The sequence below is a fragment of the Lolium perenne genome, chromosome 7 (assembly GCF_019359855.2).
Source record: "Lolium perenne isolate Kyuss_39 chromosome 7, Kyuss_2.0, whole genome shotgun sequence".
Classification (NCBI taxonomy): Eukaryota; Viridiplantae; Streptophyta; class Magnoliopsida; order Poales; family Poaceae; genus Lolium; species Lolium perenne.
In genome coordinates, this window is record NC_067250.2 from 52,039,677 (window position 1) to 52,111,765 (window position 72,089).

General features: G+C 43.7%; 1 protein-coding gene across 1 annotated transcript; it reads right to left on the minus strand.

Annotated features, from left to right (window-relative positions):
- Nucleotides 1–29,323: 29,323 nt before the first annotated feature.
- Nucleotides 29,324–32,209, minus strand: LOC127317528 (protein RICE SALT SENSITIVE 3). Its single transcript, XM_051348081.2, has 7 exons — nt 31,815–32,209; nt 31,611–31,664; nt 31,327–31,518; nt 31,084–31,189; nt 30,538–30,579; nt 30,294–30,350; nt 29,324–30,137 (listed from the first exon to the last, which is right to left on the minus strand). Exons 1-7 carry the CDS (start codon nt 31,949–31,951, stop codon nt 29,613–29,615), a joined length of 1,113 nt encoding a protein of 370 aa, XP_051204041.1. The 5' UTR covers nt 31,952–32,209; the 3' UTR covers nt 29,324–29,612.
- Nucleotides 32,210–72,089: the final 39,880 nt, after the last annotated feature.

A 72,089-nucleotide genomic window follows, 5' to 3' on the forward strand; every position in this document is an offset into this window, starting at 1 on the left:
GAGATCATGATCATAACATAAACCAAGTACTAACACGGTGCACACACTGTCACCTTTACACACGTGCAGGAGGAATAGAACTACTTTAATAACTTTGCTAGAGTAGCACATAGATAAATTGTGATACAAACTCATATGAATCTCAATCATGTAAAGCAGCTCATGAGATTATTGTATTGAGGTACATGGGAGAGAGATGAACCACATAGCTACCGGTACAGCCCCGAGCCTCGATGGAGAACTACTCCCTCCTCATGGGAGCAGCAGCGGTGATGAAGATGGCGGTGGAGATGGCAGCGGTGTCGATGGAGAAGCCTTCCGGGGGCACTTCCCCGCTCCGGCGGCGTGCCGGAACAGAGACTCTGTCCCCGGATCTTGGCCTCGCGATGGCGGCGGCTCTGGAAGGTTTCTGTGGTTTTCGTCGAACGCATCAGGGTTTTCGATCCAGGGGCTTTATATAGGCGAAGAGGCGGCGCAGGAGGGCTTCTGGGGGGCCCACACCATAGGGCGGCGCGGCCCCCCCTCTGGCCGTGCCAGGGTGTGGTGTGGGGCCCCCAGGGCTCCCCTCTGGCGGCTCTCGGGTGTTCTGGATGGTTCCGGGAAAAATAGGAACCTGGGCGTTGATTTCGTCCGATTCCGAGAATATTTCGTTACTAGGATTTCTGAAACCAAAAACAGCGAGAAAACAGGCGGCACTTCGGCATCTTGTTAATAGGTTAGTTCCAGAAAATGCACGAATATGACATAAAATGTGCATAAAACATGTAGATAACATCAATAATGTGGCATGGAACATAAGAAATTATCGATACGTCGGAGACGTATCAATACCCCTGAAAATACTAAGTTGTGTGACTTCACAAACACAAATAATAATGATTTCCTATGCACACCTATTGCTCCACCTGCTACTACAGCAGAATTCTTTGAAATTAAACCCGCTTTACTTAATCTTGTTATGAGAGAGCAATTTTCTGGTGTTAGTTCTGATGATGCTGCTGCCCATCTTAATAATTTTGTTGAACTTTGTGAAATGCAAAAGTATAAGGATGTAGATGGTGATATTATAAAATTGAAATTGTTTCCTTTCTCATTAAGAGGAAGAGCTAAAGATTGGTTGCTATCTTTGCCTAAGAATAGTATTGATTCATGGACTAAATGTAAGGATGCTTTTATTGGTAGATATTATCCTCCCGCTAAAATTATATCTTTGAGAAGTAGCATAATGAATTTTAAGCAATTAGATAATGAACATGTTGCTCAAGCATGGGAGAGAATGAAATCTTTGGTAAAGAATTGCCCAACCCATGGACTGACTACTTGGATGATCATCCAAACCTTTTATGCAGGACTGAATTTTTCTTCGCGGAACCTATTGGATTCAGCTGCTGGAGGTACCTTTATGTCCATCACTTTGGGGGCGGCTACAAAGCTTCTTGATAATATGATGATCAATTACTCTGAATGGCACACGGAAAGAGCTCCACAAGGTAAGAAGGTAAATTCTGTCGAAGAATCCTCTTCCTTGAGTGATAAGATTGATGTGATTATGTCTATGCTTGTGAATGGTAGATCTAATGTTGATCCTAATAATGTTCCTTTAGCTTCATTGGTTGCTCAAGAAGAACATTTTGATGTAAACTTCATTAAAAATAATAATTTCAACAACAATGCTTATCGGAACAATTCTAGTAATAACTATAGGCCATATCCTTATAATAATAGTAATGGTTATGGTAATTCTTATGGGAATTCTTAGAACAATAATAGGAGTGTACCCCCTGGTCTTGAAGCCATGCTTAAAGAATTTATTAGTACACAAACTGCTTTTAACAAATCTGTTGAGGAAAAGCTTGATAAAATTGATATTCTTGCTTCTAAGGTTGATAGACTTGCCTCTGATGTTGATCTTTTAAAATTGAAAGATATGCCTAATGAGGATATTGATAATAAGATTACTACTACAGCAAATGCCATCCAAGTTAGAATTAATGAGAATATAAGATTGATGGCTGAATTGCGTGCTAGGTGGGATAGAGAAGAAAATGAAAAACTTGCTAAAGAGAATAATGTAGCTAAAGTTTGGACTATTACCATCACTAGTAATGTTAATGCTCAACATGTTGCTGCACCTCCTACTAATAATGGTGAAAGAATTGGTGTTGGCAATGTTCCTACTCCTAGTGCAAAGCGTACAAAACTGCCTGAAATTGCTAAAACTGCTGAAACTGCCTGTGATAAAACTGCTGAAATTTTTTCCAACATTGGGGATGATGATCCCATTGCTGTAGCTCATAATGATTTAGATTTTGATGATTGTCACATCTCTGAAGTTATAAAGTTCTTACAAAAACTTGCTAAAAGTCCTAATGCTAGTGCTATAAATTTGGCCTTTACAAAACATATTACAAATGCTCTCATAAAAGCTAGAGAAGAGAAACTAAAACTTGAAACCTCTATTCCTAGAAAGTTAGAAGATGGTTGGGAGTCCATAATTAAGATGAGGGTAAATGATTTTGATTGTAATGCTTTATGTGATCTTGGTGCAAGTATTTCTGTTATGCCTAAGAAAGTCTATGATATGCTTGACTTGCCACCATTGAAAAATTGTTATTTGGATGTTAATCTTGTTGATAATGCTATAAAGAAACCTTTGGGGAGAGTTGATAATGTTCGTATTATGGTTAACAATAACCTTGTCCCCGTTGATTTTGTTGTCTTGGATATTGAATGCAATGCATCTTGCCCCATTATATTGGGAAGACCTTTTCTTCGAACTGTTGGTGCCACCATTGATATGAAGGAAGGTAATATTAAATATCAATTTCCTCTCAAGAAAGGTATGGAGCACTTCCCTAGAAAAAGAATGAAGTTACCTTATGATTCTATTATTAGAACAAATTATGATGTCGATGCTTCGTCTCTTGATGTTACTTGATATACACTTTCTGCGCCTAGCTGAAAGGCGTTAAAGAAAAGCGCTTATGGGAGACAACCCATGTTTTTACTACAGTATTTTTGTTTTATATTTGAGTCTTGGAAGTTGTTTACTACTGTAGCAACCTCTCCTTATCTTAGTTTTGTGTTTTGTTGTGCCAAGTAAAGTCTTTGATAGTAAGGTTCATACTAGATTTGGATTACTGCGCAGTTACAGATTTCTTTGCTGTCACGAATTTCGACCTGCCTCTCTGTAGGTAGCTCAGAAAAATATGCCAATTTACGTGCGTGATCCTCAGATATGTACGCAACTTTCATTCAATTTGGTTATTTTCATTTGAGCAAGTCTGGTGCCATTTTAAAATTCGTCTTTACGAACTGTTCTGTTTTGACAGATTCTGCCTTTTATTTCGCATTGCCTCTTTTGCTATGTTGGATGAATTTCTTTGATCCATTAATGTCCAGTAGCTTTGTGCAATGTACAGAAGTATTAATAATGATTGTGTCACCTCTGAACATGTGAATTTTTGATTGTGCACTAACCCTCTAATGAGTTTGCTTGAAGTTTGGTGTGAAGGAAGTTTTCAAGGGTCAAGAGAGGAGTATGATATACTAAGATCAAGAGGAGTGAAAGCTCTAAGCTTGGGGATGCCCCGGTGGTTCACCCCTGCATATTCTAAGAAGACTCAAGCGTCTAAGCTTGGGGATGCCCAAGGCATCCCCTTCTTCATCGACAACATCATCAGGTTCCTCCCCTGAAACTATATTTTTATTCAGTCACATCTTATGTACTTTGCTTGGAGCGTCTGTTTGTTTTTGTTTTTGTTTTTGTTTGAATAAAATGGATCCTAGCATTCATTGTGTGGGAGAGAGACACGCTCCGCTGTTGCATATGGACAAATATGTCCTTAGGCTTTACTCATAGTATTCATGGCGAAGGTTGAATCTTCTTCGTTAAATTGTTATATGGTTGGAATCGGGAAATGCTACATGTAGTAATTCTAAAATGTCTTGAATAACTTGATACTTGGCAATTGTTGTGCTCATGTTTAAGCTCTTGCATCATATACTTTGCACCCATTAATGAAGAAATACATAGAGCTTGCTAAAATTTGGTTTGCATAATTGGTCTCTCTAAGGTCTAGATAATTTCTAGTATTGAGTTTTGAACAACAAGGAAGACGGTGTAGAGTCTTATAATGTTTACAATATGTCTTTTATGTGAGTTTTGCTGCACCGGTTCATCCTTGTGTTTGTTTCAAATAACTTTGCTAGCCTAAACCTTGTATCGAGAGGGAATACTTCTCATGCATCCAAAATCCTTGAGCCAACCACTAAGCCATTTGTGTCCACCATACCTACCTACTACATGGTATTTCTCCGCCATTCCAAAGTAAATTGCTTGAGTGCTACCTTTAAATTTCCATCATTTGCCTTTGCAATATATAGCTCATGGGACAAAATAGCCTTAAAAAACTATTGTGGTATTGAATATGTACTTATGCACTTTATCTCTTATTAAGTTGCTTGTTGTGCGATAACCATGTTCCTGGGGACGCCATCAACTCTTTGTTGAATATCATGTGAGTTGCTATGCATGTCCGTCTTGTCTGAAGTAAGGGAGATCTACCACTTAATGGTTAGAGCATGCATATTGTTAGAGAAGAACATTGGGCCGCTAACTAAAGCCATGAATCATGGTGGAAGTTTCAGTTTTGGACATATATCCTCAATCTCATATGAGAACACTAATTGTTGCTACATGCTTATGCATTAAAGAGGAGTCCATTATCTGTTGTCCATGTTGTCCCGGTATGGATGTCTAAGTTGAGAATAATCAAAAGCGAGAAATCCAAAATGCGAGCTTTCTCCTTAGACCTTTGTACAGGCGGCATGGAGGTACCCCTTTGTGACACTTGGTTAAAACATGTGTATTGCGATGATCCGGTAGTCCAAGCTAATTAGGACAAGGTGCGGGCACTATTAGTATACTATGCATGAGGCTTGCAACTTGTAAGATATAACTTACATAATACATATGCTTTATTACTACCGTTGACAAAATTGTTTCATGTTTTCAAAATAAAAGCTCTAGCACAAATATAGCAATCGATGCTTTCCTCTTTGAAGGACCTTTCTTTTACTTTTATGTTGAGTCAGTTCACCTATCTCTCTCCACCTCAAGAAGCAAACACTTGTGTGAACTGTGCATTGATTCCTACATACTTGCATATTGCACTTGTTATATTACTCTATGTTGACAATTATCCATGAGATATACAAGTTATAAGTTGAAAGCAACCGCTGAAACTTAATCTTCCTTTGTGTTGCTTCAATACCTTTACTTTGATTTATTGCTTTATGAGTTAACTCTTATGCAAGACTTATTGATGCTTGTCTTGAAGTACTATTCATGAAAAGTCTTTGCTTTATGATTCATTTGTTTACTCATGTCATTACCATTGTTTTGATCGCTGCATTCATTACATATGCTTACAATAGTATGATCAAGGTTATGATGGCATGTCACTCCAGAAATTATCTTTGTTATCGTTTACCTGCTCGGGACGAGCAGGAACTAAGCTTGGGGATGCTGATACGTCTCCGACGTATCGATAATTTCTTATGTTCCATGCCACATTATTGATGATATCTACATGTTTTATACACATTATATGTCATATTTATGCATTTTCCGGCACTAACCTATTAACGAGATGCCGAAGAGCCAGTTGCTGTTTTCTGCTGTTTTTGGTTTTAGAAATCCTAGTAAAGAAATATTCTCGGAATTGGACGAAATCAACGCCCAGGGTCCTATTTTTGCACGAAGCTTCCAGAAGACCGAGGGGGAAAGGAAGTGGGGCCACGAGGCGCCGCCACAACAGGGCGGCGTGGCCTAGGTCTTGGCCGCGCGGCCCTGGCGTGTGGGGCCCTCGTGTGGCCCCCTGACTTGCCCTTCCGCCTACTTAAAGCCTTCGTCACGAAACCCCCAGTACCGAGAGCCACGATACGGAAAACCTTACTGAGACGCCGCCGCCGCCAATCCCATCTCGGGGGATTCTGGAGATCACCTCCGGCACCCTGCCGGAGAGGGGAATCATCTCCCGGAGGACTCTTCACCGCCATGGTCGCCTCCGGAGTGATGAGTGAGTAGTTCACCCCTGGACTATGGGTCCATAGCAGTAGCTAGATGGTTGTCTTCTCCTTATGTGCTTCATTGTTGGATCTTGTGAGCTGCCTAACATGATCAAGATCATCTATCTGTAATGCTATATGTTGTGTTTGTCGGGATCCGATGGATAGAGAATACTATGTTATGTTAATTATCAATCTATTACCTATGTGTTGTTTATGATCTTGCATGCTCTCCGTTATTAGTAGAGGCTCTGGCCAAGTTTTTACTCTTAACTCCAAGAGGGAGTATTTATGCTCGATAGTGGGTTCATGCCTCCATTAAATCTGGGACAGTGACAGAAAGTTCTAAGGTTGTGGATGTGCTGTTGCCACTAGGGATAAAACATTGATGCTATGTCCGAGGATGTAGTTATTGATTACATTACGCACCATACTTAATGCAATTGTCTGTTGTTTTGCAACTTAATACTGGAAGGGGTTCGGATGATAACCTGAAGGTGGACTTTTTAGGCATAGATGCATGCTGGATAGCGGTCTATGTACTTTGTCGTAATGCCCAATTAAATCTCACAATACTTATCATATCATGTATGTGCATTGTTATGCCCTCTCTATTCGTCAATTGCCCGACTGTAATTTGTTCACCCAACATGCTATTTATCTTATGGGAGAGACACCTCTAGTGAACTGTGGACCCCGGTCCTATTCTTTACATCGCATACAATCTACTGCAATACTTGTTCAACTGTTTTCTGCAAACAATCATCTTCCACACAATACGGTTAATCCTTTGTTACAGCAAGCCGGTGAGATTGACAACCTCACTGTTTCGTTGGGGCAAAGTACTTTGGTTGTGTTGTGCAGGTTCCACGTTGGCGCCGGAATCCCTGGTGTTGCGCCGCACTACATCCCACCGCCATCAACCTTCAACGTGCTTCTTGGCTCCTCCTGGTTCGATAAATCTTGGTTTCTTTCTGAGGGAAAACTTGCTGCTGTGCGCATCATACCTTCCTCTTGGGGTTCCCAACGAACGTGTGAGTTACACGCCATCAGAGGACGCGACTGAGAATGTTTTTTTATCCGGCGCGCTCAAATCCCTTCGAAGGATGATTTGGGGACGCAACTGAACATGCTCTTACGGACTTGCCGTACAGACATACGTGTTGACGCGGTGGGTGGTTCACTGTCCTGAAATCAAGGAGTGAAAAAAATATGTACCAACACCGTGCCTCCACATCATCCCGTAAACCAGCTTCCGTAAGAGCATCTCCAGTCGCGTCCCCCAAAGCGTTCCCCAAAGAGATTTGGGACGCGCCGGACAAAAAATGCGTTCCAGCCGCGTCCCCCAAAGCCCATTTTTGTCCGGCACGGCCCGATACGGTGTCCGGTGCCCCGAGCCTGTCCCCGTCCCACAGGGGACGCACCGGGGACGCCGGACACACCGAAAAGCGAGGCGAACCAACGCGGGCCCGACCCGTCAGCGGCACGGAAGGCTAAAATCCCGTCGCCTACCTTTGGTCAAGCGACGTTAATGGCGTCCCTGTTTTCCCAGGCGACGCAGGGACGCGTCTCGTCATGCATGGCCGCGTGGCCGTCCGCGCCGGAGTTATTGCGTGCAACCACCCGCTGCCACCGCTGTTTTAAGACGCCCTGCAGTTCTCGCCGCGAACAATCCTTCTCGTCGCCGCCGCCTCCCCCCTCCCAGATCTTCTCCTCGCCGCTCCAAAAATGTCGAGCTCGTCCTCCCGCAAGATCGCCGCGGCCCGGCAGCCGGCCGCGGCAGCCTCACCGTGCCGGAGGCGTGGGCGCTGTACCACGCCCGGTATCCAGTCCCGCCGGACATGCGGCTGCCAAGCAGCAGCGGCTGGAAGATGGCCGTGAATGGCATTGGCGTTCCGCCGCCGCCGAAGCCGCGCACGGACCAATGGAGGGACGCCATCAAGGCCCGTCAGGCTCAACTCACCGCCGATGAGCGGTTGGATCCGACGTGGGTGGTCGACAACAACGACGCCTGGTGGACGACGTACTTCCAGGCGAAGTACGACGTCGAGATGCACAGCACCGACAACCTCGTCGGCGGCCCCAACAGATGGAACAGGGACGGCCGCACCCTGTTCTGGGGCGTTCCGGGGCGCACCCTCGAGAACGTCATCCGCGGCATCCGCAACGGCGCTCCAAGGCTGGAGATGCCGTCGTCGCCGTCTCCTCAATGGCAGCCGAGGAGGACGACGTACTCGTCCTCCTCACACTCTTCTTCCTCGGGACCGGCGCGATCGACGCCGTCCTCGTCTTACCGGTCGGCGCCCTACACCGTCCCCAAACGGGAGGTCAAGGAGGAGCCGGCGACGCCCGTCAACACGAGGCGTGGTGGCAGCGGCAGCCGGCGGCAGCAAGGGAGGCGCGGCGGCGCCCTCCTCATCTCGAAGCCGGAGGTGATGGAGGAGCCGGAGGAAGCGTCGCAGGCGGCGCTGCTGGCGGAGTACGAGCGGCAGCAGCGGCTCATCGCCAGCAGTGACGACCCCGAGGACTGCCCAGGGCTGCGGGCGGCGTTCTTGGCGTCCATGGACGACAAGGACGCCTGGAGGGGCGACCTGGACGCGGCGATCGCCATGTCCATCCGCGACTCCGGCAAGCCGCTGGTGGACCTCTCCGACGACGGCGAGGCAGGACCAAGCGGCTTGGTGAAGGACGAGCCCGTCGACGAGCGCGTCAAGCAGGATTTCGTCACCGACAACATGTACAACTTCCAGCAGTACTACGACGCCTCCGGCCGCCGCAAGTGGTTCTAGATTAGGTTTAGTTTAAATTTAGTCAAATTTCGTTTGAATCTATGTAAGTTTGGACGAATCTTAATCGAATCTCGTTAAGTTTAAAATTTCCGAAATTTCGTTTGGGGGACGCGACTGGGGAGCGACGTCCCCCAAACGCGGCACGAACGAAACACGTCCCCCAAACGCTCAATCCGGCGCGGTTTGGGGGACGGTTTGGGGGACGCGGCTGGAGATGCTCTAAGTGTAGCATTATTGTGCAGTTTGTGTTGGTAGCCAAGGGTATGTACGGTCGGCAAGGGTATTTGCACATATGGTTGACTGGCCTACCCTTTTGTTGATTAATGGAAATGTCAATTATTTTTCCCTCACTGGTAGAAAAAAGGGCTTCCGTCCAGCCCCATTAGTCGCGGAAATATTCGAACCGCGACTAAAGGGGGCTTTAGTCGCGGTTCGGGAGGCAATCCACGACTAATGCTCCATCCGAAATGAAAGGGTACCCCTTTAGTCGCGATTGGTAACACCAACCGGGACTAAAGGGTTATGGAAGGATGCGCCCAGCGGAAAAACCTTTAGTCGCGGTTGGGGACACCACCCTTTAGTCGCGGTTGGTGTTCCCAACTGCGACTAAAGGTTTTTCCGCATTTTTCACTCCCCACGCACCCTGCACACCCCCCCCCCCCGTGGATCGCCTTTTTTTGCTTTGTAAAATACAAAAGAAAATGATAGAAAATTCAAAAAAAAAAATTGTTTTCAGATTCTTGGATGTTATGCAACCTACTATTCGGAGAAATTAAAAAATTCGAATTTTCATTTTTTTTGCAAATTGTTTTTAAAAAATGGTAAAACCGCAATAACTTTTGCATACGACGTCGGAAAAAAACATATAATATATCAAAAAAATCCTGGGAAAAAGCTCTAGAAAATAACTATGGTTGGCTTGTTCCTGAAAATTTGTTTGATGAGAATAGCAAGCCTAAGAGTAATGAAAAATGAGCCTCTGAAACTTACATAGATAAGATACAATGCATAGTTGAGAAAACTCCAAACCTCTCTGTTGATGCTTCATCTCTTGATAATACTTGATTCACACTTTCTGCGCCTAGCTGAAAGGTGTTAAAGAAAAGCGCTTATGGGAGACAACCCATTATTTTACTCCAGCACTTTTGTTTTATATTTGAGTCTTGGAAGTTGTTACTACTGTAGCAACCTCTCCTTATCTTTATTTTATTTCATTGTTGTGCCAAGTAAAGTCTTTGATAGTAAAGTCAATACTAGATTTGGATTACTGCGCAGAAACAGATTTCTTGCTGTCACGAATTTGAGTAGAATTCTCTGTAGGTAACTCAGAAAAATCTGCCAATTTACGTGCGTGATCCTCAGATATGTACGCAGCTTTCATTCCATTTGAGCATTTTCATCTGAGCAAGTTAAGTGCCCCAGGAAAATTCGTCTTTACGGACTGTTCTGTTTTGACAGATTCTGCCTTTTATTTCGCATTGCCTGTTTTGCTATGTGTGATGGATTTCTTTGTTCCATTAACTTTCAGTAGCTTTGTGCAATGTCCAGAAGTGTTAAGAATGATTATGTCACCTCTGAATACATGAATTTTCAATTATGCACTAACCCTCTAATGAGTTTGTTTTGAGTTTGGTGTGGAGGAAGTTTTCAAGGTCAAGAGAGGATGATGATACAATATGATCAAGAAGAGTGAAAAGTCTAAGCTTGGGGATGCCCCCGTGGTTCATCCCTGCATATTTCAAGAAGACTCAAGCATCTAAGCTTGGGGATGCCCAAGGCATCCCCTTCTTCATCGACAACTTATCAGGTCACCTCTAGTGAAACTATATTTTTATTCAGTCACATCTTATGTGCTTTACTTGGAGCGTCTGTTTGCTTTTGTTTTTGTTTTTGTTTGAATAAAATCGGATCCTAGCATTCTTTGTATGGGAGAGAGACATGCTCCGCTGTTGCATATGAACACATGTGTTCTTAGTGCTACTTTTAATGTTCATGGCGAAGGTTGAAAACTGCTTCGTTCATTGTTATATAGTTGGAAACGGAAAATGCTTCATGTGGTAATTGTTATAATATCTTGAATAATTTGATACTTGGCAATTGTTGTGCTCATATAGATCATGTTTAAGCTCTTGCATCATGTACTTTGCACCTATTAATGAAGAACTACATAGAGCTTGTTAAAATTTGGTTTGCATGATTGGTCTCTCTAAGTCTAGATATTTTCTGGTTAAGGTGTTTGAACAACAAGGAAGACAGCGTAGAGTCTTATAATGCTTGCAATATGTTCTTATGTAAGTTTTGCTGTACCCGTTTATACTTGAGTTTGCTTCAAACAACCTTGCTAGCCTAAGCCTTGTATTGAGAGGGATTACTTCTCGTGCATCCAAATCCTTGAGCCAAAAACTATGCCATTTGTGTCCACCATACCTACCTACTACATGGTATTTCTTTGCCATTCCAAAGTAAATTACTTGAGTGCTACCTTTAAACTTCTATTATTTGCCTTTACAATACATAGCTCATGGGAAAATAGCCTTAAAAACTATTGTGGTGAAGAATATGTACTTATGTATCTTATTTCTTAGTAAGTTGCTTGTTGAGCGGTAACCATGTTTCTGGGGACGCCATAAACTTTTACCTTTGTTGAATATCATGTGAGTTGCTATGCATGTTCGTCTTATCTGAAGTAAGGACGATTTTCATGATCAAATGGTTTGAGTATGCATATTGTTAGAGAAGAACATTGGGCCGCTAACTAAAGCCATGAATCATGGTGGAAGTTTCAGTTTGGACACAAATCCTCAATCTCTTATGAGAATATTATCTGTTGTTGAATGCTTAAGCATTAAAAGAGGAGTCCATTATCTGTTGTCTATGTTGTCCCGGTATGGATGTCTATGTTGAGAATAATCAAAAGCGAGAAATCCAATGCGAACTTTCTCTTTAGACCTCTGTACAGGCGGCATAGAGGTACCCCTTTGTGACACTTGGTTGAAACATATGTTATGCAATGATAATCCGTGTTAATCCAAGCTAATTAGGACAATGTGCGAGCACTATTAGTATTCTATGCATGAGGCTTGCAACTTATAGGATATCTTATACATAACACATATGATTTATTACTACCGTTGACAAAATTGTTTCTATGTTTTCAAAATGAAAAGCTCTAGCACAAAAATAGTAATCCATGCTTCCCTCTGCGAAGGGTCATTCTTTTACTTTATGTTGAGTCAGTTTACCTACTTCTTTCTATCTTAGAAGCAAACACTTGTGTAAACTGTGTGCATTGATTCTTACATGTTTACCTATTGCACTTGTTATATTACTTTGTGTTGACAATTATCCATGAGATATATATGTTGAAGTTAAAAGCAACTGCTGAAACTTAAATCTTCCTTTGTGTTGTTTCAAAGCTTTCCACTAAGAATTTATTGCTTTATGAGTAACTCTTATGCAAGTCTTATTGATGCTTGTCTTGAAAGTATTATTCATGAAAAGTCTTTGCTATATGATTCAGTTGTTTACTCATTGTCTTCACCATTGCTTCGAATCGCTGCATTCATCTCATGTGCTTTACAATAGTATTGATCAAGATTATGATAGCATGTCACTTCAGAAATTATCCTTGTTATCGTTTACCTACTCGAGGGCGAGTAGGAACTAAGCTTGGGGATGCTTGATACGTCTGAAACGTATCTATAATTTCTTATGTTCCATGCTACTTTTATGATGATACTCACATGTTTTATACACATTATATGTCATTATTATGCATTTTCCGGCACTAACCTATTGACGAGATGCCGAAGAGCTAGTTGTTGTTTTCTGCTGTTTTTTGTTTCAGAAATCCTACAAAGGAAATATTCTCGGAATTGGACGAAATCAACACCCAGGGTCTTATTTTTACACGAAGCTTCCAGAAGACCGAAAGGGAAATGAAGTGGGGCGACGAGGCGCCGACACAACAGGGCCGCGCGACCAGGGCTGGGCCCACGCCGCCCTAGCGTGTGGGGCCCTCGTGTCGCCCCTAAACCTACCCTTCCGCCTACTTAAAGCCTTCGTCGCGAAACCCCCAGTACCGAGAGCCACGATACGGAAAACCTTCCAGAGACGTAGCCGCCGCCAATCCCATCTCGGGGGATTCAGGAGATCGCCTTCGGCACCATGCCGGAGAGGGGAATCATCTCCCGGAGGGCTCTTCATCGCCATGATCGCCTCCGGATTGATGTGTGAGTAGTTCACCCCTGGACTATGGGTCCATAGCAGTAGCTAGATGGTTGTCTTCTCCTCATTGTGCTACCATGTTAGATCTTGTGAGCTGCCTATCATGATCAAGATCATCTATTTGTAATGCTACATGTTGTGTTTGTTGGGATCCGATGAATATTGAATACTATGTCAAGTTGATTATCAATCTATCATATATGTTGTTTATGTTCTTGCATGCTCTCCGTTCCTAGTAGAGGCTCTGACCAAGTTGATACTTGTAACTCCAAGAGGGAGTATTTATGCTCGATAGTGGGTTCATGCCTCCATTGAATCTGGGACAGTGACAAAAAGTTCTAAGGTTGTGGATGTGCTGTTGCCACTAGGATAAAACATCGATGCTTTGTCTAAGGATATTTGTGTTGATTACATTACGCACCATACTTAATGCAATTGTCTTTTGTTTGCAACTTAATACCGGAAGGGGTTCGGATGATAACCTGAAAGTGGACTTTTTAGGCATAGATGCATGCTGGATAGCGGTATATGTACTTTGTCGTAATGCCCTGATTAAATCTCATAGTACTCATCATGATATATGTATGTGCATTGTTATGCCTTCTTTATTTGTCAATTGCCCAACTGTAATTCTTTCACCCAACATGCTATTTATCTTATGGGAGAGACACCGCTAGTGAACTGTGGACCCCGGTCCATTCTTTACATCTGAAATACAATCTACTGCAATACTTGTTCTTTACTGTTCTTCGCAAACAAACATCATCTTCCACACTATACGGTTAATCCTTTGTTTACAGCAAGCCGGTGAGATTGACAACCTCACTGTTACGTTGGGGCAAAGTACTTTGATTGTGTTGTGCAGGTTCCACGTTGGCGCCGAAATCCCTGGTGTTGCGCCGCACTACACTCCGTCACCAACGACCTTCATTTGATCCTTGACTCCTACTGGTTCGATAAACCTTGGTTTCTTACTGAGGGAAACTTGCTGCTACACGCATCACACCTTCCACTTGGGGTTCCCAATGGGCGTGTGCTTTACGCGTATCAACGCCTTCCAAGATTTAAAAAACTAAAGGTGGTGGCCATTTTTTTTGGCATGGTCACTAATCTATAGTTTATTTTCATCATACAACTAATATGTTAAGAAACATGACTTTCTCTTCGTTTTATGACAAAATTGTATTGGCGCTATCAATGGTACTCATGTGACTGCTACATTGCCAAAAATCACAATGTTCCGCATACAAGGGAAGGAAACACTACACCAGCCAGAATATGCTAATTGTTGTTGATTTCGATCTAGAGTTCACATATGTGCTAGCTGGTTGGGAAGGATTTGCTCATGATACAAACACTTTCACTAACAACTTGTCTAGAGCTGATGGGTTAAACATCCTGATGGTAAGTTCTATCTAGAAGATGATGGATATGCATGCCTCTAGGATTCTACCGCCCTTTAGGAAAAGCAAGTACCATGTGAATGAGTTCACTGCTAGGGACATATCACATCTAGAAAACATTCAACACTCACGAGACCCAAGTTAACTTGCTTGTTGCATTCTTCATGGCTGGATCTTAGGTTGGGGTATAGATGAGCTTGTGCATGAGGAAGTTGCGGATGATGAGGTTAAGACTGGCCATGAGTCGGGGAAGGCCACAATGAAGCCTAGAAAAACTAGAGGATGACATGGAAAAACACAATGTGGAATGATAGATGTAACGTCACTATTTGAGAAGGGGAAGAACCCGGAAGAAGAAGGATAAAGAAGGTTGAACACCCTCCTTGACCTCGTGGTGCTAGGTGGTCATTACTCGTTGAGAACGAAGTCCCTAAAACGCTGATACGTCTCCGACGTATCGATAATTTCTTATGTTCCATGCCACATTATTGATGTTATCTACATGTTTTATGCACACTTTATGTCATATTCGTGCATTTTCTGGAACTAACCTATTAACAAGATGCCGAAGTGCCGATTCTTTGTTTCTGCTGTTTTTGGTTTCAGAAATCCTAGTAAGGAAATATTCTCGGAATTGGACGAAATCAAAGCCCAGGGGCCTATTTTCTCACGAAGCTTCCAGAAGTCCGAAGGAGAGACGAAGAGGGGCCACGGAGGGGCCACACTATAGGGCGGCGCGGCCCCCCCTTGGCCGCGCCGGCCTGTAGTGTGGGGCCCCCGTGCCGCCTCTTGACCTGCCCTTCCGCCTATAAAAAGTCTCCGTGACGAAACCCCCAGTACCGAGAACCACGATACGGAAAACCTTCCAGAGACGCCGCCAACGCCGATCCCATCTCGGGGGATCCAGGAGATCGCCTCCGGCACCCTGCCGGAGAGGGGAATCATCTCCCGGAGGACTCTACGCCGCCATGGTCGCCTCCGGTGTGATGTGTGAGTAGTCTACCCCTGGACTATGGGTCCATAGCAGTAGCTAGATGGTTGTCTTCTCCCCATTGTGCTATCATTGTCGGATCTTGTGAGCTGCCTAACATGATCAAGATCATCTATCTGTAATTCTATATGTTGCGTTTGTTGGGATCCGATGAATAGAGAATACTTGTTATGTTGATTATCAAAGTTATGCTATGTGTTGTTTATGATCTTGCATGCTCTCCGTTACTAGTAGATGCTCTGGCCAAGTAGATGCTTGTAACTCCAAGAGGGAGTACTTATGCTCGATAGTGGGTTCATGCCTGCATTGACACTGGGACAAAGGATGAGAAAGTTCTAAGGTTGTGTTGTCTTTGTTGCCACTAGGGATAAAACATTAGTGCTATGTTCAAGGATGTAGTCACTAGTTACATTACGCACCATACTTAATGCAATTGTCTGTTGTTTGCAACTTAATACCGGAGGGGGTTCGGATGATAACTTTGAAGGTGGACTTTTTAGGCATAGATGCAGTTGGATGACGGTCTATGTACTTTGTCGTAATGCCCAATTAAATCTCACTATACTCATCATGATATGTATGTGCATGGTCATGCTCTCTTTATTTGTCAATTGCCCAACTGTAATTTGTTCACCCAACATGCTGTTCGTCTTATGGGAGAGACACCTCTAGTGAACTGTGGACCCCGGTCCAATTCTCTTAATGAAATACAATCTCTTGCAATACTTGTTCTACTGTTTTCTGCAAACAATCATCTTCCACACAATACGGTTAATCCTTTGTTACAGCAAGCCGGTGAGATTGACAACCTCACTGTTTCGTTGGGGCAAAGTACTTTGGTTGTGTTGTGCAGGTTTCACGTTGGCGCCGGAATCACTGGTGTTGCGCCGCACTACATCCCGCCACCATCAACCTTCAACGTGCTTCTTGGCTCCTCCTGGTTCGATAAACCTTGGTTTCTTTCTGAGGGAAAACTTGCTGCTGTGCGCATCATACCTTCCTCTTGGGGTTGCCCAACGAACGTGTGAAATACACGCCATCAAGCACTTTTTCTGGCGCCGTTGCCGGGGAGATCAAGACACGCTGCAAGGGGAGTCTCCACTTCTCAATCTCTTTACTTTGTTTTTGTCTTGCTTAGTTTTATTTACTACTTTGTTTGCTGCACTAAATCAAAATACAAAAAAATTAGTTGCTAGTTTTACTTTATTTGCTATCTTGTTTGCTATATCAAAAATACAAAAAAATTAGTTTACTTGCATTTACTTTATCTAGTTTGCTTTATTTACTGTTGCTAAAATGGCCAACGCTGAAAATACTAAGTTGTGTGACTTCACAACCACAAATAATAATGATTTCTTATGCACACCTATTGCTCCACCTGCTACTACAGCAGAATTCTTTGAAATTAAACCTGCTTTACTGAATCTTGTTATGCGAGAGCAATTTTCTGGTGTTAGTTCTGATGATGCTGCTGCCCATCTTAATAATTTTGTTGAATTATGTGAAATGCAAAAGTATAAGGATGTAGATGGTGACATTATAAAATTAAAATTGTTCCCTTTCTCATTAAGAGGAAGAGCTAAAGATTGGTTGCTATCTCCGCCTAAGAATAGTATTGATTCATGGACTAAATGCAAGGATGCTTTTATTGGTAGATATTATCCCCCTGCTAAAATTATATCTTTGAGGAGTAGCATAATGAATTTTAAACAATTAGATACTGAACATGTTGCTCAAGCTTGGGAAAGAATGAAATCTCTGGTTAAAAATTGCCCAACCCATGGACTGACTACTTGGATGATCATCCAAACCTTCTATGCGGGACTAAATTTTTCTTCACGGAATTTATTGGATTCAGCTGCTGGAGGTACCTTTATGTCCATCACTCTTGGTGAAGCAACAAAGCTTCTTGATAATATGATGATCAACTACTCTGAATGGCACACGGAAAGAGCTCCACAAGGTAAGAAGGTAAATTCTGTCGAAGAAACCTCTTCCTTGAGTGATAAGATTGATGCTATTATGTCTATGCTTGTGAATGATAGGACTAATATTGATCCTAATAATGTTCCGTTAGCTTCATTGGTTGCACAAGAAGAACATGTTGATGTAAACTTCATTAAAAATAATAATTTCAACAACAATGCTTACCGGAACAATTCTAGTAACAACTATAGGCCATATCCTTATAATAATGGCAACGGCTATGGTAATTCTTATGGGAATTCTTACAACAATAATAGGAGTTCACCCCCTGGACTTGAAGCCATGCTTAAAGAATTTATTAGTACACAAACTGCTTTTAACAAATCTGTTGAAGAAAAGCTTGGGAAAATTGATATACTTGCTTCTAAAGTCGATAGTCTTGCTGCTGATGTTGATCTTTTGAAATCAAAAATTTTGCCTAATGAGAATCATCATAATAAAATTACTACTACAGCAAATGCCATTCAAGTTAGAATTAATGAGAATATAAGATTAATGGCTGAACTGCGTGCTAGGTGGGATAGAGAAGAAAATGAAAAACTAGCTAAAGAAAAGAATATAGCTAAAGTTTGGACTATTACCACCACTAGTAATGCTAATGCTACACATGTTGCTGCACCTCCTACTCATACTAATAAAAGAATTGGTGTTAGCAATGTTTCCACTTCTAATGCAAAGCGCGAAAAACTGCTCGAAAGCTGCTAAAAGCTATTTGAAACCGCTTGTGATAAAGCTGCTGAAATTTTTTCCAACATTGGGGATGATGATCCCATTGCTTTAGATTATAATGGTTTGAATTTTGATGATTGCCACATCTCTGAAGTTATAAAGTTCTTGCAAAAACTTGCTAAAAGTCCTAATGCTAGTGCTATAAATTTGGCTTTCACGCAACATATTACAAATGCTCTCATAAAAGCTAGAGAAGAGAAACTAGAGCGCGAAGCCTCTATTCCTAAAAAGCTAGAGGATGGTTGGGAGCCCATCATTAAGATGAAGATTAAAGATTTTGATTGTAATGCTTTATGTGATCTTGGTGCAAGTATTTCTGTTATGCCTAAGAAAATTTATAATATGCTTGACTTGCCACCGCTGAAAAATTGTTATTTGGATGTTAATCTTGCTGATCATTCTACAAAGAAACCTTTGGGGAAAGTTGATAATGTTCGCATTACCGTTAACAATAACCTTGTTCCCGTTGATTTTGTTGTCTTGGATATTGAATGCAATGCATCTTGTCCCATTATATTGGGAAGACCTTTTCTTCGAACTGTTGGTGCTATTATTGATATGAAGGAAGGTAATATAAAATATTAATTTCCTCTCAAGAAAGGTATGGAACACTTCCCTAGAAAGAGAATGAAGGTACCTTTTGATTCTATTATGAGGACAAATTATGATGTTGACACTTCGTCTCTTGATAATACTTGATACACACTTTCTGCGCCTAGCTGAAAGGCGTTAAAGAAAAGCGCTTATGGGAGACAACCCATGTTTTTACCTACAGTACTTTGTTTTTATTTTGTGTCTTGGAAGTTGTTTACTACTGTAGCAACCTCTCCTTATCTTAGTTTTGTGTTTTGTTGTGCCAAGTTAAGCCGTTGATAGAAAAGTAAGTACTAGATTTGGATTACTGCACAGTTCCAGATTTCTTTGCTGTCACGAATCTGGGTCCACCTCCCTGTAGGTAGCTCAGAAAATTAAGCCAATTTACGTGCATGATCCTCAGATATGTACGCAACTTTCATTCAATTTGAGCATTTTCATTTGAGCAAGTCTGGTGCCATTTTAAAATTCGTCAATACGAACTGTTCTGTTTTGACAGATTCTGCCTTTTATTTCGCATTGCCTCTTTCGCTATGTTGGATGAATTTCTTTGATCCACTAATGTCCAGTAGCATTATGCAATGTCCAGAAGTGTTAAGAATGATTGTGTCACCTCTGAATATGTCAATTTATATTGTGCACTAACCCTCTAATGAGTTGTTTCGAGTTTGGTGTGGAGGAAGTTTTCAAGGATCAAGAGAGGAGTATGATGCAACATGATCAAGGAGAGTGAAAGCTCTAAGCTTGGGGATGCAGCCGGTGGTTCACCCCTGCATATATCAAGAAGACTCAAGCGTCTAAGCTTGGGGATGCCCAAGGCATCCCCTTCTTCATCGACAACATTATCAGGTTCCTCCCCTGAAACTATATTTTTATTCCATCACATCTTATGTGCTTTTTCTTGGAGCGTCGGTTTGTTTTTGTTTTTTGTTTTGTTTGAATAAAATGGATCCTAGCATTCACTTTATGGGAGAGAGACACGCTCCGCTGTAGCATATGGACAAGTATGTCCTTGGTTTCTACTCATAGTATTCATGGCGAAGTTTCTCCTTCGTTAAATTGTTATATGGTTGGAATTGGAAAATGATACATGTAGTAATTGCTATAAATGTCTTGGGTAATGTGATACTTGGCAATTGTTGTGCTCATGATTAAGCTCTTGCATCATATGCTTTGCACCCATTAATGAAGAAATACATAGAGCATGCTAAAATTTGGTTTGCATATTTGGTTTCTCTAAGGTCTAGATAATTTCTAGTATTGAGTTTGAACAACAAGGAAGACGGTGTAGAGTCTTATAATGTTTTCAATATGTCTTTTATGTGAGTTTTGCTGCACCGGTTCATCCTTGTGTTTGTTTCAAATAAGCCTTGCTAGCCTAAACCTTGTATCGAGAGGGAATACTTCTCATGCATCCAAAATACTTGAGCCAACCACTATGCCATTTGTGTCCACCATACCTACCTATACTACATGGTATTTTCCGCCATTCCAAAGTAAATTGCTTGAGTGCTACCTTTAAAATTCCATCATTCACCTTTGCAATATATAGCTCATGGGACAAATAGCTTAAAAACTATTGTGGTATTGAATATGTAATTATGCACTTTATCTCTTATTAAGTTGCTTGTTGTGCGATAAGCATGTTCACTAGGGACGCCATCAACTTTTCATTGTTGAATTTCATGTGAGTTGCTATGCATGTTCGTCTTGTCTGAAGCAAGAGAGATCTACCACCATATGGTTAAGCATGCATATGTTAGAGAAGAACATCGGGCCGCTAACTAAAGCCATGCTCCATGGTGGAAGTTTCAGTTTTGGACAATAATCCTCAAATCTCAAATGAGAAAATTATTAATTGTTGTTATATGCTTATGCATAAAAGAGGAGTCCAATATCTCGTTGTCTATGTTGTCCCGGTATGGATGTCTAAGTTGAAGAATAATCAATAGCGAGAAATCCAATGCGAGCTTTCTCCTTAGACCTTTGTACGGGCGGCATAGAGGTACCCCTTTGTGACACTTGGTAAAAACAATGCATTGTGATGACCCGGTAGTCCAAGCTAATTAGGACAAGGTGCGGGCACTATTAGTACGCTATGCATGAGGCTTGCAACTTATAAGATATAATTTACATGATGCATATGCTTTATTACTACCGTTGACAAAATTGTTTCATGTTTTCAAAATCAAAGCTCTAGCACAAATATAGCAATCGATGCTTTTCCTCTATGGAGGACCATTCTTTTACTTTCAATGTTGAGTCGGTTCACCTAGTTCTCTCCACCTCACGAAGCAACCACTTGTGTGAACTGTGCATTGATTCCTACATACTTGCTTATTGCACTTATTATATTACTCTATGTTGACAATATCCATGAGATATACATGTTACAAGTTGAAAGCAACCGCTGAAACTTAATCTTCTTTTGTGTTGCTTCAATATCTCTACTTTGAATTATTGCTTTATGAGTTAACTCTTATGCAAGACTTATTGATGCTTGTCTTGAAGTGCTATTCATGAAAAGTCTTTGCTATATGATTCACTTGTTTACTCATGTCATATACATTGTTTTGATCGCTGCATTCACTACATATGCTTTACAAATAGTATGATCAAGATTATGATGGCATGTCACTCCGAAATTATACGTGTTATCGTTTTACCTGCTCGGGACGAAGCAGAACTAAGCTTGGGGATGCTGATACGTCTCCGACGTATCGATAATTTCTTATGTTCCATGCCACATTATTGATGTTATCTACATGTTTTATGCACACTTTATGTCATATTCGTGCATTTTCTGGAACTAACCTATTAACAAGATGCCGAAGTGCCGATTCTTGTTTCTGCTTGTTTTTGGTTTCAGAAATCCTAGTAAGGAAATATTCTCGGAATTGGACGAAATCAAAGCCCGGGGGCCTATTTTCTCACGAAGCTTCCAGTCCGAAGGAGAGACGAAGAGGGGCCACGGAGGGGCCACACTATAGGCGGCGCGGCCCCCCTTGGCCGCGCCGGCCTGTAGTGTGGGGCCCCCGTGCCGCCTCTTGACCTGCCCTTCCGCCTATAAAAAGTCTCCGTGACGAAACCCCCGCATCGAGAACCACGATACGGAAAACCTTCCGGAGACGCCGCCAACGCCGATCCCATCTCGGGGGATCCAGGAGATCGCCTCCGGCACCTGCCGGAGAGGGGAATCATCTCCCGGAGGACTCTACGCCGCCATGGTCGCCTCCGGTGTGATGTGTGAGTAGTCTACCCCTGGACTATGGGTCCATAGCAGTAGCTAGATGGTTGTCTTCTCCCCATTGTGCTATCATTGTCGGATCTTGTGAGCTGCCTAACATGATCAAGATCATCTATCTGTAATTCTATATGTTGCATTTGTTGGGATCCGATGAATAGAGAATACTTGTTATGTTGATTATCAAAGTTATGCTATGTGTTGTTTATGATCTTGCATGCTCTCCGTTACTAGTAGATGCTCTGGCCAAGTAGATGCTTGTAACTCCAAGAGGGAGTACTTATGCTCGATAGTGGGTTCATGCCTCGCATTGACACCGGGACGATGTGAGAAAGTTCTAAGGTTGTGTTGTGCTGTTGCCACTAGGGATAAAACATTAGTGCTATGTTCAAGGATGTAGTCACTAGTTACATTACGCACCATACTTAATGCAATTGTCTGTTGTTTGCAACTTAATACTGGAGGGGGTTCGGATGATAACCTGAAGGTGGACTTTTTAGGCATAGATGCAGTTGGATGACGGTCTATGTACTTTGTCGTAATGCCCAATTAAATCTCACTATACTCATCATGATATGTATGTGCATGGTCATGCTCTCTTTATTTGTCAATTGCCCAACTGTAATTTGTTCACCCAACATGCTGTTCGTCTTATGGGAGAGACACCTCTAGTGAACTGTGGACCCCGGTCCAATTCTCTTACTGAAATACAATCTACTGCAATACTTGTTCTACTGTTTTCTGCAAACAATCATCTTCCACACAATACGGTTAATCCTTTGTTACAGCAAGCCGGTGAGATTGACAACCTCACTGTTTCGTTGGGGCAAAGTACTTTGGTTGTGTTGTGCAGGTTTCACGTTGGCGCCGGAATCACTGGTGTTGCGCCGCACTACATCCCGCCGCCATCAACCTTCAACGTGCTTCTTGGCTCCTCCTGGTTCGATAAACCTTGGTTTCTTTCTGAGGGAAAACTTGCTGCTGTGCGCATCATACCTTCCTCTTGGGGTTGCCCAACGAACGTGTGAAATACACGCCATCAAACGCGACGATGATAATGTTGATGGATAACCCTCGTTTCAACGGTATGTGTGTGCACGTAGTTTGCAATAATGCTACTTCTACGGATGGATCATTAGAGCATCTCCAGTCACGTCCCCAAACCGTTCCCCAAACGGCGCCAGATTGAGCGTTTGGGGGACGTGTTTCATTCGTGCCGCATTTGGGGAACGTCGCTCCCCAGCCGCATCCCCCAAACGCCGCCCCCAAACATTGAAATACTTTTTTTTGCATTTTTATTTCAATAAAGAGAAGAAATATTCTAAAAACTAATACATAATTGGGAACGTGGTTTACACGAAGATATAATTTTGAACATGGTTTTCCATCAAATAATACATAGTTTGAACCACGGTTGACACAAATATAAAATATTACAAAATTACTAAACCTAACTAGGCCGGGCATCGAAGATTTCGTGTGTTCGCTGCCAAGAAAGAACACTCGAGGGCACACCCAGTCACCCAAACTGGAAAATCCAGCTGGTGAGGGTGCCCCTGTTCGTTCTTCCGAGGAAGAACAACCAGAAAACTAAGTGCATATATTCGCTGCGAAGAAACAACACTCTTCAGTCGTCGTCCTCCTCGGCGCTGTCGCCGTGGTAGTTCCGGTGGCAACGCGTCTCGTCGAACACCTTGACGCTCATGTCCCTGTCCTCAAAGTAGGAGAACACGAGCACGAAGCCGGCTTCGAGGCGGTGGTAGCGCGCGAACTTCTCCCAGCCGATGTGGAGGTACATTTTTCCGCGCGCGTCATAGATCACGTCGACGATCCACCGGCAGAAGCCGCAGTCATCCTTCCGCAGATGCAGTGAGCCCGGGCGCGCGTCGCTGGCGACGAAGTCGGCGAAGGTGTCCGGCAGCCTCTGGATGCCGTGTGGGTCGCCCTTGAGGACGACGATGAACTCAAACAACACGGGACCCTCCTCGTCCTGCATGTCCGACATTGAGGATGACGACGACGTCACAGGCGACGGTGATCGTGCACCTCTGCTGCGGCCACGACCACGACCACGGCCGCGAGCTCGGCCTCCGCCTCTACCAGCCATGGCGTCGACTCTTGAGATGGTGGTGGCTAGGGTTGGGGAGGGAGGCGCTAGGGTTTGTGTGTGAGAGGGACGATGAGAGGCTGCCCTTTTTATAGGCCGGAGGGAGGTGGGGGAGCGGTGGCGCTCATTAATGCTGGCACGCAGAGCTAGGCGCGACGAGACGCTTCACTACACCTCTGCGGGAACTGCACCATCGCTGCGCGCCAATAACTTCCGTCGCGAGGTAGGCGACGGTTAGGTTAAAATTCAATGTGCCGCTGACACGTCGGTCCCGCCACTTCCCGCCTCGCTTTTCGGTGTGTCCGGCGTTCCCGGAGCGTCCCCTGTGTAGCGGGGATGGGCTCGGGGCGCCGGACACCGTATCGGGCCGCGCCGGACAAAAATGGGCTTTGGGGGACGCGGCTGGAACGCATTTTTTGTCCGGCGCGTCCCAAATCCCTTTGGGGAACGCAGCTCCTTGATTTCAGGACAGTGAACCACCCACCGCGTCAACACGTATGTCTGTACGGCAAGTCCGTAAGAGCATGTTCAGTTGCGTCCCCAAATCATCCACATCATCTCGTAAACCAGCTTCCGTAAGAGCATCTCCAGTCGCGTCCCCCAAAGCGTTCCCCAAAGCCCCGAGCCTGTCCCCGTCCCACAGGGGACGCACCGGGGACGCCGGACACACCGAAAAGCGAGGCGAACCGACGCGGGCCCGACCCGTCAGCGGCACGGAAGGCTAAAACCCCGTCGCCTACCTTTGGTCAAGCGACGTTAATGGCGTTCCTGTTTTCCCAGGCGACACAGGGACGCGTCTCGTCGTGCATGGCCGCGTGGCCGTCCGCGCCGGAGTTATTGCGTGCAACCACCCGCTGCCGCCGCTGTTTTAAGACGCCCTGCAGTTCTCGCCGCTCACAATCCTTCTTGTCGCCGCCGCCTCCCCCCTCCCAGATATTCTCCTCGCCGCTCCAAAAATGTCGAGCTCGTCCTCCCGCAAGATCGCCGCGGCGAACGGCTTCGGCCGCGGCAGCCTCACCGTGCCGGAGGCGTGGGCGCTGTACCACGCCCGATATCCAGTCCCGCCGGACATGCGGCTGCCAAGCAGCAGCGGCTGGAAGATGGCCGTGAACGGCATTGGCGTTCCGCCGCCGCCGAAGCCGCGCACGGACCAATGGAGGGACGCCATCAAGGCCCGTCGGGCTCAACTCACCGCCGAGGAGCGGTTGGATCCGACGTGGGTGGTCGACAACAACGACGCCTGGTGGACGACGTACTTCCAGGCGAAGTACGACGTCGAGATGCACAGCACCGACAACCTCGTCGGCGGCCCCAACATATGGAACAGGGACGGCCGCACCCTGTTCTGGGGCGTTCCGGGGCGCACCCTCGAGAACGTCATCCGCGGCATCCGCAACGGCGCTCCAAGGCTGGAGATGCCGTCGTCGCCGTCTCCTCAATGGCAGCCGAGGAGGACGACGTACTCGTCCTCCTCGCACTCTTCTTCCTCGGGACCGGCGCGATCGACGCCGTCCTCGTCTTACCGGTCGGCGCCCTACACCGTCCCCAAACGGGTGGTCAAGGAGGAGCCGGCGACGCCCGTCAACACGAGGCGTGGCGGCAGCGGCAGCCGGCGGCAGCAAGGGAGGTGCGGCGGCGCCCTCCTCATCCCGAAGCCGGAGGTGAAGGAAGAGCCGGAGGAAGCGTCGCAGGCGGCGCTGCTGGCGGAGTACGAGCGGCAGTAACGGCTCATCGCCAGCAGCGACGACCCCGAGGACTGCCCAGGGCTGCGGGCGGTGTTCTTGGCGTCCATGGACGACAAGGACGCCTGGAGGGGCGACCTGGACGCGGCGATCGCCATGTCCATCCGCGACTCCGGCAAGCCGCTGGTGGACCTCTCCGACGACGGCGAGGCAGGACCAAGCGGCTTGGTGAAGGACGAGCCCGTCGACGAGCCCGTCGATGAGCGCGTCAAGCAGGATTTCGTCACCGACGACATGTACAACTTCCAGCAGTACTACGACGCCTCCGGCCGCCGCAAGTGGTTCTAGATTAGGTTTAGTTTAAATTTAGTCAAATTTCGTTTGAATCTATGTAAGTTTGGACGAATCTTAATCGAATCTCGTTAAGTTTAAAATTTCCGAAATTTCGTTTGGGGGACGCGACTGGGGAGCGACGTCCCCCAAACGCGGCACGAACGAAACACGTCCCCCAAACGCTCAATCTGGCGCGGTTTGGGGGACGGTTTGGGGGACGCGGCTGGAGATGCTCTAAGTGTAGCATTATTGTGCAGTTTGTGTTGGTAGCCAAGGGTATGTACGGTCGGCAAGGGTATTTGCACATATGGTTGACTGGCCTACCCTTTTGTTGATTAATGGAAATGTCAATTATTTTTCCCCTGTTTTTTTTAGAAAAGTTCCATGTTGCGTTTGACCATGAACTGAACAAGTCCAGCATTTTCGGTGTACAACACTGCAACGACGGGCAAAGGCACGCCACGGGCGGTGCTACGTCAACACGGATCGAAGATCCCTGCTCGCGCGCTGCCTGGCTACCTGTGACATGACCGGGATTTGATCACGCGACTTGCACGTATGACGGCACAGGGTGTTAGCTAGGTAGTCAACTCTCCTTACAGTACCTGGACCAGATTCATTCACGCAGAGAAGGCCAGTGCAGAGACAGTACGTAGCGCGGGCGCGCGATGCGTGTGCGCCGCGCCGGCCGGCCGGCATGGATCCGCCTGCCTGTCCAAAGCCAAGCCGCAGAAACGGCGGCACGCACCACTCACGCCTCGACACAAGGCTAAGCTAGCTGACCCCCCCTCGGCAATGGCGACGGCGATCGCGGTCAGGGTCAGGCCATGATGGCGGCATGGGGCCCCGGCGCGCTGCCGCAGATTAGCCTGTTCCGGGACCAGAGACCGATCCACCGAGATGTGATTGACTGAATCTCAAACTTCAACACCCCGCTTTGCCCCGTGCCCCACGGCTCTGAAACATCTACAGTCTCTAGCTTTCTCTCTCGCGTGCAGTGCGGCCGCGGCCGCCGCCGTCGACAGCGCCGCGGGATCCGTCGATGGCAGAAAGGAGAACGGACGGACGTACGTACTGCGGCGCCGCTGTTGCTGCGAGGCCGGTGATCGACCCAATGAGCCAGCAAACAATGATTCCACCGATCGCTCCTCCTCGATGATTGTGTTGGGCGACACTGTTTGCGGCCGGACGGACGGCCAGACGGTGGAGCCGCCGCTGTTTCAACGACTCGGTTGAAAACCTAGAATAGTTCTCGCCACAACACCACGTCCACCTGTTCTTTAGTGCCCCTATGCGTCAAGCCCTAGGGCATCTCCGAGCCGGTGCGACGCACACGGTGTTAAGCCGTTTTTCAAAACGATTTGGGACATGCATGACATCTGATCATCCTTTAGTCGGAATATTTTATGAGTTGCCACACTTTTCTTTGAAGTGTCTATTATTTGCCACATGACCACCACATGTCAGTGAGACACAAAATGGCAAATGATAGAAGTGCCAAGAAAAATGTGGCAAATTGTAAAATTCCCTTTAGCCGCGCACCTCAAAGACCAATTCGGTACGTGGTGGTCCAATACAATGTTCATAATAACCTGTAGATTTGGTATTCTTTTCTTAGCATGGATGGATTGAACAATAATATTAACGTGCTACAGCACTCTCCGGTGTTTTTGAAAGTTGTGGAAGGTCATGATCTACCATGAAACTATGAGATCAATGACAACTCATATACCAAGGGGTGCTATCTAGCTAATGGCATCTACCCCAATTGGGCGATATTTGTCAAAATAATCCTGGCGCCTCTTGTCAGAAGAGTTGCCACTTTGCTAAGCACCAAGAGAGTTGTAGAAAGAATGTCGAGCAGTCATTTGGTGTGCTCCAATCTCGATTTGCTATTGTTTGGTACCCTGCTCTTACTCATGATCAAATGTGGGAGGTGATGCATTCTTGTGTGATCATGTGCAACATGATCATCGAGAGTGACCAGAAGATTTGAGCTATGCATGTTGGTCCCTATCAGTGCGAGGATCCTCTTGCGCGGACGTTGATCTTACAACTTTTGATAATCTCATCGTTGTGCATGCAGAAATCCGTGACTCGAGCATTCATTAGCAACTGCAAGATAATCCGGCGACAACATCGACAACAACAGACTTTAGCTTATAGGGTGTTCTTTCTTTGCAGCGAATATGGAAAGGGCCAGTTCCTGTTTCAGTGCCCCCAGGCCCTCGAGTCACGGATTTCTGCAGGACGAAGACGTCGCTCATCTCCTGTTTCAGTGCCCCCAGGCCCTCGAAGTATGGAAGTTCTTCTACCCTGATTTCGACGAGCAGGGACTCTCAAGCCTCACCGACTTCTGGACCTCGCACTGTCAAAGCTACGTGACGACTACGATCACCACCGCCATCGCCTGGAGCATCTGGAAGAGAAGAAACGCCTGTGTCTTCCACGGGGTTTTCGAAGACCTCGCCTTAGTTTCGCAACGTTGTATCGAGGACATTAGGCTTTGGGCTCACCGATGCACCTCCCCCCTTCCTCCTCCTTCCTGAAAAATTGGTGTAATAACTATGATCCTCCCTGAGTCCCCCCCCCCTTCCTTTCTCTCTCGCTTTCCTCCAAAACCCCTGTATATGGTCCCCATGTTCTTTTGCCTTAAATAAAGTTGTTCAGGCTGGCGTAAGCCCGCCGTAGCCAGGGTCAAAAAAAAAAGGGCCAGTTCAAGTCATTACCGTAGTTTTCTGCATGTTCTTCCATCGATGTTATTGTAGCGAGAACGCACAAACGCCTATAGTTTGGGTTTCTTTTTTTCGCAGCGAAGAAGGCACAAACGATATCAGTGGAAAACTTTAAAAACAGTGAAATGCATCCTGCTGTTGGATAGCCGTGGCCCGAAGACCAATTTCACGTCCGTTGGCCAAAGCAAACGGACACGCGCGATCAGTTTATACGTCCAAATTGCGTCGAGCCGTAGCTGGAGATGCCCTTAGGCAGTCGAGAAGTCGAGATTGGTTGTATCGGACGTGCGGTAGCTGGTTGGAGAGGAGGCATACGGGCCCCGAGGGAAAAGGAGCAGTCAAACACGGAGAAGGAGGACGGGTCGGTCGATCGGGGCAATGCCACCGCCGTGTCCTTCCTCAGGTGTCAGCTCGAAATACACATGCGGAAATGTGACAAATCCCAATCATATGCATACCACCACTACCACCACCGCTATTTTGTACTAGCAGTAGGTTGTAGCAGCGTACGGCCAGATCCAGTCCGAGTCCGGCCGACGGGCCTACGACACAACTAGTAGCGCGAGCCACTGTACAAGCAAATGATTTGGGTTAACTAGATGATGATTGACCCTGGAATATATGATGGATTAATTAATTAATTTTACACTAGCCTCCCTAGCTAGAGAAGACATCACGAGGACAACGACGACGATGACCGGCCAGTGAAGGTCTGCCTAGCTAGAACCCGTCCTCGCCGGGCTTCCCGCCCACGTCGACGAAGTAGGACGACATGGCAGCCGTCGCGGCGGCAGCGGCGCTCGCGCTCGTGCTCTCGCCGCCGTTGCTCGTTGCGGGCATCGACATCGACACGTCCATGCCGCCGTGTCCGCACTGCGCGTAGTCCTCCTCCTCCAGCTCCTCCTCCTTGGCCGCGACCGCCGACGCAGCCATGGACCCCGGCTGCTGCGGCGGCAGCGGTTGCTGCGGCACGACGGACGGCAGCTTGGAGAGCAGCGCCTCGAGGCTGCTCATGGACGGCATGATGTGCATGGACGCCGGCCCGGGGACCGGTGCGCCGTAGGGGTCCATGTACATGTCCGGCGGCGGCATGGGCGGCATCATGCCCATGCCCGGCCACGGCCCGGCGGCGACGTCCGGGAACACGCCCGCCGACGAGGGGTGCGGCAGCAGCACCCCCGGGATGCTCTCCAGGTACCCGAACTTGCGCCGCAGCGTCACCACGTAGCTCAGGTCCTCCGCCACCTGCACCACCATTGACCGATCAAACAAAACAAGCTCTGCACATCATTATTACTCACTCGTGCAGCATGCATGCACAGCTTGGCTCCCACGCAAGGTGGCAGTCGTGTTCGAGCCACAGCCACGAACCAAGTAGTAAAGGAAGGAGTAGCGCTGCACCTTTTTCATGGAGCCGAGCTGCACGACGCCTTCCCTGACAGCGATCAGGGCGATGGTCTGCACGCACAAGAGAATGGGAATGAGGGCAATGAAAAGAACCACTCATCAGTGGCTCGGCAGGCGAGGGCGAAGCAGAGAGTGATGGAGCAGGGCAGAGCTTTTGATCGAAAGACCGGCGATTGCGATTTGTCAAGGCAGAGACTAGATCAGATAGGTCTGGCCTAGATAGCTCGAAGGGACGTACCTGGATTCCAGACTGGAACTGAGCCTCCCATGTCCTCGGTTGCTGCAAGCATATTGTCGCATGATTAGTGTCGCAGTGGTGATTAATTAAGAACCAGGAACCGCATTAGCACAGTAATAAGAAGCACTTCTACTCCGGTGCTCCCCCTTGGCAAATGTAAGGCTTCATAAAAAATAAGAATGGTTGAGATCTTCCAATATCCCTTCGTAAACGGGGTCATGATCATAAAATTTAAAAATCTGATATGTACGTACGACCCTCTAGAGGTCCGTATGGCCCGCGTTATCTTGTACGATTATTTTCTGTAAGTATAGTGTACTACTACGGTGACGTACGTGTACCGAATAGGCATGACATATAAAAAAGGGTCGTAGACGTCTTCGCGTATGTATACATACGAGTATACATGAGCTGGATATAGGTCAGCGGCCCTAAAGTTGGAAAACTAAAAAAAATATAACCTGTCAACGTGTGTTAGGGGGGAGCACCGGAGTAGGACTCAATAAGAAGCCTGTCTGCCTGAGTGAGGGTTAGCATGCAGCTTACGGAGTCGGCAGGGTTGTTCCAGGAGGAGATGAGGTTGGTCTCCTGCTCCGGGGGCTCCTTGAAAACCCACTTGTGGCTGTGGTCCGCCGCCACTTTCCCTATCAGCCTGCAGCGACCAACAACAGGGAAACCTAATTAAATTCAATCGTCGTCATCATCATCCGATCAGGTGCCCGATCACCTGCTTAGCTAGGCAATCTTCTTTTTTTCTACGAACTGTAGACTAGAGAGCACTCTACTCACCCTTCGCCGTAGTTGTAGATGTCGTGGGACATCTTGAAGAAGAGCTCGGGCTGCAGGTTCTGCTTCAGCTCCTGCTGCGCCGCCGCCGCAGCCTCGCACTCCGCGTACGCCACAGAAGCTGCTCCCTCCTGGCCGCAGGCGGCAGCAGAGGTGGCCGCGAAGTTGCAGAACCCGTCCTCCCATGCCAGGATCCTGGGTGAAAGCAAGAAACCAAAACCCCAAGGCAGTAATAAGTCTCAGGCGCAGCTACAAACTTACTACTTCCCATGTGTTTTTGTGTTTACCAGTTCCTCCTGTTTCCTCTGCTCCTGTCATAGGCCACACCTGGGAGATCCCATCTGTTCAACAAGAGCAGATTGAGCAGCAAGTTAATCGTCAAAGAAGCTGCAGCATTAGCGCATAGATGGCCGTGGCTTACACTTGTTACAAGGTGCATGTTGGAGAGATGGAAGTTTAGGGAAGAAACAACGAAACAGAGAGGGTCTCACTTTGGGGGAGGGTAGTTCCTGGGGAGGATGCGCCAGAAGACGGCGTACACCCACTGCGAGGCGTCGCTGGTGCAGAGGCTCCGGAGCGTGTGCTGCAGCAGGTGCGTCACGGCCACCGGGCTCAGCTGCTCCTCCATTACCGCCGCCGGCGCGCACCAGCAGCACGGAGGTGAGAACACAAGCTAACTAGTCAAGCCGAGCTTCTGTAGCAGTCGGCGGCAATCGATCGAGAATCTTGGCACTAGCTGGTAGCCTGCTAGCTAGAGCTCGGCGCCGCTCTCGCTTGCTTGCTTCGCTTTGATGCTGGATTCCCTTTCCTGCGTGTGAATGATTTCCTCTATATGGCTGTGACTTGCTTGTGAGGCCAGTGCCACTACCGAATGAGAACGCCACACTTGCCCAAAATTTATACCCCGTCCCCTCCCTCCCCCCTCCCCCTCTATTCCATCTCTCTCAAAAGTCTCAATACTGAAGATGATGGGGGACTTGGGCCACTGTCCTACTTGGGAGTATAAGTTTGATAAAAAAATATTTGTATTTCTCTCTCTCTATCTATCTACCCGGCTCCCCCCATGGCCCCACATATTTTGGTTGTTATTATTAGTTCCGGGAATGAGAAAATTCTGCTTGCGCTCTGGTCGTCCTTGGATCAAGTTGATCCAACTGTCCCCTTCATGCCCACAAACGCAGACTCGAATTGTAGAGGACTGTTCTTCGTACGGCTCCTTGTGCGGATTAATTGAGGTGAGGGAATCGCCAAATATAATGCACTCCATTCCTCATGCTTCCTTCGCCCATGCATCACATTCTCTTTGTCTTCTCTTGATCTATCAGTATTTGTTTTTGAGAACTATACTTTATGGTCATCTCCTCCATTTCCATTAGTGGAATGGCGATCCTTACCTCGCCCTCTCCTCCCGCCCCGGACCCACTTCTCTGAGACATTTATCGTGGTGTGGATCTCCGTCTATGATCACATCTTCGTTAGGTCTCGATTCCTCGACGAGGCAGCCGACGGTGGGCCATGGAGGGATTATGCTCAAACTTTTCGCATGGGGCACCACATAGTGCCGTTTCCATCGATGGCGACATGTATCCTCGACGTCGGCCCCACCGAAGCAAAGGAGTTTACTTCACAGACGTAGCGGGTTGCGGCTGTTACGGTGACAGAGTCCATGACGGCGTAGGTGAGAGAATGTATATGTGCCTCATCTTATTCTCATATCCCTTGCGAGCCAGATCTCGAGGATAATTCTTCCTCCTCCACTCCATCGTGTCCAAACCTAGACTATCTCTTCCACCACTTATGGGAGAGATCTAGGGTTCCACCTCCTTACCCAGTTGATTCCTATGACCGGTGGCCTGTAAAAGCACTTGGTGATCCTCGCTAGTTTGCTCAAGTTGATGCTACTTCTCCATCTCCTAGTTCACGCCTCCCTCCTCATATGTTGGATCTTATGCGGGACGGAGGGGGACATTTTCATTATAATTGTGGCATCATCAATAAGAAGGACCGGGTCAGAATTCATCCAATGCAGGTTCACGTGCTCTGCAAGGGGATCACGAACGGTGGGATGCCGTGGTTGCTGCTCGAGAAAACCAGGCTTGGAGGAAATGAGAGCGGAAAAATGATGATGTTGATCACGCAAAGGCTGCTGATCCAAGAGCATCCACGAATCCTGTTGCTCCTCCTTGAAATCCTTTGGAGAATGTGGATCCAATTATCATGATAAGAGTCATTTTAATGATCAATGACCTCCCATTTGGTGCGAGAAGTGTGGGAAACTTAGGCACATTAGACATATCTATAATCTATAATATCTAAATAGGAGCAACCCACTAAGTTGATTTCTCTCAACATGCAAGCTATACACCTCACAAGCCATCTTGAGCAATCCTATGTCGCCACGTCATGCAGCTCACCACATCAGCCACATCATCTCTAATGGGATTAGTCGTGGAGTACCACATTGAAAGGTGGGGTATTGATTTTTTTGGTGCCTCTTTATGGTAAAAGCAGCAACAAGAGATCATCGTCAATGTCCACTAAAACTACGTTTGAATCCTACGCTAATTGACTTCGGCGTCTCACCTTCCTTCACAATATGTAATGTTGCCGCTTCATCTGCAACTAAAGAGCGTCTAGAAAATTCTATGCTTAAGTGGCACCGTTACTTCTTTGTACTCTGTGCCTTTTAATAGCAGCTCCGTCTGTACGTCTACACTTGGTTGAGGTTGTCTAGCCCAGTTCACCAAGCTACACACAGAGGGTGCCGGTTCTTGGTCAGAAATCCATAGTTCTTCTACAGATCATTGAACAAGGTTAGACGGTTCTTCTTCCTATGGCAGATTGGTTGAGGTGATTCTCTTCTCGGTCCAATTAAATCTCTACAGTCATACATGGCTTAATAGCCTCTCCTACATCTACCCAGATTCATGAACTCTTTGGAGTATTGCACCTGTGGTTGTAATGTTAATATCTTTTGTGTTTTCTGATCTGATATAGTCACACACAAAAAGGAACCTTTGGCCGAAAAGTGAGGTGACACAAACAGCAGCCTGACAAATCTTTTGTTTCAGGTCTTAGTCCTTCTCTCCAAACCATTTGCTGGTATGATTTTGTTTGTTTATGTACAAAACTAAGATATCATTTGTAAATAATTCATTATTTTCTGGACTGTTTATGCTGTATCAATTGTATGGAGAGAAGTTTTATATACCACTGGTAGAAAAACAGGCTTCCGGTGAGCCCCATAAGTCGTGAAGCTATAGGAACCGCGACTAATGGGACCTTTAGTCGCGGTTCGGGAGGCGAACCGCGACCAAAGGCCTGGGCCCAGGGCGCTCGGTGGCCAGCTGGTGCACGTGGGGGTCTTTAGTCGCGGTTGGCCTGGCCAACCGCGACTAAAGGTGCCCGAAGGCCTTTAGTCGCGGTTGGCCAGGCCAACCGGGACTAAAGCCCCTCCCCTATATATACCCATCCAGCAGCCAACACTTAGCCATTTGGAGCCATTCTCTTCACAAACTTCACAAGTGGGTGTTAGGTTTGCTTTTGGTTCCTCTTATGCACATAAGGTGTTTGATGAAATGCCCCAAGAGCATGAAACAAACATGATATGAAGTGTTGGAGCCACACTTGAGCTTTCTCATTTATTTTTTCCTCCTCGATCGCGGTTAGCAACTTGAACCTTTGATGTGTCATTGATAAAATATGCATGTGTGTAGTTCATTGTTTAATTTATATTGTTTGTAGCTAGTTAGTTTAACAAATGCATGATGGTTAATTATATATTTTATATTATAATAATGCAGATGAATTGACAATGGATGTACGGTAACCGACTCTCCGGCGAGTTCAAGACGGGTTTGAAAGATTTCCTCGTAGTGGCTAATGCGAACAAGGTGGGGGTTTTGTTATCTGTCCATGTGTTAACCGTAAGAATCGGAAGGGTTACTCTTCCTCAAGAGATGTTCACATGCACTGCTTCGGCACGGTTTCATGCCAAGCTATAATTGTTGGACCAAGCATGGAGAAAGAGGGGTTATAATGGAAGAAGATGAAGAAGGGGATGATTTCATCGATGAAAGCTATCTTGCTCATTTCGGTGATACTTTCATGGAGGATGCTGAAGGTGAAGGGGAAGGTGAAGGGGAAGGTGAAGAAGAGGCACGTGATGATCCCGTTGATGATCTTGGTCGGACCATTGCTGATGCACGGAGACGCTGCGAAACTGAAAAAGAGAGGGAGAATTTGGATCGCATGTTAGAGGATCACAGGAAGACGCTGTACCCCGGATGCGATGATGGTCTGAAAAAGCTGGGCTGCACACTGGATTTGCTGAAATGGAAGGCACAGGCAGGTGTAGCTGACTCGGCATTTGAAAACTTGCTGAAAATGTTGAAGAATATGTTTCCAAAGAATAACGAGTTGCCCTTGATGCGTACGAAGCAAAGAAGGTTGTCTGCCCTCTAGGTTTAGAGGTTACGAAGATACATGCATGCATCAACGATCGCATCCTCTACCGCGGTGAATACGAGAATTTGAATGAATGCCGGTATGCACCTTTGCATTGCGTTATAAGATCGAGAGGCGATGACCCTGGTGACGATGTTGAGGGCCGAAACCCAGGAAGAGGGTTCCCGCCAAGGTGATGTGGTATGCTCCTATAATACCACGGTTGAAACGTCTGTTCGGAACAAAGAGCATGCCAAGTTGTTGCGATGGCACAAAGAGGACCGTAAGTCGGACGGGGAGTTGAGACACCCCGCAGATGGAACGCAATGGAGAAAGATCGACAGAGAGTTCAAAGATTTTGCGGTGACGCAAGGAACATAAGATTTGGTCTAAGTACGGATGGCATGAATCCTTTTGGCGAGCAGAGCTCCAGCCATAGTACCTGGCCCGTGACTCTATGCATCTACAACCTTCCTCCTTGGTTGTGCATGAAGCGGAAGTTCATTATGATGCCAGTGCTCATCCAAGGTCCGAAGCAACCTGGCAACGACATCGATGTGTACCTAAGGCCATTAGTTGATGAACTTTTACAGCTGTGGGGCAGACCTGGTGTCCGTGTGTGGGATGAGCACAAAGAAGAGGAATTTGACCTACGAGCGTTGCTTTTCGTAACCATCAACGATTGGCCTGCTCTTAGTAACCTTTCGGAATTGTCAAATAAGGGATACAATGCATGCACGCACTGCTTACATGAGGCGAAAGTGTACATTTGCCAAATTGTAAGAAGAACGTGTACCTCGGGCATCGTCGATTTCTTCCGAAAGGTCATCCAAGAAGAAAGAAAGGCAAGCATTACAACGGCAAGGCAGATCACCGGCCGAAGCCTGCGGAACACACCGGTCTTGAGGTATTTGATATGGTCAAGGATTTGAAAGTCATCTTTGGAAAGGGTCCTGGCGGACAATCAGTTCCGAAGGGAGCTGACGGGCACGCAGCCATGTGGAAGAAGAAATCTATATTCTGGGAGCTAGAATATTGGAAAGTCCTAGAAGTCCGCTCTGCAATCGACGTGTTGCACGTTACGAAGAATATTTGCGTGAACATCCTAAGCTTCTTGGGCGTGTATGGGAAGTCAAATGATACAAAGGAAGCACGGCAGGACCAGCAAAGTTTGAAATACCCTGATGACCGGCATCCGGAACGGTTTCAAGGTCGTGCCAGCTACGCTCTGACCAAAGAAGAGAAGGTCATCTTTTTTGAATGCCTGAGCAGTATGAAGGTCCCGTCAGGATTCTCGTCCAATATAAAGGGAATAATAAACATGGCGGAGAAAAAGTTCCAAAACCTGAAGTCTCACGACTGCCACGTGATTATGACGCAATTGCTTCCGATTGCTTTGAGGGGGCTCCTGCCGGAAAATGTTCGAGTAGCCATTGTGAAGCTATGTGCATTCCTCAATGCAATCTCTCAGAAGGTAATCAATCCAGAAGTTCTACCACGGTTACAGAACGATGTGATCCAATGTCTTGTCAGTTTCGAGTTGGTGTTCCCGCCATCCTTCTTCAATATTATGACGCACCTCCTGGTTCACCTAGTCGATGAGATTTCCATTCTCGGTCCTGTATTTCTACACAATATGTTCCCCTTCGAGAGGTTCATGGGAATATTAAAGAAATATGTTCGTAACCGTGCTAGGCCAGAAGGAAGCATCGCCAAGGGCTATGGAAATGGGGAGGTAATTGAGTTTTGTGTTGACTTTGTTCCTGACCTTGAGGAAGCAAGAAGAAAAGAGAGCCCGAGCCCAAGCAAGTATTTTCTGACAAGGAAAAGAGCTGGGCTAAGTCATTTTTGAACACACCGTCCCAAGCCGCGAAGAATCTGCCTGACGACTATGCACGTGAACTTCGTAGGCAAGCACTCGCGTTCAAGAGGAACCAAGAGTTGGAGGAGAAGAAAGCCTTGGAGGAGGCCGAGAAAAAATTAGAAAGGGGGAAAGAAGTTGCCCAGCTCGGGGAACAAAGTAAACAATCGATCGCCCCGCTCATAGTGCAAGCCGCCGGTCCGGATGCCCCCGATATCATAGCAGCTGCGGCAGCACATGGATTGACTGTAACGAGTGCCAGAGAACAAGCGGCCGACTTAGGTATCACTCTTCGTGCACTGTTAGGCCATGATGAGGCGCCAATGAAGGACGTAGTATTTACATATGTGAAGAATGGCCCTCTCGTCGAGCCTGCGCAGGAAGAGGATCTACCTCGACAAATGAAAGGTCTGCTAAATTGGTACAAGGGTTACATAAAACTTAAAAACGCCAAAGACTATATTTATGCGGAAGTTAGATATGAGCATCACTTCAAACATTACTATATAACAATTCATCGGAGTGAATTGTTCCAGCTATTCAATCTGCGCGAGCTCGACAAATCTGTCATCAGTTGCTACGTTCTGTAAGTGATTTATTAATTTCTACCCCATCTCGTTCATTGCCTGCACTATATATATATATATATATATATATAGTCCTAACTATCTTGTTGTGTACGCTATTATGCAGAATGAAGAAGCGGGAAATGCGAATAAGGAACATCCATGATGTTGGGTTCATTAACCCACAAATCGTTAATTCATATGTGTTAGAAAACCACCCCGCCGACGTGGAGGATGACCTGTGGCGGTTTCTTACAAAACAGGAACTCAAAAGTGATATTCTATTTCCTTACCATTTTGGGTGAGTGTTTCTGTCTTGAGCACATTCTCTTTTGTTTACTCCATGCATGGTATGTGGCTAATCGATGAGTTATGCATGACTGTGCATGTATCGTGTCCGCAGGTTCCACTGGATTACGATGGTAATTCAATTTCACACCTCCACGGTTCGTCCACGACTCTCTGAATATGGATCCGGCGCTTTGGGCCAACATGAGAAAAATGATGCAAAAGTAATTATTTTCATTCATTTGCGCTCTATATCGATCGGCCTATTTCGTTCATCATTTCCTAATATCAAGTAACTAATTAATAACTCTCTTGTTCATTTAATTTTCTTTGCCTCGTAGGGTTTGGAGACGGTTCGTAGATCAAAAGGTCGGTGAATTCAAAAAAGAGCTACAATTTAAAATAGCAGTGCGGACGACTGGGGATATTCAGCCACCGGGGACCAATCTATGTGGATACTATGTTCGTGAGAGGATCCGGAGATACACCAATGAGCGGGACCAGCAGTGTGAGAGCAACATCAAGAGGAATAACCTCCGGAAGACGCTTAGTCCAGAAGCTCGCTTCCGACCACTTCAAGAGGAACTAGCTGGATGGTTGGCGAGGGAAGTCATCGATCCTAGAGGAGAACACTATGTAGAGGACGTAGAACTTCATATGCACTAAATTATGGATGGAAACTTGTTCAAAATTGTATATGGTCATCCGATATTGAATATATATTGTATATTCCTCTTGAATTCTTTTTGGTTCTAATTTCAAATTTGTTTGAAATTGTACATTCATATGCATGTATGTAGTACCGTAGAATATGTGAAACTCCTTCAAAATTAAAACCCAAAAGAAATAAAACAATACAAATTAAAAAGAAACCAGATTTAGGGGGAGGGGGGGCTAAACCCTAAACCCTGCGGAGGCCTTTAGTCGCGGTTGGCCAGAAGAACCGCGACTAAAGGTCCTCCGCCCTGGCGCTCGCCTGCGGCCCACGTGGACGGGCCTTTAGTCGCGGTTCGTAAGGAACCGCGACTAAAGGGGGGGCCTTTAGTCGCGCCCAATTGGTCGCGGTTGCGCAACCGCGACTAATGGCAGTTGCGCACCGCGACTAAAGGCCATTTTTCTACCAGTGTACCCAGAAGCTATTCAGTCTTGCCTGCTGATTTTGCACGTGATTGGATTGGATTGAGATGATATACTTGCCTCCTTGGTTTAGCCGGCAATCTTCAGATAGACATTACCATGACTTGGTCTCATTTACACATTTCACATTTCCTTTTCTGATTATCGATCTTGATGCTACATTGGACAAAGGGGAAATGGGTAGTATGTTGGGTGAATACTGAATACTCTTCTGTTTTTTCTTCTCTGCAAAGTGGATCCGGGTTTTTCACAATGATGTATCGATTCTTATTCTTATTCACTGATGTAGTGGTAGATTGGCCAGTCACGCTTCAATAGTTAACACTTTGAAACAAATACATTTAGCTGCAAACCAAAACGTGTCAATGGTTGCATCGACGTCTTGGACTATTTTTCACAAATGCATGACAATTTTTGGTAGCATACATTTCCGCAGCAACGCGCGGGAAATTCTCTAGTTTAACAAACTATTATGCCATGGATCATGTTGATATCATGTGTGGTTTTAAGAATCCTGGGGGTTCTTCTACTTTCATGATGAAAGGATCGTATGGCACCTAGAGGGGGGTGTGAATATGTTCTTAATCAAATTTTAAACAAAAGGAAAATTATCTAGATGTACAACTATGTGAATTTACCTATGACAAGATGCAAGCAATACAACACATAAGATACAAGTATTAAAGTGCGGTAAAGGATATAAGTAACCGAGGTGGAGCACGCCGAGACACAAGGGTATGGTGGGGGCATCTATCTCTCCATTGTTTTCAGGGAAATCTGAGATCTCGGGAGGAAACCATTAACGGTGGAGCCTGTGGGTGTCGTAGTCCTCGTTAAACGTGTTATGGGGGCCTCCTGGATCGGATGATTTTGACGTTTGCATCGTAATCTCCGTGGGGCATCATGTTTGGCGACATTCACCGGCCCGATGGACGTGTGGACGACTTGGTAGTTGGGATTTGGTCTCCGCATGTTTCTTGCGTGGGAGCTACGGTGGAGCGGCATGTCACCTACCGTCTACAACAACGAGTCCCGACGGCGGTGGTGGTGGGATGATGGACGCGCTTAGGGTGGTGGAGCCGTCTGGTGTCATGGGGCATCGAAAGGAGTCCAGTCATGGTTATTGTGTTGATCCCTCTTGGAGACGGGTTCATGGAAGAGGGAGGTAGCAACCTCTTTGGCGTGTGCCTTAGTGTGTGATGAGGGTCTGCTAGGCCAGTTGTGCTCCTTACTCGCCAATAGGCTGCTTGGTGAGGCTTTCTGTTTTTTAGATGATGTGCGTTGGTGTGATGTCAAGGGCACATGGCTCGGCTCACGATCACCACCTTCATCGTTAGGTCTAGTGAGTTGTCGCTAGGACGGTCTTTGCATTGTTCTTCTAAGGCTTTGTTAAATAATCAAATAAAGAAGGTTGTTTGCATCCTTTCGATGCAGAGACTAAGGGTAAAACCTCCATTTCAAAAAAAAACATTGAGGGTGCTACTAATGATCATGCTATTGAAAAAAAGTTCAATAATTTGTTTGGATCTGGATGGCATTGTACGACACGCAATTAGTCCTAAGCAATTCACCATGTGTCTCCCTATCCCGAAGAGGTGGAGAGAGCTTGGTACTATGGCCAGAGTATGTGAATGAAAAATAGTGAGACTATGTTGCGTTTGTCTCCTTGGTCAGCTTCCATTGGTGCAAAAAGTCCTTACAGAAAGATTGGGTTAGAGTGTACAACATACCCCCCCCCCCCCCCCCCCCCCGAGAAAAGATGTGAGGCTCATGCCTATTATACCGAGTCTCTTATTGGCATGCCACTGAGTCTAGACATGAGTACCATACACATGCCTCAATATGTCAAAGTCCTAATTTGTTCTTGTGATGGTGGAACAAATTCATGAAAAGGCGGAGGGACCTTTTATAATTTTTATTACGATCTGGATAAACTTGTAGTTCGTGGACATCCTAAGAATCAATTGGCTACTCGGGTGGATCAGAGTTCTGGGGCTCCTTCTCCTAAATGCTCCATAACTGACACTTCTAATGTGTGGGAGTCATCTGAGGGGCAGACTACGTATTGCTGGTGGTAGTTTCTCCAACAATAGGCATGGAAGAACTCATCAAAGCCCTCCAGACTTTGTGTCCAAATATGACTCCGAATATTATAGTGGAGATGACCGGGAACCGTTGATTGATCAAATAGCTAAGAAAAAAATTAATGGAATCATCATCAGTTGTTTAGAACCATTCTGTAATTTTTTTGATATGGAGGAAAATATACCTAATGCTTGGTTTGAGGAAGGGGGGGTCTCAAACCTGTTTCTGCTACAGTTGTGCAACATGTGGATGTTGGCAGTGCTCTAGTATCTGAGAGAAAATGTATTCATGTTGACGCTAATTTGAAGGTAATTGGTAGGAATGCTATGGTTCCTTTTACATATTATGCTAGTCTTCCTAGAGAAAATGCACGGTCATTTCCTTGTAAGTTTACTTCTTCAGCTCCACGTGTTAACAAAGAATTTCTCTTGGTTGAGGTGCATCCTTCACTTATCACTAGAATCATATCTCCTTACAACCAGTTTTTTTCTAAGGAAGTGTGGCCCTCTTTGCTGCAGGTAGAGGAAATGGATTCTACTGATTCCTCTCCCCCTAATTGCTCTCCTAGATAATTTGCTACAATATCCCACTGAATCTCATGTTCTTGAAAATGATATGAATACGAGACAATCTCATGTGAGTGGACTTGACAATGAAGATATTATATTTAGCACTAGAACATGGGAAAAAAAATCTTGAGAACGTGTTGGATCGTGCAATTAATGTGACCAGGAATAGAAATATGGAAGGTAATTCTAATCACTATTTTGATGTTGATGTCAACTCCTTTGCCGATTTGTCTGATATGGAAATTGTATCTCGTGCTTCTCTTATGGGTGTTAGTGTTCATGCTAAGAATTTGGAATCCATAAATCTGATTAGAAAAATGGAGTGTGCTAGGGATAATTTGTGTGCTAATCCTTCTGGTAATATTGGTGATAATTTGCATATTCGAAATATTAATAGTGGTATATCCCCTGTATGTATAACTTGGTTATCTTCTAGTGATGTGGAGAAAGATTATGATGAAGAATTATTTACTGTTGTGAGGTCTATAAAAGATTTGAAAAAAATGAGAAAAAATAAATGTGTGGTTTCCTCTGGACCTCTTACGATGAGTTAAAATAAGGCTGACATTTCTGCCCATGCTCCTGGCAGAAATGGCAGAGTTAGAAACCCTCTAGATATATATAATTGAAATGTCTCATTTGAAATGGTAGAGGGGCAAGTAAGAAAGGCATGTCTTCCTGCCTCACCGAGTTAATAAAGATCATGCCTTGGATTTTATTAGTTTTGTGGAAACTATGAAAAATGAATATAAGCAGGGTATTTTTTCTGGGACAAATGATCATGGGGGTGTATTCTTTTGGATCCCTTCTATAGGGAAATCTGGTGGCATCCTCTGTGGGGTAAGACAAGAAACTTTAGAGGTTCAAACATATAAACTTGGTGAGTTTATTTTGAGAATAGATCCGGGGATGTGAGGAAAAGTGCAAGTAGACCTTAATGGTTGTGTATGGTGCTGCTCATGATAATAGAAAATATGCTTTTCTGTCTAAGCTTGCTAGCTTTTATAATTATGTGGATAATCTTTATATAGTTGGTGGAATTTCAATGTAAATGGGGATGTGGGAGAAAAAAAGCATACTCATTTGTCTCACTTCTCTGATATCTTTAATAACATTATTCATACTCTTTGTTTGAGAGAAATTTATATATCTAGTGAAAATTTTACTTGGTCCAATAGACATGCTATTCCCACTTTGGAAAGATTAGACAGGGTGTTGATGTAACCTAGTGGGAAACTATTTTCCCTTTGGTTCAAGCGATGAGATTAATTAATGATATGTAGGATCATTGTTCTGATGTTGCTTGTATCGGGTGTGATAATAGAAACCTTCCAAAAAGTAGATAATTTAAATTTTATTTGGCCTGGTTAAATTAGGATGGTTTCCTTGAAAAAGTGAATGAAATTTGGAACAAATCTGTGAGATCTATTGATCATATTGATATCCTTAACATTAAACTAGAAAGGTTTTAAAGGCATTGCAAAGGGTGGGTTTCTAGCCTTCAAGGTCATATTAAAGAATGAAAAACCTCTCTGAAAGAAGAACTTGGGTGTTTGAAAGTGGAAGCTGAACTATTTGCTTTGTCTCCTCAAACTTTTTAAAGAAACAAAAGTATGAAATCCTAGTTGAGTTGCATAATATGTATGCCGATGAGGAATTTATTGGTTGCAAAGATAACATGAAAGGTGGTTGTTACAGGGAGATAACAACACTTCCTATTTCCATCTTACGACGGATGGTAGGAAAACGAGAAAAATATATTCATACTTCAAAATATGGTGAGGTGTATATTGAGGGGACTAGAGATTTACTTGATGATGCCACATCCTTTTACCAAAACTTTTTTGGCCCGACTCCTAGGAATCTAGTTCACATTGTCGATGATTTATGGGTGCTAATGAAAATGAAATGCGGATGGTAATTTAAATTTTATTAGGCCTTTCTCTGCTGATGAAATAAAAAATGCCCTTTTCTTGACGGATATTAATAGAGTTCTAGGACCTGATAATATCCTTATTGAATCCTTTAAATTTTTTTTGGCACATTGCACAACATGATATCATGCTTTTATTCGCTTATTTTTTTTCAACGGAACTATTGAGGTGCAAAGATTGAATTATGGCATGATAACCTTGCTTCCTGAAGTCTCGAGTGCTGATAAAATTCAGCAATATCGCCCAATTTGTCTCCTTAGATACTTATACACATAGATATAAAAAAATGTTCACTTTGAGATTAGAACCCTATGCTGATAAGCTCTTTAGTGCGCAACAAAATGCTTTTGTTAAAAGTAGAAACATCATGGATGGGATTAATTAATTCTTTTCATGAGATCATGCATCATAACTCCTTGCGGAAGAAATGTGGTATTGTGTTGAAAATTCATTTTGAAAAAGCGTACGATAAGGTAAACTTGGATTTACTTATGAGCTATCATGAAAAGAATGGTTTTAGTGATGTGTGGTGTCCCGGGATAAGACAAACTTTGGAAAATGGCACACTGTGTCAAATTAAATGGAGAGATGGGCCCTTATTTTCAAAGTTGTAAAGGGCTCGGCAAGGGGACCCGTCTCTCCCACTCCTTTTAATTTGGCAAGTGAATCTGGAAATTTTATTTTGGCTCATAAGTGTAGATGCACCCACTGCTAAAAACATATTTTAAAATGTTAAAAAAACATTATTTTTTGGTTGTGTATCCGGACATTCTACATACGCACACAATGTTTCACGAAGAAATGAAATTTTATTTGACTTGTGTAAAACAAATATTTTTCGTTGCTGCAAAAGAGGCCACACAAAATGTTCTTTCCCTCAAAATTTTGTGTGCGAACATAGCATGTTTGGATGTACACAAATATTTTTCGACATTTAGAAATACATTTTAAATGCATTTGTTATAATAGGTGTATTTGGACCTATCATCCAAAACACTATGTCTGGTGAGTGCTTGACTAAAATGGTGATATCACTAGTAGAAATAGAGGCTTCCATACGCCCTCTTTAGTCCCCAAAATATTCGAACCGCGACTAAAGGGGTCTTTAGTCGCGGTTCGGGAGGCGACGCGCGACCGAAGGTCTGGGTCCAGCGGGCTCGGTCGACAGCTGGTGGACGGAAGGGGCTTTAGTCGCGGTTGGCCAGGCTAACCGCGACTAAAGGTCCTTAGGCCTGGCCCGAAAGCCTTTAGTCGCGGTTGGCCAGGCCAACCGGGACTAAAGGCCCATCCCTATAAATGCAGTTCAACACACTTCACTTAGCCATTTGGTGCCACTTTTATTCACAAAGGGGTGGTGGGTTTGCTTTTGGTTCCTCTTGTGCACACAAGGTGTTCGATGAAATGCCCGAGAGCATGAGACAAACATGATATGAAGTGTCCGAGCCACACTTGAGCTTTCTCATTTATTTTTCCTCCTCGATCGCGGTTAGCAACTTGAACCTTTCATATGTCATTGGTAAAATATGCATGTGTGTAGGTCATTGTTTAATTTCTATTATTTCTAGCTAGTTAGTTTAACAAATGCATGATGGTTAATTATATACTTTATATAATAATAATGCAGATGAATCGGCAATGGATGTATGGTAACCGACTCTCCGGCGAGTTCATTATGGGTTTGAAAGATTTCCTCGTAGTGGCTAATGCGAACAAGCAGGGGGGTTTTGTTATCTGTCCATGTGTTGCCTGTAAGAATCAGAAGGGTTACTCTTCCTCAAGAGACGTTCACATACACCTGCTTCGGCACGGTTTCATGCCAAGCTATAATTGTTGGACCAAGCATGGAGAAAGAGGGGTTAGAATGGAAGAAGATGAAGAAGGGGATGATATCATCGATGACAACTATCCTGATCATTTCGGTGATAGTTTCATCGAGGATGCTGAAGGTGGGAAAGATGAAGGGGAAGGTGAAGGGGAAGGTGAAGAAGAGGCACGTGATGAGCCCGATGATGATCTTGGTCGGACCATTGCTGATACACGGAGACGCTGCGAAACTGAAAAGGAGAGGGAGAATTTGGATCGTATATATGTTAGAGGATCACAAAAAGTCGCTGTACCCAGGATGCGATAATGGTCTGAAAAAGCTGGGCTGCACACTCGATTTGCTGAAATGGAAGGCACAGGAAGGTGTAGCTGACTCAGGATTTGAAAATTTGCTGAAAATGTTGAAGAATATGTTTCCAAAGAATAACGAGTTACCCGCCAGTACGTACGAAGCAAAGAAGGTTGTCTGCCCTCTAGGTTTAGAGGTTCTGAAGATACATGCATGCATTAATGACTACATCCTCTACCGCGGTGAATACAAGAATTTGAATGAATGCCCGGTATGCACTGCATTGCGTTATAAGATCAGATGCGATGACCCTGGTGACTATGTTGAGGGCGAGAAACCCAGGAAGAGGGTTCCCGCCAAGGTGATGTGGTATGCTCCTATAATACCACGGTTGAAATGTCTCTTCAGGAACAAAGAGCATGCCAAGTTGTTGCGATGGCACAAAGAGGACCGTAAGTCGGACGGGGAGTTGAGACACCTCGCTGATGGAACGTGATACGTCTCAAACGTATCTATAATTTCTTATGTTCCATGCTAGTTTTATGACAATACCTACATGTTTTATACACACTTTATATCGTTTTGATGCATTTTCCGGAACTAAACTATTGACGAGATGCCGAAGTGCCAGTTCCTGTTTTCTGCTGTTTTTGGTTTCAGAAATCCTAGTAAGGAAATATTCTCGGAATTGGACGAAATCAACGCCCAGCATCTTAGAATTCCACGAAGCTTCCAGAACACCCGAGAGCCACCAGAGGAGAGCCACAGGGGGCCCACACATGGGGCTGGCGCGGCCAGGCTAGGGCCCGCGCCCCCCTATTGTGTGGTGGCTCCGTACCCCCTCCGACTCCGCCTCTTCGCCTATTTAAAGGTCCCTAACCTAAATCTTCGATATGGAAAAGCCACGGTACGAGAAACCTTCCAGAGCCGCCGCCATCGCGAAGCCAAGATCTGGGGGACAGGAGTCTCTGTTCCGGCACGCCGCCGGGACGGGGAAGTGCCCCCGGAAGGCTTCTCCATCGACACCACCGCCATCTTCATCAACGCTGCTGTCTCCCATGAGGAGGGAGTAGTTCTCCATCGAGGCTAAGGGCTGTACCGGTAGCTATGTGGTTAATCTCTCTCCCATGTACTTCAATACAATGATCTCATGAGCTGCCTTACATGATTGAGATCCATATGATGAGCTTTGTAATCTAGATGTCGTTATGCTATTCAAGTGGATTTTACTTATGTGATCTCGGAGACTCCTTGTCCCACGTGTGTAAAGGTGACAGTGTGTGCACCGTGTGGGTCTCTTAGGCTATATTTCACAGAATACTTATTCACTGAGTTATGATTTGAGTTGGATGTCTCTATGAAATTGTGTTGTGTTAGTACCTCCTATGAATGCTCAAAGTGACAGCGTGGGGTGTTCATTAGTACTTGGGAATACATCTTTAAGGTTTGCCTACATGATGAATTAGAGTTCGTTATCTTGCCAGAGAGTAATTCGGAATAGCATAGTGAAGTGCTTATTTATATCCCATTATGATTGCAATGTTGAGAGTGTCCACTAGTGAAAGTATGATCCCTAGGCCTTGTTTCCAAATACTGCAATCATCGCTTGTTTCTTGTTTCTTGCATCTTTACTTCCTGCAATATTACTACCATCAACTGCACGCCAGCAAGCACTTTTCTGGCGCCGTTACTACTGCTCATATTCATTCATACCACTTGTATTTCACTATCTCTTCGCCGAACTAGTGCACCTATACATCTGACAAGTGTATTAGGTGTGTTGGGGACACAAGAGACCTCTTGTATCATGATTGCAGGGTTGCTTGAGAGGGATATCTTTGATCTCTTCCTCCCTGAGTTCGATAAACCTTGGGTGATCCACTTAAGGGAAACTTGCTGCTATTCTACAAACCTCTGCTCTTGGAGGCCCAACACTGTCTACAAGAATAGAAGCACCCGTAGACATCAAGCACTTTTCTGGCGCCGTTGCCGGGGAGGAAAGGTAAAAGGCACTCATACTCCGGTCCCAGGTAACTAAGTACTTTTCTGTTGCCGTTGTGTGAGTGCTCGAAGCTATTTCCTTTAGATCCTGCAATTGCATCTTTTTGTTTCTTGTTAAACACTAGTAAGGCATAATGGAAAACATCTGTGAGCTTTTTAAACTATTTCCTGAGTCAAGACATGAATGGTTTAATGCGAAAATTAAAAAACCTATGGAACCTTATTTGCATGCTAGTAGCAATGATATTAGTATGAACGCTTTGAACACCATTGTTGCTAATGATACGGAAAATTCTAAGCTTGGGGAAGCTGGTTTTGATGAGCATGACATTTTTAGTCCCCCAAGCATTGAGGAGAAAATTTTCTTTGATGATACTTTGCCTCCTATTTATGATGATTATAATGATAGTGGTCTTTTGGTGCTGCCTACTATGGAGAGTAAATTTTATTATGATTATACTATGCCTCCTACACTTGATGAGAATAATAATGATAGCTACTCTGTTGAATTTGCTCCCACTACAACTAATAAAATTGATTATGCTTATGTGGAGAGTAATGATACTTTTATGCATGTGAATAAGAATGCTTTATGTGATACTTATATTGTTGAGTTTGTTCATGATGCCACTGAAAGTTATTATGAGAGAGGAAAATATGGTTGTAGAAATTTTCATGTTACTAAAACACCTCTCTATATGCTGAAATTTTTGAAGTTACACTTGCTTTATCTTTCTATGCTTGTTGCATTATGCTTCATGAATTTGTTTACTTACAAGATTCCTTTTCATAGGAAGTGGGTTAGGCTTAAATGTGTTTTGAATTTGCTTCTTGATGCTCTCTTTTGCTTCAACTCTTATTTCTTGAGCTAGCATCATTAAAATTGCTGAGCCCATCTTAATGGCTATAAAGAAAGCACTTCTTGGGAGATAACCCATGTTTTTATTTTACTACAGCACTTTTGTTTTATATTTGCGTCTTGGAAGTTGTTTACTACTGTAGCAACCTCTCCTTATATTTATTTTATTGCATTGTTGTGCCAAGTAAAGTCTTTGATAGTAATGTTGATACTAGATTTGGATTACTGCGCAGAAACAGATTTCTGTCTGTCACGAATTTGGGCAGGGTTCTCTGTAGGTAACTCAGAAAAATCTGCCAATTTACGTGCATGATCCTCAGATATGTACGCAACTTTCATTCAATTTGAGCATTTTCATCTGAGCAAGTTCAGTGTCTCTAAAAAATTCGTCTTTACGGACTGTTCTGTTTTGACAGATTCTGCCTTTTATTTCGCATTGCCTCTTTTGCTGTGTTGGATGGATTTCTTTGTTCCATTGACTTCCAGTAGCTTTGTGCAATGTCCAGAAGTGTTAAGAATGATTGTGTCACCTCTGAACATGTGAAATTTTTGATTATGCACTAACCCTCTAATGAGTTTGTTTCGAGTTTGGTGTGGAGGAAGTTTTCAAGGGTCAAGAGAGGAGGATGATATACTATGATCAAGAAGAGTGAAGAGTCTAAGCTTGGGGATGCCCTGGTGGTTCATCCCTGTATATTTCAAGAAGACTCAAGCGTCTAAGCTTGGGGATGCCCAAGGCATCCCCTTCTTCATCAACAATTTATCAGGTTTCTTCTCTTGAAACTATATTTTTATTCGGTCACATCTTATGTGCTTTACTTGGAGCGTCTGTTTGCTTTTGTTTTTGTTTATGTTTGAATAAATTCATGCTTGTGTGGGAGAGAGACACGCTCCGCTGTTGCGTATGAACACATGTGTTCTTAGCTTTACTCTTAATGTTCATGGCGAAGGTTGAAACTGCTTCATTCATTGTTATATGGTTGGAAACAGAAAATGCTGCATGTGGTAATTGGTATAATGTCTTGAATGATTTGATACTTGGCAATTGTTGTGCTCATATAGATCATGTTTAAGCTCTTGCATCATGTACTTTGCACCCATTAATGAAGAACTACATAGAGCTTGTTAAAATTTGGTTTGCATGATTGTTCTCTAGAGTCTAGATATTTTGTGGTTAAGGTGTTTGAACAACAAGGAAGACGATGTAAAGTCTTATAATGCTTACAATATGTTCATATGTGAGTCTTCCTGCACCGTTTTATACTTGAGTTTGCTTCAAACAACCTTGCTAGCCTAGCCTTGTATTGAGAGGAATTCTTCTCGTGCATCCAAATCCTTGAGCCAAAAACTATGCCATTTGTGTCCACCATACCTACCTACTACATGGTATTTCCTGCCATTCCAAGCAAATACTTCATGTGCTACCTTTAAACAATTCAAAAGCTATTATCTCTTATTTGTGTCAATGTTTTATAGCTCATGAGGAAGTATGTGGTGTTTATCTTTCGATCTTGTCATTTACTTCGAACAGACTTTCACCAATGGACTAGTGGCATATCCGCTTATCCAATAATTTTGCAAAAAGAGCTGGCAGTGGGGTTCCCAGCCCTAATTAATTAACTTGCATTAATAATCCTCTTCACATGCTTTGCCCTGATCTATCAGTAAGCAACTTAATTTTGCAAATAGACACTCCTCCATGGTATGTGAATGATGGAAGGCACCCGAGGATTCGGTTAGCCATGGCTTGTGTAAGCAAAAGGTTGGGAGGAGTGTCATCAATAATGAAACTAAAGTACATGTGTAAACAAAAGAGAAGAGGGATGATCTACATTGCTGGTAGAGATAACGTCCTTCATGGGAGCCGCTCTTGAAAGTCTGGTTGATAAGGTAGTTAGAGTACCCGCTACCATTCGTTGACAACAACAAACACCTCTCAAAACTTTACTTTTATGCTCTCTATATGATTTCAAAACTTGAAAAGCTCTAGCACATGATTTAATCCCTGCTTCCCTCTGCGAAGGGCCATTCTTTTACTTTATGTTGAGTCAGTTTACCTACTTATTTCTATCTTAGAAGCAAACACTTGTGTCAACTGTGTGCATTGATTCTTACATGTTTACCTATTGCATTTGTTATATTGCTTTATGTTGACAACTATCCATGAGATATACATGTTACAAGTTGAAAGCAACCGCTGAAACTTAATCATCCTTTGTGTTGCTTCAATGCCTTCTACTTTGAATCTATTGCTTTATGAGTTAACTCTTATGCAAGACTTATTGATGCTTGTCTTGAAAGTACTATTCATGAAAAGTCTTTGCTATATGATTCATTTGTTTACTCACTGTCTTCATCATTGCTTCGAATCGCTGCATTCATCTCATATCCTTTACAATAGTTTGATCAAGATTATGTAAGTAGCATGTCACTTAAGAAATTATCATTGTTATCGTTTACCTACTCGAGGGCGAGTAGGAACTAAGCTTGGGGATGCTTGATACGTCTCAAATGTATCTATAATTTCTTATGTTCCATGCTAGTTTTATGACAATACCTACATGTTTTATACACACTTTATATCGTTTTGATGCATTTTCCGGAACTAACCTATTGACGAGATGCCGAAGTGTCAGTTCCTGTTTTCTGCTGTTTTTGGTTTCAGAAATCCTAGTAAGGAAATATTCTCGGAATTGGACGAAATCAACGCCCAGCATCTTAGAATTCCACGAAGCTTCCGGAACACCCGAGAGCCACCAGAGGAGAGCCACAGGGGGCCCACACATGGGGCTGGCGCGGCCAGGCTAGGGCCCGTGCCCCCCTATTGTGTGGCGGCTCCGTACCCCCTCCGAATCCGCCTCTTCGCCTATTTAAAGGTCCCTAACCTAAATCTTCGATACGGAAAAGCCACGGTACGAGAAACCTTCCAGAGCCGCCGCCATCGCGAAGCCAAGATCTAGGGGACAGGAGTCTCTGTTCCGGCACGCCGCCGGGACGGGGAAGTGCCCCCGGAAGGCTTCTCCATCGACACCACCGCCATCTTCATCAATGCTGCTGTCTCCCATGAGGAGGGAGTAGTTCTCCATCGAGGCTAAGGGCTGTACCAGTAGCTATGTGGTTAATCTCTCTCCCATGTACTTTAATACAATGATCTCATGAGCTGCCTTACATGATTGAGATCCATATGATGAGCTTTGTAATCTAGATGTCGTTATGCTATTCAAGTGGATTTTACTTATGTGATCTCCGGAGACTCCTTGTCCCACGTGTGTAAAGGTGACAGTGTGTGCACTGTGTGGGTCTCTTAGGCTATATTTCACAGAATACTTATTCACTGAGTTATGATTTGAGTTGGATGTCTCTATGAAATTGTGGTGTGTTAGTACCTCCTATGAATGCTCAAAGTGACAGCGCGGGGTGTTCATTAGTACTTGGGAATACATCTTTAAGGTTTGCCTACATGATGAATTAGAGTTCGTTATCTTGCCAGAGAGTAATTCGGAATAGCATAGTGAAGTGCTTATTTATATCCCATTATGATTGCAATGTTGAGAGTGTCCACTAGTGAAAGTATGATCCCTAGGCCTTGTTTCCAAATACTGCAATCATCGCTTGTTTACTGTTTTACTGCATATTTACTTCCTGCAATATTACTACCATCAACTGCACGCCAGCAAGCACTTTTCTGGCGCCGTTACTACTGCTCATATATTCATTTATACCACTTGTATTTCACTATCTCTTCGCCGAACTAGTGCACCTATACATCTGACAAGTGTATTAGGTGTGTTGGGGACACAAGAGACCTCTTGTATCGTGATTGCAGGGTTGCTTGAGAGGGATATCTTTGACCTCTTCCTCCCTGAGTTCGGTAAACCTTGGGTGATCCACTTAAGGGAAACTTGCTGCTGTTCTACAAACCTCTGCTCTTGGAGGCCCAACACTGTCTACAAGAATAGAAGCACCCGTAGACATCAGAACGCAATGGAGAAAGATCGTCAGAGAGTTCAAAGATTTTGCAGCTGACGCAAGGAACATAAGATTTGGTCTAAGTACAGATGGCATGAATCCTTTTGGCGAGCAGAGCTCCAGCCATAGCACCTGGCCCGTGACTCTATGCATCTACAACCTTCCTCCATGGTTGTGCATGAAGCGGAAGTTCATTATGATGCCAGTGCTCATCCAAGGTCCGAAGCAACCCGGCAACGACATCGATGTGTACCTAAGGCCATTAGTTGATGAACTTTCACAGTTGTGGGGCAGACCTGGTGTACGTGTGTGGGATGAGCACAAAGAAGAGGAATTTGACCTACGAGCGTTGCTTTTCATAACCATCAATGATTGACCTGCTCTTAGTAACCTTTCGGGACAGACAAATAAGGGATACAATGCATGCATGCACTGCTTACATGAGACTGAAAGTATATATTTGGGTAATTGTAAGAAGAACGTGTACCTGGGGCATCGTCGATTTCTTCCCCGAAATCATAACATAAGAAAGAAAGGCAAGCATTTCAACGGCAAGGCAGATCACCGGCCGAAGCCTGCGAAACGTACTGGTGTTGAGGTATTTGATATGGTCAAGGATTTGAAAGTCATCTTTGGAAAGGGTCCTGGCGGACAATCAGTTCCGCAGGGAGTTGACGGGCACGCACCCATGTGTAACAAAGACAGCAGTAGTGATTATAGTAAACATCAGGATTAAAATACTGTAGGCACAGGGATGGATGAACGGGCGCTGCATGGATAAGAGAACTCATGTAACAATCAAGGCAGGGCATTTGCAGATAGTAATAAAGCAGTATCCAAGTACTAAACAACCATAGGCATGTGTTCCGTATATAGTCGTGCATGCTCGCAATGAGAAACTTGCACAACATCTTTTGTCCTACCAGCCGGTGGCAGCCGGGCCTCTAGGGAAACTACTGGTAATTAAGGTACTCCTTTTAATAGAGTACCGGAGCAAAGCATTAACACTCCGTGAACACATGTGATCCTCATATCATAGCCTTCCCCTCCGGTTGTCCCAATTTCTGTCACTTTGGGGCCTCGGGTTCGGGACAGCAATATGTGTATACAACTTGCAGGTAAGATCATAAAACAATGAATATCATCATGAATCAATAACATGTTCAGATCTGAAATCATGGCACTCGGGCCCTAGTGACAAGCATTAAGCATACAAGTTGCAACAATATCATAAAAGTACCAACAACGAATACTAGGCACTATGCCCTAACAATCTTATGACTATTACATGATCAATCTCATCCAATCCCTACCATCCCCTTCAGCCTACAGCGGGGGAATTACTCACACATGGATGGGGGAAGCATGGATGGTCGATGGAGAGGCGTCGGTGGTGATGATGGCGATGATCTCCTCCAATTCCCCGTCCCGGCAGGGTGCCAGAACGGAGTTTCTGGTCCCGAGACGGAGTTTCGCGATGGCGGCGGAGTTCTGGATGTCTTCTGGTCAGCCCCAGGCACTCCCAGGTTGCATTTCGAAAAATAGGACCAACGGTATAATTTTTGTAAATTTTTGAAAACTTCGAAAAATGCACATTTCTGGGTGTTAAAATAACTAATTCAGGACAGAAAAAGATTTTCAAACTTCTAAACAACTAAAGCATCGTGCAAAACAAGTAGTACTACATCAAGTAAAACAAGTGGAGAAAGAAAGAAATGTTGTTTAGCTCTTCCATTCATTTAAAATATACTTGTTAACAAGGTTGATCAAGTCTTGCCACCAAATAAATTTTACATGTCATAAGAAGAAATAAACCTCAAATCAATCATGTTACCTTATATTGTATTGATATGGATCCAATCACAAAATTTATTATAGTGTTCTTCCTCCTTTGATTTTAGTTTCTTAGCAGGGAAAGGCATTTGCTTTTGAACCCAAGGTTCTCTTTCATTACCATGTTTCTTAGCAATAAAGTCTTCTTTAGTGTACTTTTTATTTTTAGCATGCTTTTCAGGTTCATCTTCAACCTCTTCTTTATCAGAAACATCATTCTTATCATTATCTTTATCATGTTCATTACCACTTTTAGTTTCAGCATCAGAAATAGAAATACTATTAGGATCATTAACAGGCTCAGAGGATTCTACAACAGTTTTATGTTTCTTCTTCTTTTTCTTAGAAGGAGCACTAATTTCTTTAGTTCGTTGAGAATCTTGTTCAACTCTTTTGGGATGCCCCTCAGGATATAGAGGATCCCGAGTAGAAACACCACCTCTAGTTGTTACTTCATAAGCATGTTTTTCTTTATGAGTATTTTTTAACAAGTCATTTTGCACTTTAGTAAGTTGATCAATTTGAGTTTGAACCATATGAAAATGTTTAACAAGCATCTTAACATCATTGGAGGTTCTATCCACAATATCATGCAATTTACTAATAGCTTGAGAATTTTCCATTAAATGATTCTCTACTCCCATATTAAAGTTATCTTGCTTAACAACATAATTATCAAATTCATCTAAACATTGATCAGGAGGTTTTGAGTATGGAATGTCTCCTCTATCAAAGCATTGGAGAGAATGTACCTCAATTGTGGATGAAGGGGGAGTTATCTTACATAAATCTTCTATGGGAGGTAAATTCTTCACATCTTCAGATTTAATACCTTTCTCTTTAAGAGATTTCTTGGCTTCCCTCATATCTTCATCATTTAATTTAATCATACCCCTCTTCTTCAATATTGGTGTTGGTGTTGATTCAGGTGTAGTCCAATCATCATGATTTCGGTCTATTCTAGCCAATAATTCTTCCGCTTCGTCTGGAGTTCTTTTCCTGAAAACACAACCAGCACAACTATCCAGGTATGCTCTAGACTCAATGGTTAGTTCACTATAAAATATATCAAGTAGGTCATGCTTTTCCAAATCATGTCCAGGCCGAGCTCTGATAAGAGAGCAAAATCTTGCCCAAGCTTCAGGCAATTTCTCTCCATCTTCCTGGTCAAAACTATAATTTTTTTGCAAAGCAATATGTTGAGCACTAGCAGGAAAATATTTCCGAAAGAAAACATCAAGCAAACCTTTTGGACTACCAATAGAATCAGGAGGAAAACTATTATACCAAATCTTAGCATCATCCTTTAATGAGGAAGGAAAAATTTTAGCAACAAAATAAGTACGCTTCTTAATATCATCAGAAAACAAGCTACTCAAAGTAGAAAGCTCATTCATGTGCTCTACAGCACTTTCTTTTTCAGTACCACAAAAAGGTGTTTTCTCAACAATAGATATATGAGATAAATCAAGAGAAAATTGATAATCCTTATCCTTAAAGTTTATAGGAGATGTGGCAAATTTAGGATCAGGAGACAGTTTATATCTAACAGCACGTTGTGCAAGAAGCCTTTTAATGTTACTTGCATCAGTAGTAGCATTACATTTATCAATAAAATCATCATCAAGTTCCACATAATCTTCATCAAGATCATCACTAGAGTGTTCAACAGACTCAGGTAAATTAACAGGTGTAACAGTATTTTCATTAGGAATTTCAGCATTTTCAATTTGTCTAGACCTAGCAATTGTAGCATCTAGAAAAGGACCTAATGAACCATTATCATCAAGCACAGTAGAAGCATCATCAAAATTATCAGAGGAATTTTCAGTTTCAGCAGAAGTACCAACACGTGAAGCTTGTGGTGGTGAAACAAGTTGACTTATCACAGATGGTGAATCAAGAGCAGCAGAGGTACTCAGAGTTGTACCTTTTCTTGTAGCGGATGGAAATATGGTGACTTTAGTATCGCGAGGTTTACCCATGATGGAGGATTTGCAGCGAACAATATCAATCCAGGTGAACTTGCAAATAAAGCTATGCTCCCTGGCAACAGCGCCAGAAAATAGTCTTGATGACCCACAAGTATAGGGGATCGCAACAGTCTTCGAGGGAAGTAAAACCCAATTTATTGATTCGACACAAGGGGAGCCAAAGAATATTTGTAAGCCTTAACAGCGGAGTTGTCAATTCAGCTGCACCTGGAAACAGACTTGCTCGCAAGAGTTTATCAGTAGCAACAGTTTTATAGCAGTAGCAGTAGTGAAATATAAGCAGCAGTGTAACAAAGACAACAGTAGTGATTATAGTAAACAACAGGATTAAAATACTATAGGCACAGGGATGGATGAACGGGCGCTGCTTGGATAAGAGAACTCATGTAACAATCAAGGCAGGGCATTTGCAGATAGTAATAAAGCAGTATCCAAGTACTAAACAACCATAGGCATGTGTTCCGTATATAGTTGTGCGTGCTCGCAATGAGAAACTTGCACAACATCTTTTGTCTTACCAGCCGGTGGCAGCCGGGCCTCTAGGGAAACTACTGGTAATTAAGGTACTCCTTTTAATAGAGTACCGGAGCAAAGCATTAACACTCCGTGAACACATGTGATCCTCATATCACAACCTTCCCCTCCGGTTGTCCCAATTTCTGTCACTTTGGGGCCTCGGGTTCCGGACAGCAATATGTGTATACAACTTGCAGGTAAGATCATAAAACAATGAATATCATCATGAATCAATAACATGTTCAGATCTGTAATCATGGCACTCAGGCCCTAGTGACAAGCATTAAGCATAACAAGTTGCAACAATATCATAAAAGTACCAACAACGGATACTAGGCACTATGCCCTAACAATCTTATGACTATTACATGATCAATCTCATCCAATCCCTACCATCCCCTTCAGCCTACAGCGGGGGAATTACTCACACATGGATGGGGGAAGCATGGATGGTCGATGGAGAGGCGTCGGTGGTGATGATGGCGATGATCTGCTCCAATTCCCGTCCCGGCAGGGTGCCAGAACGGAGTTTCTGGTCCCGAGACGGAGTTTCGCGATGGCGGCGGAGTTCTGGATGTCTTCTGGAAATATGGTCGAACTCCCCGTGCGTTTTTAGGTCGAAAGCCTTAATTAGTCCAGAGGGGAGCGTCGAGGGCTGGTCGAGGCGACCTCACCATAAGGCGGCGTGCCCCCCCTCCTGGCCGCGCCGGCCTATGGTGTGGTGGCCGTGGGCCTCCCCCAGGCCTGCCCTTCTGGCTCCATGAGTCTTTTGGGAAAATAGGCCCTTCGCAATTATTTCCGGGGATTTTCCTGAAAGTTGAGTTTCTGCACAAAAATAAGACACCAGGGCAATTCTGCTGAAAACAGCGTTAATCCGTGTTAGTTGTATTCAAAATACACAAATTAGAGGCAAAACAATAGCAAAAGTGTTCGGGAAAGTAGATACGTTTTGGACGTATCAACTCCCCCCAAGCTTAGCTTATTGCTTGTCCTCAAGCAATTCAGTTAACAACTGAGCGCGATAAAAGAACTTTCACGAACACATTTTCTCATATGATGTAAATATTCTCATGATATGGACGAGTACTTAGGCAATTCATAATAAGATAAATGCAAATAAAGTCATCTAATAGTTATGTCAATCATGAAAAAGATACCAACAAACTAATAATAAGCATCATGAATCATATCTATCAGCAGGATTGAAATGTTCATAAAAAGATATGATAAAGTGGTATCTCGCTTGCCTGTATTTGTACAGCAAAACATAAATGCCCAGGCACCTGTGAATTTCATGGAAAGACTAGAAGTAAAGATTATCAAAGATAAAAACATCAAAGTTATACCATAGCTGATCATATTTTGGGACAAGCATATTACACTAAGAATGCCAATTATGCTCTCAAGAAGGTGCTCAAAGAAAGGGTGGTGACTCAACATAAAAGTAAAAGATTGACCCTTCGCAGAGGGAAGCAGGGATTAACATGTGCTAGAGCTTTTCATTTTTCTAAAGACAGAAGTAAAATTGTTTTGAGAGGTGTTTGTTGTTGTCAACGAATGATAGTGGGTACTCAAACTACCTCATCAACCAGACTTTCAAGAGCGGCTCCCATGAAGGACGTTATCTCTACCAGCAAGGTAGATCATCCCTCTTCTCTTTTGTTTATACATGTATTTTAGTTTCATTATGGATGACACTCCCCCCAACCTTTGCTTACACAAGCCATGGCTAACCGAATCCTCGGGTGCCTTCCAACATTCTCATACCATGGAGGATTGTCTATTTGCAAATTAAGTTGCTTACTGATAAATCAGGGCAAAACATGTGAAGAGAATTATTTATGAAGGTTGATTAATTGGGGCTGGGCACCACGTTGCCAGCTCTTTTTGCAAAATTATTGGATAAGCGGATGTGCCACTAGTCCATCGGTGAAAGTCTGTCAGGAGTAAATGATAAGGTTGAAAGATAAAACACCACATACTTCCTCATGAGCTATAAAACATTAACACAAATTGAGAAGTACTTTGAAGGTTTAAAGGTAGCACATGAAAATTTACTTGGAATGGTTTGAAATGCCATGCATAGGTATTTATGGTGGACACTTTGGAATAACTTGGTTTTCAGGGGTTTGGAAGCATGAGCAGCATTTCCGCTCAGTACAAGTGAAGGCTAGCAATAGACTGGGAAGCGACAATCAAGAGAGCAATAACTATCATAATCATGCTTGCGACAAAATAAAATTAACGGAGGCATAAAAGTGATACAAGAACGCTGAAGCAAAGTAAATCATCAAGGCTTAATTGACTTTTTGTTTAGTCATATGCATGTGTGAGAATGTGCCAAGTCAATTCAAACGAGTTATTCAGAGGAGGATACCACAATGTCATACCTATCTATGAATAAAACAATGCAAGCAAATATTTATGACATGCTACTCATATTAATAAATTGGAGCTAAACATGAGAGATCATGAACTACTAGACTTTCATTAAATGACATATACCTCACATGAACCAACTAAGCATGCTCACATGGATGAGTATATGTACAAAAATGAAAACAAATAGAGTTCATAGCAGCCTCTCACCACAGTCAAATTGTCGTAGATCGTCATTATTGCCTTTCACTTGTGTAGCTCGAATAATATGAAATGAAAACCAAGCTCCAACCACCGGAGACCGCTGAACTCCATAATGAACTTTACAAAACCGAAGAAGAACAACAAATATTTTTGGTGTTTTCGAATTGGAAACAAGAACAAAAGAAAACAAGCGAACAAAGCAAAATCTTTTTGGGTTTTCTCATAGCAAACCAACGATAGTAGATAAAGTAAAATAGGAACAAGAAACCAAACAAACAAATAATGAAGAGAAACAACAGAAATATTTTTGGTCTTTTTATGTTTTAGAAAAGAAACAAAGCAAAAACGAGAGAATGAAAATTAAAAGAATCATAGAAAAGCAAAGTGGCAGAAATCTGCCAAGACTTGACAGCAGTACAGTAATCAATTTTTTCGAAAATCTTCTGCTGTTCAACTCGAAAAGTTCTCAACTAATAAAAGTTAGATAATAACCTGGGAAACATGCACAAAAATTTGCAGCTCAAAATAACGTACTGGCTACGCACAGGATTTTTTTTAGTATCAGTCCAGAATCTGTTTTTAGACAGCACTTCCCCAAATATCATCTTCCTCATATTAGAGGCAACCATAAGAAGCGAAACAAGTATGTACACATATCCGGCAATTGTAATATGCAATGAATGAGTGATGCCGGCATACCTCCCCCCAAGCTTAGGCTTTTGGCCTAAGTGGAGATCAACCCCAGCGAGGGTCAGGGTTCCACGCTGGTGGATCATACATGGCGTGGTCGTAATAAGATCCCTGTGCCGAAGAAAAGGATGAAGGCTCCACATGCCCGGAATACTGATGTGAAGAACTTGCTGCGTCGAACGACATGTCGAGGGGATCCTCGGCCTCCTCCATGCCGTCTCCTGCGTGATGGCCGCAACTCTCTATGTATGCATCAAGTTCATCTTCGGTGACCGACCAACCGTTCCTGGAATCAAGGTTAAACAAAGCAGGTGCAGGCAATCCAACTAGCCTTTCAGATTTAATTACTCTCCACTTTTTCTTGAAAAAGGTTATCTTATAGGACAGGTTATTAAAGTTAGACTGATTAGAAACAAAGTCATGTTTTATCATGGAAACAATATCAAGTTTCTCTACAGAGAGCTGAACATCAAGAGGGTGAGGTTCTACACCATGCATAGCTAGCAAACGAGAAACAATGAGACCTCTGATACGTCTCGGACGTATCGATAATTTCTTATGTTCCATGCCAGATTATTGATGATATCTACATGTTTTATGCATACTTTATGTCATTATTATGCGTTTTCCGGAACTAAACTATTGACGAGATGCCGAAGGGCCAGTTGCTGTTTTCTGCTGTTTTTGGTTTCAGAAATCCTAGTAAGGAAATATTCTCGGAATCGGACGAAATCAACGCCCAGGGTCCTATTTTTCCACGAAGCTTCCAGAAGTCCGAAGGGGAAACGAAGTGGGGCCACGAGGTGGGGACACAGTAGGGCGGCGCGGCCCAAGCCCTGGCCGCGCCGGCCTAGTGTGTGGCCCCACCAGGACTCCACCGACCTTGCCCTTCCGCCTACTTAAAGTCTCCGTCGCGAAAACCCTACCATGTTCGACGAAACCAGAGAAAACCTTCCAGAGCCATCGCCATCGCGAAGCCAAGATCTGGGGGACAAGAGTCTCTGTTCCGGCACGCCACCGGGATGGGGAAGTGCCCCCGGAAGGCTTCTCCATCGACACCACCGCCATCTTCATCAACGCTGCTGTCTCCCATGAGGAGGGAGTAGTTCTCCATCGAGGCTCGGGGCTGTACCGGTAGCTATGTGGTTCATCTCTCTCCTATGTACTTCAATACAATAATCTCATGAGCTGCCTTACATGATTGAGATTCATATGATGATGCTTGTAATCTAGATGTCATTATGCTAGTCAAGTGGGTTTTACTTATGTGATCTCCGGAGACTCCTTGTCCCACGTGTGTAAAGGTGACAGTGTGTGCACCGTGTGGGTCTCTTAGGCTATATTTCACAGAATACTTATTCACTGTTATGAATGGCATAGTGAAGCGCTGATACGTCCAAAACGTATCTACTTTCCCGAACACTTTTGCTATTGTTTTGCCTCTAATTTGTGTATTTTGGATGCAACTAACACGGACTAACGCTGTTTTCAGCAGAACTGTTCTGGTGTCTCGTTTTTGTGCAGAAATCCAACTTTCGGGAAAATCCTCGGAATTTATGCAGAAGGCCCTATTTTCCCAGAATACTGACGGAGCCAGAAGGACAAGTAAGGTGGAGGCCCGAGGGCCCCACACCATAAGGTGGCGCGGCCTAGGGGGGCCGCGCAGCCCTATGGTGTGGCCCCCTCGGCCGGCCTCCGACGCCCTCCTTCGGACTACTTATCGGCCTCGACCTAAAAACGCACGGGGAGAAGTCGAAGTCGCCAGAAAGCCTCCAGAACGCCGCCACATCGCGAAACTCCGTCTCGGGAGCCAGAAGTCTCCGTTCTGGCACTCCGCCGGGACGGGGAATTGGAGGAGATCATCGCCATCATCACCGCCAACGCCTCTCCATCAACCAGCCATGTTTCCCCCATCCATGTGTGAGTAATTCCCCCGCTGTAGGCCGAAGGGGATGGTAGGGATTGGATGAGATTGGTCATGCAATAGCATAAGATTGTTAGGGCATAGTGCCTAGTGTCCGTAATTGGTACTTTGATGATATTGTTGCAACTTGCTATGCTTAATGCTTGTCACTAGGGCCCGAGTGCCATGATCTCAGATCTGAACATGTTATTGTTTCATCATGATATTCATTGTTTTATGATCTTACCTGCAAGTTGTATACACATGTCGCTGTCCGGAACCAATGGCCCCGAAGTGACAAGAATCGGGACAACCGGAGGGGATGGTAGTGATGTGAGGATCACATGTGTTCACGGAGTGTTAATGCTTTGCTCCGGTACTCTATTAAAAGGAGTACCTTAATATCCAGTAGATTCCCTAGAGGCCCGGCTGCCACCGGCTGGTAGGACAAAAGATGTTGTGCAAGTTTCTCATTGCGAGCACGTACGACTATAATTGGAACACATGCCTATTGATTGCTTTGTACTTGGACACCGTTTTATTATTATCTGCAAATGCCCTGCTATGATTGTTACATGAGTTTCTCTCATCCATGCAACGCCCGTTCATCCGTCCCCGTGCCTACAGTATTTTAATCCTGCTGTTTACTAAAATCACTACTGCTGTCTTTGTTACTCGTCTTTGTTATTTCACTATCGCTATCGCTATAAAACTGTTACTACCGATAAACTCTTGCGAGCTAGTCTGTTTCCAGTGCAGCTGAATTGACAACTCCGCTGTTAAGGCTTTCAAGTATTCTTTGTCTCCCTTGTGTCGAATCAATAAATTGGGTTTTACTTCCCTCGAAGACTGTTGCGATCCCCTATACTTGTGGGTCATCAAGACTATTTTCTCGGCGCCGTTGCCGGGAGCATAGCTTTATTTGGAAGTTCACTTGGATTGATATTGTTCGCTGCAAATTCTCCATCATGGGTAAACCTCGCGATACTAAGGTCGCCATATTACAATCCACTACAAGAAAAGGTACAACTATGTTTACCTCTGCTGATCTTGATTCACCATCTGTGATTGATAAACTTGTTTCACCGCCACATGCTTCACATGCGGGTACTTCTGCTGAATCTGAAAACTCTCATAATATTGATAATATTTCTGCTGTGCTTGATGATAGTGGTTCATTGGGATCTTTTCTAGATGCTACAATTGCTAGGTCTAGACAAATTGAAAATACTGAAACTCCTAATGAAAATGCTGTTACACCTGTTAATTCACCTGAGTCTGTTGAATACTCTAGTGATGATCTTGATGAAGATTATGTGGAACTTGATGATGATTTTATTGAAAAATGCAATGCTACTACTGATGCAAGAAAAATTAAAAAGTTGCTTGCAGAACATGCTGTTAGATATAAACTGTCTCCTGATCCTAAGTTTGCCACATCTCCTATAAACATTAAGGATAAAGATTATGATTTTTCTCTTGATTTATCTCATATAGCTATTGTTGAGAAAACACCCTTTTGTGGTACTGAAAAAGAAAGTGCTGTTGAACACATGATTGAGCTATCTACTCTGAGTAGCTAGTTTTCTGATGATGTTAAGAAGCGTACTTACTTTGTTGCTAAAATCTTTCCATTCTCATTAAAGGATGACGCTAAAACTTGGTATAATAGTTTGCCACCTAATTCTATTAAAAGTCCAAAAGAATTGCTTGATGTTTTCTTCCGTAAATACTTTCCTTCTAGTGCTCAACATATTGCTTTGCAGAGAATCTATAATTTTGACCAGGGAGATGGAGAGTAATTGCCTGAGGCTTGGGCGATATTTTGCTCTCTTATTAGAGCTCGGCCTGATCATGATTTGGAAAAGCATGATTTACTTGATATATTTTATAGTGGACTAACCATTGAGTCTAGGGCATACCTGGATAGTTGTGCTGGTTGTGTTTTCGGAAAAGAACTCCAGCAATATTTGAAGAATTATTGGCTAAAATAGGCCGAAATCATGATGATTGGACTACGCCTGAACCAACTCCAACGCCAATATTAAAGAAGAGGGGTTTAATTGAATTGAATGATGAAGATATGCGGGAAGCTAAGAAGTCTCTCAAGGAGAAAGGTATTAAATCCGAAGATGTGAAGAATCTACCTCCCATAGAGGATATATGTGAGATAATTCCCCCTTCATCCATGATTGAGGTAAACTCCCTTCAATGCTTTACTAGGGAAGATATTCCGTATTCAAAACCTCCCGCGCAATGCTTAGATGAGTTTGATAATTATATTGTTAAGCAAGAAAATTTTAATATGAGAGTAGAGAATCATCTAATGGAAAATTCTCAAGCTATTAGCAATTTGCATGATATTGTGGAGAGAACCTCCAATGATGTTAAGGTGCTTATTAAACATTTTCAAATGATTCAAACTCAAATTGATCAACTCACTAAAGTGCAAAATGACCTGCTAAATAATAATTCTAAAGAGAAACATGCTTATGAAGTAACAACTAGAGGTGGTGTCTCTACCCAGGATCCTCTATATCCTGAAGGGCATCCCAAAAGAATTGAACAAGATTCCCAACGCATTGAACCTAGTGCTCCTTCTAAGAAGAAAAAGAAGAAGAAACATAAAAATGTTGTAGAATCCTCTGAACCTGTTAATGATCCTAATAGTATTTCTATTTCTGATGCTGAAACTGAAAGTGGTAATGAACATGATAAAGATAATGATAAGAATGATGCTTCTGATAAAGAAGATGTTGAAGAAGAACCTGAAAAGCATGCTAAAAATAAAAAGTACACTAAAGAAGATTTTATTGCTGAGAAACATGGTAATGAAAGAGAACCTTGGGTTCAAAAGCAAATGCCTTTTCCTGCTAAGAAACTAAAATCAAAGGAAGAAGAACACTATAATAAATTTTGTGATTGGATGAAACCTTTATTCTTGCAAATCCCTTTGACTGATGCTATTAAATTGCCTCCTTATTCAAAGTATATGAAAGATATTGTGTCTAACAAAAGGAAAATCCCCAATGAGGAAATTTCCACTATGCTTGCTAATTACTCTTTCAATGGCAAAGTTCCAAAGAAGTTGGGCGATCCAGGTATACCTACTATTCCTTGTTCTATTAAGAATAATTATGTTAAAACTGCTCTATGTGACTTGGGAGCCGGTGTTAGTGTTATGCCTTTTTCTCTTTATAAGAGACTTTACTTAGATAAGTTGATACCTACTGATATATCTTTGCAAATGGCTGATAAATCTACTGCTATTCCTGTTGGTATATGTGAGGATGTTCCTGTTCAAGTTACTAATAACTGCTTGATATTAACTGATTTTGTTGTGTTGGAAATGCCTGAAGATGATAATATGTCTATTATTCTTGGGAGACCTTTTCTTAACACCGCAGGGGCTGTTATTGATTGCAATAAAGGAAAGGTTACTTTCAATGTTGATGATAGGGAGCATACCGTTTATTTTCCCAAGAGGATTGAGAAAGCGTGTGGAGTTAATACTATTTCTAATGTGAGAACTATCAAAGTGGGAACTATTGATTGTCCTATATATGAGCCTAAAGAAGAATATCAAACTCTCGTGATTGGATCCATATCAATACAATTCAAGGTAACATGATTGATTTGAGGTTTATTTCTTCTTATGCTATGTAAAATTTATTTGGTGGCAAGACTTGATCAACCTTGTTAACAAATACTTTTTATATGCATAGAGGAGGTAAACAACATCTCTTTCTTCCTCCACTTGCTCTAGTTGCTGTAGCACTTTTAATTTGCAAAGTTCCTTAGTTAATTGGAGATTTCAAAAATTTTCCTGGCCAGTAATAATAAACTTAATACCCAGAAATGTGCATTTTTCAAAGTTTTCAAAAATTCACAAAAATTATACCGTTGGTCCTATTTTTCGACGAGGCACCTGGGAGCACCAGAGGATGACCTGTGGGGCACCACAGGGTGCCACACCACCAGCCGGCGCGGCCAAGGAGGTGGGCGCGCCACCCTGTGGTGTGGGCCCCTCCTTGCCCCACTACTTCATCTCTTTCTCCCAGAATCTTCTCTCTCCCGAAAAAACTCGAACCAACTTTCTCTCACTCGCGTTTTTGCTCAAGAGCTCAGGATTTTTTTCGATCTCTTTGCTCAGCCTAGATTTCTGTCTGAAATTTGGCACATTTGCTCTCTGGTATGTGACTCCTCCGCCTATCCAAATAGAATTTTGTTTGGTTGAGTATATCTTGAATATTTTGCTGCTGTAGGTAACATGTTTAGTGAGCTTGCATGCTTGTTCTAAGTTGTATAAACTAGTTTTGATGCATGATTAGTACTATAGCAAGTTCCTATAGTAGTTCCCCTTGATTATATGTCACCAAATCAAATTTTATATTGTTTATTGAAAATTTCAGAAAATGGAGTGGAATAGATATCAACTTAACCAACAAGAATTGGAGGTCCAACAAGTCATGAGAGTGAACCGTGAAGAGGGAGTATACCCCTCTTACTACCCGTGCGCGGATTTCATGAGAAGCGCGGGAATATTGGAAGATGTTCGGAGTCTAATTTCTCGTGCAGGGCTAAGTGATTTTGTTGAAGGAGAGCCAAGCCAATATGCAAAACTAACTATGTCTGTTGTGCAGGACTTTAAGTTCAATTGGTCGCGATCTAACCCCACGGTTCAGTACAAAATTTATAATAAAGCTGTCAACTTGCCATTCAGAGATTTTTGTGCAGCAATTAGAGTACCGCAATGGGGATCATGCGAGAAGATAAGGGGATCGCCGCAAGAACTCTTAAGCCTCTTCAAGATGATTTGCTATGGAAGGAGTTTCTCAGAGGATAGTGGTAAAATCACTAGCATTCAGCTACCGGCTATCCGCTACTTTGCTTATTACATTACTAAATGCGTTCTTGCTAAAAGGATTGGTGGTAAACTATCTATCCCGGATTTAGCTTTTCTAGCTGCGGCATTGCAAAGTAGTAGGACTTATAATTTGGGGGCATCGATAGCTTATAGACTTGCTACTAACCGTGAGAAAGGTGGAATTTGTGGAGGTCTCATCGCTTCTCGTTTACTAGCTTTTCATAATGTAGAACCTCATCATCTTGATATTCCACTTTCCATAGAAAAACTTGACATAGCCTCTATGATTAAACATGAATTTGTTTCTGATTCCTCCAACTTGGGTAACCAGTTTTACAAGATGACATTTTATAAGAAAGTCTGGAGAATAACTAAGAAAACTGAGAAACTAGTAAGATTGCCTGCGCCTGTTCTGTCTAACCTTGATTCAAGGGAGGATTGGTCGGTCACAGAAGGTGCACTGGATGCACACATAGAGGGAGGAGGCCATCATGCAAGAGGCAACACGGAGGAGGCTGAGGAACACCTCGACTCATCGTCCGATGCAGCAAGTTCCTCGCATCAACATGTTGGGCATGTGGAGCCTTCACGCTTTTCTTCTGCACAGGAACTTTACTATGACTACGCCGTGAATTATCCACCGGCGAGGAACAGCGACCCTCGATGGGATTGAACTCCACTTAGGCCAAAAGCCTAAGCTTGGGGGGAGGTATACCGGCATCACTCATTCCTTGCATATTATGGTTGCTGGATACTTGTAAATACTTGTTTAGTCTCTTTGAGTAGTTTTCTAATGAGAGGGAGATGATATTTGGGGAAGTGCTGCCTGAAAACAGATTCTGGACTGTTACTAGAAAAATTCGTGCGCACAGCCAGAACTTTATTTTGAGCTGCCAATTTTTGTGCAGGTTCCCCAGGTTGTTATCTAACTTTCATTAGTTGAACACTTTTCGAGCTGAGCAACGTAAGATTTTTGTAAAAATTGATTTCTATACTGCTGTCAGGTTTTGGCATATTTCTGCCATCTCGCTTTTCTGTGTTTCTTTTAGTTTTCATTTTCTTGTTCTTGCTTTGTTTCTTTCCTAAAGCACAAAAAGACCAAAAATATTTCTGCTGTTTCTCTTCACCATTTGTTTATCTTGGTTTCTTGCATTTGTTTCGCTTTATTTGCTATTGCCAGTTTGCTATAAGAAAACCCAAAAAGATTTTGCTTTGTTTGTTTGTTTCCTTTTGTTCTTGTTCTCAAATTCGAAAACACCAAAAATATTTGCTGTTCTTCTTTGGTTTTGTAAAGTTCTTTATGAGTTCAATGGTCTTCGGTGGCTGGAGCGTGGTTTTCATTTCATATTATCCAAGCTATACAAGTGAAAAGGCAATAATGACGATCTACGACAATCTGATTGTGGTGAGAGGCTGGTATGAACTCTATTTGTTTTCATTTTTGTACATATACTCATCCATGTGAGCATGCTTAGTTGGTTCATGTGAGGTATATGTTATTTGATAAAGTCTAGTAGTTTATGATCTCTCATGTTTAGCTCCAATTTATTAATATGAGTAGCATGTCATGGATGTTTGTTGCATTGTTTTATTCATAAGTAAGTATGGCATTGTGGTATCCTCCTCTGAATAATTCATTTATATCGACTTGGCACATGCTCACGCATGCATATGACTGAACCAAAGTCAATTAAGCCTCGATGATTTATATTGCTTCAGAGTTCTTGTATCACTTTTATGCCTCCGTTAAGTTATTTTGCCGCAAGCATGATTATGACAGTTACTGCTCTCTTGATTTGTCGCTCCCTAGTCTTTTGCTAGCCTTCACTTGTACTGAGCGGGAACGCTGCTCGTGCTTCCAAACACATGAAAACCAAGTTATTCCAGAGTGTCCACAATAAATACCTATGCATGGCATTTCAAACCATTCCAAGTAAATTCTCATGCGCTACCTTTAAAACCTTCAAAATGCTTCTCAATTTGTGTTTATGTTTCATAGCTCATGAGGAAGTATGTGGTGTTTAGCTTTCAACCTTGTCATTTACTTTTGACGGACTCTCATATGGACTAGTGGCACATCCGCTTATCCAATAATTTTGCAAAAAGAGCTGGCAATGGGATTCCCAGTCCCGAATTAATTAACTTAAATAGACACTCCTCCATGGTATGTGATTGTTGGATGGCACCCGAAGGATTCGGTTAGCCATGGCTTGTGTAAGCAAAGGTTGGGGGGAGTGTCATCATCATAATAAAACTAAAATAAAAAGGCACTCCTTCATGGTATGAGATTGTTGGCAGGCACCCGAGGATTCGGTTAGCCATGGTTTGTGAAAGAAAGGTTGGAAGGAGTGCCGCATAAACATAAAAATAATTCATGGGAGCCGCTCTTGGAAGTCCGGTTGGCGAGGTAGTTGGTGTACCCATTACCATTCGTTGACAACAACAAACACCTCTCAAAATAATTTTACTCCTGTTTTAGAAATGAAAAGCTCTAGCGCATGTTAATCCCTGCTTCCCTCTGCGAAGGGTCGATCTTTTACTTTTGTGTTGTGTCTCCATTCTTTCTTTGAGCACTATCTTGAGAGCACAACTGTCATTCTTAGTATAATATGCTTGTCTCAAAATATGATGGATTGTGGTATAACTTTGATGCTTTTATCTTTGACAATCACTACTTCTAGTCTTTCTATGAACTCCAGAGGTGCCTTGGCATTTATGTTTTGCCGATCAAATACGGGCAAGCGAGATACCACTTTATCATACTCTCTTATGATCATTGCAATCCTGCTTATATACATGATTCATGATGCTTATTATTAATTGTTGGTACCTCTCCATGATTAACATAGCTGCCAGATGATCTTATTTGCATGTATCTCATTTTGAACTGTTTAAGTATTAGCCATAGCATGAGAATATATACATCATATGAGCAAATGTGTTCGTGAAAGTTCTTTTATCGCTCAGTTGTTAACTGAATTGCTTGAGGACAAGCAATAAGCTAAGCTTGGGGGGAGTTGATACGTCCAAAACGTATCTACTTTCCCGAACACTTTTGCTATTGTTTTGCCTCTAATTTGTGTATTTTGGATGCAACTAACACGGACTAATGCTGTTTTCAGCAGAACTGTTCTGGTGTCTCGTTTTTGTGCAGAAATCCAACTTTCGGGAAAATCCTCGGAATTTATGCAGAAGGCCCTATTTTCCCAGAATACTGACGGAGCCAGAAGGACAAGTAAGGTGGAGGCCCGAGGGCCCCACACCATAAGGCGGCGCGGCCTAGGGGGGGCCCGCGCGGCCCTATGGTGTGGCCCCCTCGGCCGGCCTCCGACGCCCTCCTTCGGACTACTTATCGGCCTCGACCTAAAAACGCACGGGGAGAAGTCGAAGTCGCCAGAAAGCCTCCAGAATGCCGCCACATCACGAAACTCCGTCTCGGGAGCCAGAAGTCTCCGTTCTGGCACTCCGCCGGGACGGGGAATTGGAGGAGATCATCGCCATCATCACCGCCAACGCCTCTCCATCAACCAGCCATGTTTCCCCATCCATGTGTGAGTAATTCCCACGCTGTAGGCCAAAGGGGATGGTAGGGATTGGATGATATTGGTCATGCAATAGCATAAGATTGTTAGGGCATAGTGCCTAGTGTCCGTAATTGGTACTTTGATGATATTGTTGCAACTTGCTATGCTTAATGCTTGTCAGTAGGGCCCGAGTGCCATGATCTCAGATCTGAACATGTTATTGTTTCATCATGATATTCATTGTTTTATGATCTTACCTGCAAGTTGTATACACATGTCGCTGTCCGGAACCAATGGCCCTGAAGTGACAAGAATCGGGACAACCGGAGGGGATGGTAGTGATGTGAGGATCACATGTGTTCACGGAGTGTTAATGCTTTGCTCCGGTACTCTATTAAAAGGAGTACCTTAATATCCAGTAGATTCCCTAGAGGCCCGGCTGCCACCGGCTGGTAGGACAAAAGATGTTGTGCAAGTTTCTCATTGCGAGCACGTACGACTATAATTGGAACACATGCCTATTGATTGCTTTGTACTTGGACACCGTTTTATTATTATCTGCAAATGCCCTGCTATGATTGTTACATGAGTTTCTCTCATCCATGCAACGCCCGTTCATCCGTCCCCGTGCCTACAGTATTTTAATCCTGCTGTTTACTAAAATCACTACTGCTGTCTTTGTTACTCGTCTTTGTTATTTCACTATCAAGCTATCGCTATAAAAATGTTACTACTGATAAACTCTTGCGAGCTAGTCTGTTTCCAGGTGCATCTGAATTGACAACTCCGCTGTTAAGGCTTTCAAGTATTCTTTGTCTCCCCTTGTGTCGAATCAATAAATTGGGTTTTACTTCCCTCGAAGACTGTTGCGATCCCCTATACTTGTGGGTCATCAAGCGCTTATTTATATCTCTTTATGATTGCAATGTGTTTTGTATCACAATTTATCTGTGTGCTACTCTAGTGATGTTATTAAAGTAGTTTATTCCTCCTGCACGGTGTAATGGTGACAGTGTGTGCATCGTGTA

Coding starts and splice junctions, on each gene's coding strand:
- LOC127317528 (XM_051348081.2), bottom strand. CDS start 31,951: ATGGAGGAGCAGCTGAGCCCGGTGGCCGTGACGCACCTGCTGCAGCAC. Junction 30,580..31,083: donor GGAACAACCCTGCCGACTCC/GTAAGCTGCATG, acceptor ATATGCTTGCAG/CAACCGAGGACATGGGAGGC. Junction 30,351..30,537: donor AGTTCCAGTCTGGAATCCAG/GTACGTCCCTTC, acceptor TTGTGCGTGCAG/ACCATCGCCCTGATCGCTGT.